The sequence below is a fragment of the Nicotiana sylvestris genome, chromosome 12 (assembly GCF_000393655.2).
Source record: "Nicotiana sylvestris chromosome 12, ASM39365v2, whole genome shotgun sequence".
In the NCBI taxonomy this organism is placed as follows: Eukaryota; Viridiplantae; Streptophyta; class Magnoliopsida; order Solanales; family Solanaceae; genus Nicotiana; species Nicotiana sylvestris.
In genome coordinates, this window is record NC_091068.1 from 67,089,586 (window position 1) to 67,161,674 (window position 72,089).

General features: G+C 39.3%; 3 protein-coding genes across 6 annotated transcripts; 2 read left to right on the top strand and 1 right to left on the bottom strand.

Moving 5' to 3' along the window:
• Positions 1-29,790: 29,790 nt before the first annotated feature.
• Positions 29,791-35,469, top strand: LOC104221641 (lipoxygenase 6, chloroplastic). 2 transcript variants are annotated; one of them, XM_009772722.2, is made up of 9 exons: positions 29,791-30,393; positions 31,505-31,782; positions 31,875-32,115; positions 32,201-32,527; positions 32,732-32,817; positions 32,902-33,009; positions 33,513-33,814; positions 34,074-34,340; positions 34,443-35,469. In XM_009772722.2, the coding sequence occupies exons 1-9, from the start codon at positions 30,021-30,023 to the stop codon at positions 35,200-35,202; spliced, it is 2,742 nt and encodes a 913-aa protein (XP_009771024.1). In that variant the 5' UTR covers positions 29,791-30,020; the 3' UTR covers positions 35,203-35,469. The 2 variants fall into 2 exon arrangements, with proteins under 2 accessions (XP_009771024.1, XP_009771025.1); XM_009772723.2 differs by having other exon boundaries at positions 31,878-32,115.
• Positions 35,470-46,962: 11,493 nt separating this feature from the next.
• Positions 46,963-48,108, top strand: LOC138883171 (uncharacterized). Its single transcript, XM_070163834.1, has 2 exons — positions 46,963-47,508; positions 47,617-48,108. Exons 1-2 carry the CDS (start codon positions 46,963-46,965, stop codon positions 48,106-48,108), a joined length of 1,038 nt encoding a protein of 345 aa, XP_070019935.1.
• A 15,218-nt stretch (positions 48,109-63,326) lies between these two features.
• LOC104221642 (cyclin-dependent kinase G-2) lies at positions 63,327-70,611 on the bottom strand. 3 transcript variants are annotated; one of them, XR_011404405.1, is made up of 9 exons: positions 68,484-70,609; positions 68,192-68,327; positions 68,000-68,088; positions 67,694-67,805; positions 67,500-67,606; positions 67,001-67,413; positions 66,796-66,875; positions 65,252-65,385; positions 63,327-64,319 (listed from the first exon to the last, which is right to left on the bottom strand). XR_011404405.1 is itself a non-coding variant. In XM_009772741.2 (6 exons), the coding sequence occupies exons 1-6, from the start codon at positions 70,181-70,183 to the stop codon at positions 67,314-67,316; spliced, it is 2,244 nt and encodes a 747-aa protein (XP_009771043.1). In that variant the 5' UTR covers positions 70,184-70,609; the 3' UTR covers positions 66,935-67,313. The 3 variants fall into 3 exon arrangements, 1 of the variants encoding a protein (XP_009771043.1); XR_011404406.1 differs by lacking the exons at positions 63,327-64,319; positions 65,252-65,385; positions 66,796-66,875 and adding an exon at positions 67,894-67,916 and having other exon boundaries at positions 66,935-67,413; positions 68,484-70,611; XM_009772741.2 differs by lacking the exons at positions 63,327-64,319; positions 65,252-65,385; positions 66,796-66,875 and having other exon boundaries at positions 66,935-67,413.
• Positions 70,612-72,089: the final 1,478 nt, after the last annotated feature.

Here is a 72,089-nt window from a genome sequence, read left to right on the forward strand (position 1 = left end):
CTAGGAATGGCACTGGCCTTTTGCTTCTTCGAGCACAAGTTTCATCCTTTTGTTCTGTCCGCTGGGGAACAACTTCCTTTATTAAAACTCGTTATGCTAGGGGTAAAACTGGTTCAAAGACCACTTCCCTTGAGACTGGTGTTATCTTTATTCTTCCCCAAATGGGTATCTGACTTTCAGAAAATTTTCTAAATGAAAGGAAAATTTTCTGCCCCAGTTTGATGATCTCCCTTGTGGCATGCCTTTCCGCCATCAATGCCATTTCCTTTTAAAATTCGACTGTGGTGGTTGGTTGTGATACTCCTACTGGGGATGGCTTTTCCCTTTCTCCTTCCTTGCTCTGCGTTCAAAAAAATCTTGTTGGGGATGATATTATTTGCTGGGGATGATCCTTTTCTGCTGGGGATGATCCTTTTCTGCTGGGGATATCCCTCTTCTTTTGTGGTATAGCTCGGAAACTGGCATTTCCCCGACTTTTAGTCTCATATGAAATTCTCAAATCATGCTCATTGCTCTCCTTGATTTGTCCATGGGCCTTGGCCTTGAGGTTTATAACCCTTGATTTCGGCGAGGATATCCCTCTTGACACTCGTCAATCCTTTTGTCAATTCCTTTTTGCTGGGGATATCTTTTTTGACACTGGCCTCGCGCTTGTTCCTTGCTGACTTAGACCATTTGGATGTTCTAATCAGATCTGGTCTTGCATAATTGGAAAGCTGATGGCAGATTTTGAAGTCATTTCTCACTTGTTCTGACCAAACAGACTCTACTGGGGAATTTTTCTATGAAAGGAGGAACCGAATAAAAGACAAAGGAAAAAAGATGACTCTTTAACAAGAGAAACTATAAATAAAAACCTATCAAACGCAGATACCGACTCTAATGGTCATGACATGCACATGTGGCCTATCCTCTGCCGTCAATCGTCTTTCAAGATCTTCATTTGGTGATTCCCCGTCTGATTCTCAATCTTATTCGACTTGTAGTGCCCGAAGGGTTTTCACTATCAAGCCTCTCTCATTTTGGTTTTTCTCTCAGCTTTCATCGTCTTATGGTGCCCGTGAAGATCTTTACCAATAAGACTCTCTCATTTGTATCACTTTCCAGCTGGGGATTTGGAGTGTTGCCGATATGACTCTCTCTGCTGGGGATTAGAGTCCTTTCTACTGTGGATCAGAGTGTTATGTTCACCGATAAGACTCTCATTTGTCTGACTTGGCATCTTTTGAAGACTGATCAGAAGGTTTTTCTTTGGATCGTAATGTGGGTTTTTGGATAGGCTAGAAATAAAAGGGTATTAAAGGCTCAAAAACAAATCAATTTGGGGTTCAAAATTACAACCTTCGGAACCATATTTGTTTACAACAAGCGCAACCCCTGCCCCAGTTTCTTGCTTGGGGATTTTTTTTAATTTTTTATTACACTATGATTGAGCCGTGAGGCGCCTACGTATCCTCTTTGAGGAATCAGGTCAAACGTAGTTCACAATTCCTCTGTTTTTTTCATTTACCTATTATTTTCTTTTCTTTTCTTTGTTTTTCTCATTTCTCCTTTCTCTTTTGTCGTTTTGTTGTTTTCTTTTCTTTCTTTTCTTTTCTTTTTCTTTTCTTTTTCTTTACCTTCCATGTTTGTGTTTTCTAGTCGTTGCTACTGGTTCCGAACGAGGGGTACGAAAGAAAAACAATAAGGCTCAAAAGGGTTAACGAAGGATAAAGTGTTTAGATAGCAAAATAAAATGCCTTCGTCATTCCAATCTTCAAAACATGTCAGGTGCAAACAACACAATTAAACAAAGATTTTTAGCCTCTTCTGATGGTGCTGGACTTGACAATTATATTCACACATTTGCTTTTCATTTGTCATATATAAAGCACCGTTGGGCAACACTCTCACTCTCGACCCTCATGTCAATTTGGTGAATCCTGCCTTTAATAGTTTTCTTTATGTTTTACTTGCCCCAGTTCCACATGACTCGAGCTCCGAATAATCTCAAACCGTCCTTATTTCTTTTAAATGTTCTGATCACCTCTCAATGGTTTTATGATTACCTTTTAAGATTAGGCCCAAACTGTGTGCGTCATGTCACTAGAATCGGCGCTGAACAAAATGATAAAAGAACTAAACAAAAAGATGATTGGAAATAATAAAAGACCGAATTTTGCATTAGACTAACGGTGAAATGGTTTGAATAACAAAACAAACAAAAACAAACCCGAATAAAATCCCAAAACAAACCTGGATAAAACTAAACAAACCGTTATGACAAAAATGGAAAGATAAGAAAGTTTGACACAAGACAATATCCGGATTACAACCCTAAGAATTATCCGGAAAACAGAAATGACAACAAAATAAGCCACCAAAAGCTTCTCTCTTTCTAACCAAGGAACAGAGCGTCCTCCCACTTTATCAAACCTGGCATCTTAGCCACTGAGTTTCGCATCAATATTGCCCAGACCATTACCAACTTCAATATCATCAACCTCAGTCAACAAGTTCCCAATAGGATTCGAGTGCTTCTGTCATCAGACCTCATCCCCACAAAGTGTGCATCATGATGTGCAGGTAAAGGATTCTGCGTGATATTCTGGGTGTCATTGTCTTGGATTACAATCAGGTTTTCCTAGATCTTGTGTTTCCAGCTTACCACAAACCAACCACCTTAACTTTCTTTGCGATTCAAAACAAAGCAGGTTATAATGGACTCAGTCGGTCCTCATTATTAACAACATCTTTTTCCCTTTTTCATTTTTCTTTTCTTTTTTTTCGATTTTTTTTCATTTTTTTTTATTTTTTTTTTTGTGGTCGAATCTTATGGAGATTGCCTACGTATCATGACCCCGCATGAATCAGACCTTGCGTAGTTCGGACCAAATGAAAGGTAACAACAATGAAACATTTCTTTTTTTTTGAATTATCAATTTTCATAATAAAACAAACTGGGTTTCAAAGGTTTAAAGATGACCTACAAACTCGAAAATCAAACAACCCACATATTCTAATCAAAAGATTTACAAACTCAAAAACAAACGGCCAGCTTCCTTTCTTCGTTTGACAAATGCAACCAAACGGTTATTTTTTGCAAGTGTGGCCCCTTCCAAATTCCACATGAAATTTGAGGCCGGGGAGGATTATTTTATGACACTTTACAAACTTGTCCGTTCTTTTACAAAAATAGCCTTTCGACAACTGAAAGATACTCTAAGGCTATTTCGGCAAGAACGGTTTAAGACACTGCCGAAGTTGGCTCGGCTTATTTTGACTAAAAATCCAAACAGTATTCACCTGGCCGCTGACTCTTTGTTTTTTTTTTTTAAATTAAAATAAAAGACCTGGTGTTGCAAACACAGCCTCTCAGCGTCTCGGGGACAAAGATTTTAAGGTTGCGTTAGCTAACCGGCCAAAATCCTAAAACATGACCCAAGGTGGCTGTTTATACAAAGTCAGCCTTCCGGCGTCCCTTTCGGGAACATTCGGCTATTTTTGACAAAAACAGTATCACCCGAATTATTTATAACTCTTTTTATTATTTTTCAAAATAGAAGACCCGATATTACACACACGGCCTTTCAACGCCTCGGGGACGTAAATGTTTAAGGCTGTGAGGGTCAATCGGTCAAAATCTAAAAATGACCCCAAAAGTGGTTGTTTATGCAAAGTCAGACTTCCGGCGTCCCTTTCGGGAACATTCGGCTATGTTTTGACAAAACAGCGTCAACCGACTTCTTTATGATGAAATTAAAATTTGACATATATATTTTTTTTGCTATTTTTTGCAAAAGTGGAGGTTGGACATCACCCGACTTATTTATGACAATTAAAATTTTGACATGTTTTTTATTTATTTATTTATTTGTTTGTTTTTGGCTATTTTAGCAAAAGGGAAGGTTGGACCCGATGAGGGTTGCCTACGTATCTCACATCCGGTGAGAATCAAACCCGCGTAGTTCAGGAATAAAACAAACTATATTTTTTTAATTTTTTTTAAAAACAAGACTTTTTTTCATTTTCATTTTTGGCATTTCATAACAAAAAAATTATTTTTTAAAAAAAACAAGACTTTTTCATATTCATTTTTCATGGCAAGACAAACTATTTTCCTTTTCTATTTTTTGAAAACAAGATAGAATAACGACTTTTTTTTTCTTTTCATTTTCAACAAACAATAAAATAAACTATTCCCAAACTAAAATAAAGACTCTTTTCTTTTCCTTTTTCTGCGAACAATTTCCAAAAATAAAAACTCTTTTTCTATTTTTCCTTTGCTTTTAGTAAAACAAACTATTAAAAATAAAATAATTTTTTTTTAAAATTTCGGCAGAGTTTCGACACTATTTGGACATTGTTATTTTTTTCAAAGCAGCAGATTAACCCTATACACTGCTATTTTTCTTTCTTTCTTTTTTTCTTCCAAATTTTCCCAATATTCAAAACCGGTCAGCATGCAAGTCCAAAGCAAATAAAATGCACAAGCAGTAGGTAGGATACATCAGGATGGTCTTTTCTGTTTCAGGTTGCTATTCCTAGACGGACCCAACCCATGTGTTGAGTCCCCTAAGTCAAAAATGCACATGATGCAGATAAGCGTTCCTACTAGGGATCCGACATGAAGTTGAGTTATTCTAGGTTCAGAACCTGGGTGTTTGTTCTAGACCTGGCTTACCCGAGCGGATAGCTCGAGCCGGGGGGGCAGCGTACCGGGGATACAGAAGCTCAACCCGGCTTTGCAACTTATCCGAACCTCGTTCCAAAAATGGGATTGACTCTAAACAGAAAAGAAGTCACACGAAGTGCACCCTTCTTCATGATTTAGAAGACTCAGAGAGGAGATGGGTTTCGGCACAGTTTATATACAGTTCACAAAATATCAAAGCGGTAAAAGCAGTTAGTTAGCACATTAAGCACAGATCATGTAACAAAATCAGATAAAACCAACTACAACAATTATTCCAAGCTCGAATTCTAAACCCTGAACAAAACGTTCTGGGTTACATCCCCAGCAGAGTCGCCAGAGCTGTCACATCTCCTTTTTCGCCCGCGCCGCCCGCGAAGGGGACGTGGAAGGGAGTTTTTTCCGATTAAAGGACAATCGAAACGGGATTTATTTATTTATTTCAGAGTCGCCACTTGGGAGATTTATGGTGTCTCAAGTCACCGATTGAATCCCGAATCGAGGAAAATATTCGACTTTCCAAATGAAGTCTGCGAACCAGAAATTCTAAGTAAGGAATTATGTTGACCCGAGGGAAGGTGTTAGGCACCCCCGAATCCCGTGGTTCTAGCACGATCGCTTAAACTGTTGTAATGGCTGATTTTAATACATATTATAATTTATGTGCTTTTATCAACTTTAAACCGCTTTTATTATTATTATTTTTAGAATTGCAATGTCGTGAAAATGCGTTTCGAACCACATTGCAATCAATGCACCCGTGGTTGTTGACACGTTTTGACTCCGTTGAGATTTGAATTTGGGTCGCATAAATGCGCACCCGAGTTTAGGGATGTAATATTATTAAAATCGTGTCTAAAGAGTCTAACGCTTTATTACTTTGGAGAAGGCCGTGAAATTTTCTAAACGGCTCATCCCGAAGTCTAAGTATTCAATTAAACATTTATCGAGGGCCCCGCAATTTGTGCATTTTATTGGGCGAGGCTCATCTCATTTATTTTAAAAGCATAATCCTAAAGTGCCTACATTTTTTCTATTAAATTTGTCTCGACAAAATGAAAGAGAAAAGGTCTTAATTTATTTACATGCTTACGAATTGTTATAGTTTCCGAATATGATTTGTAAAATCTAAAAATGATGCAAGCAGGGTAGTCCGTTGCCAATGCGGGCCCAGACCCAATGTGTATGGTACAAACTGGACCCGGGTCATCTCATTCACATGTTACTACCTAGTTACATTATACTAGGCATGCTCACAGTTTGTCAAATTAAAAAAAAACTTGGCAATCTAATTTTAATCCTAAACCATTTACATGCTAAAATTAACCAATAGTATTTAGCTAAACAATATTCTTACAAGTTCCGAAATGATCTATTCGTTTAATGAACTAACTGTTGAATGTTTAAGAATAGTCTAAATCAGCTAACACGCTTTTTGAGACATGATAATCATCCAACAATAACGAATTAACTAGACAGAGTTACTACACCATTTATTTATTTTAGGGCAATACATAGACAGTCGTCCGCTAAGCTACCGTCAGATGTTCCATTATATATATTAAACAGCTACAGGATTCTAATTAGAGTAAGCTAAATAATGTATATATACAAATAAACTTCAGAATATAATTAAGATAAATTCAAAACTTCAACTCTTCATTTCATATTCATGCTTCACATTTCAGTTTACATTAACCAGTGTGTCAGTTGTGTACCTGATATTGGAAGCAGAAGAAAAGGAAGATCAGCAGAAATGCAGTAGCATATAACAACAACAACACCCAGCAACCAGTAACAACCAGCAATGAGAAACCAGTGACAGATTTTAAAATCCAGATAAAAATCCAGAAACACCAACAACAATCAACGGACAGAAGCAAATGGAATCTTTTCAGATTTGAAAGACTAGTTAATGTTTAACCCTTAATTTCTTAATCTGTATATCAGAATATTTAGATTGTATATCAGGTGTATTCTTCTCTCTCTTTAAATTTCCAGAATGTTTTTATTTTATTTTTTGGAAGTCTTAATATTTTCGGAATTCCCTCTCTCTTCAATATCCAGCTCCTTCTCTTTTTTCTTTTTCTGTCCAAGTCCCCTCTATTTATTACTAACTTTCAGCATTTTAAAATTAAATCTCACTATCTTCCACCCATCCCCCTTTTAATCCCACTACCTAATGTTTTGTCCCCCACTACATTAAACAAACATATTATCCCCTCCATTATATCTTGTCCCCCATGATTACCTTAAACAATTGTATTATTCCCCCACTACATTATGTTTTGTCCCCCACCATGTACTATTTTAATATTATTTAAAAATTATTTAATCTTAATGGACAGAGCACTCAAAATAAATAATTATTCAGATTTTCAATTCCAAAAATACCCCTCCGATCCTATTGAAATTACCATTTTACCCCTGAAAATACTGCAATTTACCAATCTACCTCGTCAGCTATAACCAATTCACCTAATCAATTCTAACCAAAAATAGAAGCTATAACCAATTCCTAATCAAATTTTATGAACAAACTCAAATAATCAATTGATCTTCAAATTAAATCCAACAACATTACAACAAAGATGCATGATTCAAACTAAATCAAAAAATTAAAAACCAAAACATAAACTCACATTAAATCACTGGATTAAAACGAACTTCAAACAAAAAAAATGAGTGCGAATTAAATCTATATTAAACAACAAAGATGACGGATTCAAACGATTTAAATTAACACTCTTCTATATTAAAACTAAATCTTTTTAAATTAATAAAAACAAACTGAAGAAATAATTAATTGAACTCAACTTAAATCAAAAAACATTATAATTAAACTAACAATTTCTACCTAAAAATAAACAAGAAAAATGAAACAAACTGAAAAAAAATAAAAAAAACGACAAACACGAATTGGTTAAACCAACTAACCGGGTCGGAACGACGATGAACTCGAACGAAAACAAAACTCGAACCAAGACTGCCAACGACCTAACGGATCTTGAGTTCAACTACAACCCAACTTCTCTTTTAACCTTGACGAACTCAGAACGACAAACGATGACCTTGACGGATTGAACTTGAAGAACGATGAGACAGCAGCAGCGTTTGGACGCCCCACTGTGTGTGTGTATTAATGTTGTCGTTTATGGCTGGAGGTCGCAGACTAGGCAGTAGTCATGGACTGGCTTGGAGTTTGATAAAGAAAACGAAAACGAGGAAGCAGCAAGGGTGGATTGGGGCTCGACGCAGCAGCAATGGACTGGCTTGGGGTCGTTCATGGTGGTTTATGGAGTAGATGAAGCAGCAGCAGCTGCTACTGCTGAACATGGAGCTCGACGAGGCAGCTGGGAGGTGAAGCAAAAGCTCGTCGAGGCAGCTGGAAGTCGATTGGGCAGTGTCGACGATAGATGCTGGTGGTTCGATGTTCATGGAACGAGGAAGAAGATGATGGTGGTTTGGGCAGTGGTAAACGGAGGAGGAAGACGAAGGTTGTTCGTCGTTGCCATTTGAGCTTGGGACGAAGAAGATGAAGACGGGGCAGCCATGGGAGATGCTTCACGTCGTCCATGGCTGGAGCTCGTCGAAGCGGGGTTGTTGGTCGTTCATGTCTTCGACGACGAGGCGGGATTGTTGGTTGGGCGACGCTGGTAGGGTTCGTTACTGGAACGAGGAAGAAGAAGCAGCAAGGGTAGTCGATGTGGTCGTTCATGGTGGTTTGTTTGGAGTAGATGGTGGTGAGGCAGCCATGGGAGTTGGTTGGTTTTGAGAGAAGGAGAAGAAGAGGGGAGGGGCGGGTAGTTAGGTTTTATTTAGGTTAGGGTTTTCTAAAAATAAAAAATGAAAAAAAAATGGGAAGATAGGGGTGGGTCGTTGGGCTATGGGGCAGACCGGGTCGACCTGGTTTGAAATGGACCGGGTCGTAGGGGAAGGTTGGGTATTTTTGGGCCTGTGATTTAAAATTGAGGAAAAGGCTCAACCCGGTCTTCTTCTATATTTTTTTTCTTTTTATTCAATTTCCTAAATAATAAAGCTAAAATGCTAAGATTAAATTATAAAACCCAAAATTATCTGGAAATACTAATTAACTCTTAATAACAATTAACACACAATTAAATAGCGATTAACGATAAAATCACACAATTTGGACATTAAATGCTAAAAATGCAACGTACACTATTTTTATGATTTTTTCATTTTGTAAAACAAACTATATTAAATATCAAATGCAAATGCGACATATTTTTGTATTTTTTTTAATTTATCAAATAAACATGCGCAGACAAATGCAAACAATACAAGAAAAATAACACAAAACTCACAACAATTGCAAACAAACAAAAAATTGTTTTATTTTTTTTTTTTTTGGAATTTTTGGGAGTAATTCTCATATAGGGCAAAAATCACGTGTTTACACCATACACTGTCAAATTTTCCAAAACTTCAAATTTCCCATTTTTGTCAAATGACCTCAAAACGACCTACGGACCTCCGAATACACTTCCGGACGTGCTTCTAAGTCCAGAATCACCAAACAGAGCTATTCCCAAGCTCGAAATCCAAATGGATGTCTAGAATGTAAAAATTCACTTTAACCCAAACTTATGAACTTCACTCAAAATGCCAACTTTCACTAGTAGGTTCTGAAACTCTCCTGGGGCGTCCAAAACCTGATCCGAACATATGCCCAAGTCTGAAATCAACATACAAACCTATTGGAATCGTCAAATCCTAACTTCGAGGTCGTTTACTCAAAATGTTAACCTAAGTCAAACTTAGCCTTATTAGCCAACCTTAAGGAACCAAGTGTTCGGATTTCAAACCGAACCCTTCTAAATCCCGAAATAACCACCCATGTAAGTCATAAAATAGTAAAAGCATATACGGGAAGTTTATTTAGGGAAACGGGATTTTAGAAAGAAAAACAACTAGGCGAGTCGTTACAATCCTAAAGGGAACATGTTCCCTCTTATTATTGTAGTTGTTGTTGTTCCTGGTTAGCCGAATTTGCCAAAGACAAAATGGAAGCAATTTCCCCTATTTGAGCATTTCATTGAAAATCTGATGCTTCACCATGCCAAGAGTGTGCACCTAGTGGCTTTGACTAGTTACAAGGTTTGGATGTTAAGGTTGGATTGGCTCTATTCAGATAGCTTGGTCCAGCACTTCTTAGTATTGTCACATCTGATGAGGATATGTTCTATGGTTTCCTCCTCCTTATTACAGAAGAAGCACATGGGTTTAAGGTTTATCCCCTGGAATGAAGGTATTGAGTAGTAGGGAGCCTACCATGGGTTACTAACCATAGAAAGTATTTTATTATTGGTTAGCTTTTGGGCCCAATACCAATTGAAATCTTTCCAAGTATTGTTCTCCTAAAAATTGGTTCTTACTTCTTATTAAGACACAGGCAGACTTGGTTGAGAACAACTCATTTCCAGTTTGGTTCCAAACCATCATATCCAAATTTCCAAAGTTAGCATTTACAAAGGTAGAGTTAATGGTGGCTACTACACTATCAAGAAGGTTGAAAGAAATGTTACTAAGGTCCCAATGCCCCTCATAGTAGCATGAGGCCACATTAAAACTCTCATCTTCCCTATTCAGGGGGCACTGATGATAGTTCTAAGGGGATCCATGTTAGGGATCTATCTATCCCTATAAAGATTTATTTTATCCCCATTATGGACTACCCACCTAGTAGCCTTACAACAAACAGACCAACCATTCTTGATATTTTGCCAAGTTCTAGAGGCTATGTTCCTAGAACGATTCCTGCTAGTACAATATTTGTGGAATAGAATCCTTGTCCATAGGGCATTGGGATTGTTGAATATTCTCCAAGCTAGGCTTGTGTGGGTGGCACTATTTCCACTTTCAGTTGTATGCACTCCCAATTCCCCTTCCTCCCGAGGCTTGGTTACCATTTTCCACCTTAATAGGTGCATTTTCCTATTGGCTTCAGTGGTACCCCAAATGAAGTTTCTCTAAATCTTGTCAATTTGTTTACGCATCTGGGTTGGGAGTTTTATGTATTGTATAACGTGACTAGGAATGCATCCTAGAGAGGACTTAGCTAGAGTAGATCTCCCAGCTATATTCAGGAAGTGGGTTTTCCAGCCTGCCAGCTTAGTCTGCATACTATCATTGATGAATTGGTAGGTCTTTTATGAAAGATAGGAAAGCTCAGTACTTACCAAAGGAATGACTAGGTTTGATGCCAAGATCCTGGATAGCCTATCTATTTCCTCCTGTTGACAATTTGTGGAGAAGACAACATTAGACTTAAGGTTATTTACCCTCTGGCCAGACTTACAACTGAAATCATGGAAAGGGTCCATTATGTTGTTGCAGCTCCTAGTATTAGATCTTGCAAAGAGGGTGAGGTCATCAACAAAGAAAATATGGGAAATTTTGGGCCATGTTTGGCTAATTTTGATAGGAAACCAACTACCAATATGTATTTGTGTTTCAATGCTTCTGGAGAGTCTATCCATACATATGATGAAGATGTAGGGAGACATAGAGTTTCTTGTCTAATGCCCCTAGTAGGCTTAAAATACTTAGTCTTGCTCTCATTGACAAACACTGAGATGGAGCTAGAGGTAACACATGATAGAATCAGCTTGGTGATGTTGGCATGAAACCCAAAGGATAACAAAGTGTCTCTGATGAAAGACCATTCCAACCTATCAAAAGCCTTTTCCGGATCAATTTTTAGAATAATGTTGGCATTTCTACCTTTTATTTTCTTAAAATATCTAATGTACTCATGTACAATAATGGCATTATCACTGGCCTTCCTGTTAGACAAGAAGCTAGCTTGGCTAGGACCTATGATAAGAGGCAAAACAAGCTTAATTCTGTTAACATTGATTTTGATGTCAACTTGTACATTGTATTACAGAATCCTATAGGTCTGAAATTCTTGAGAAGTGTAGCATTTGCATATTTAGGGATCTGGCACCAATATGTTGTGTTTACAGAAGGGTTCATTTCTAGGGTGTGAAAAAACTGTTTACAAAAGCTAGTTAACTTACCCTCAAGGACATTCCAATACTTTTGGTAGAATATTGGGTGGAGGCTATCCCAAGAGTTTTGGTAGGCTTGAAAGAATAGAGAATTCTTTATTTCACTATTCCTCGGGGGTTTTAGTTTGCTCTGTTCCCTAGGTGAAAGGGTATGTGTAACATATAGAGTGGTTTCTCTACCAATGAGTGATGACTGATGTTCGGTGGTGAATAGAGATGAATAGAATTGATACATGGCATCTTCAATCCCCTTATGGTCATCTATCCATTCCCATTCCTCATCCTAAATGGCTAGAATCCTATCCCCATTCTCCTATTGAGGATAGATGTGTGTAAGGACTTAGTGTTAGCGTCCCCTTCTATTAGCTAGTTTATCTTAGATTTGGTCCTCTAGAATTCCTCTTCACTTCTTTGAATGGCTTAATATTCTTCTAGGACTTGGCTCTCTATTTGTTAACCAGCCCAGTTTGAACCCAACTCAGTAGGCCCACCTGAAACCAAATTAGTAGGCCCATCCGAGTTGTGTTGGGCTTGTGCTATTTGACCCGTTAGGGTTTTATCCCTGGCATCTCCTTCCCCAAAGTCCCCTAGGACGGCGAATTTACTGTCTCCGGTGATAACGGGTCGCTTCTCGTTCCACTGGAAAGTGATTCTATGTACTTTTCCTTTAGGGGTTGTGTTACCCTTGCCTTCCTCCTAGTCCGCCTTGGGAATTCTACTGTTATCCAGTCGTTACCCCCTTCCCTTTGCTTCTAGCATTGCCGTAAAGGTTTCCGACTTCTATGTTATTTCCAATGCTAGTTTAATCGAGCGTTTCTTGGTTGGATGCCCGATTCTCCTAAAACCCTTGCACATGATTCCTTCTCCTTCATACTCGATTTGTTGCCTGTGGTCGTTGATTACCACCGATGTCCTAAGTGGTATGGCAATGGGTACTTAGATGCAGATCCTTGCATATCTATCTCTGAGGATGGCAGAAGTGTAAGTATAGATCTTTAACAATTTCCCCACTTTTTCCCCACTCATTCTAGAATTTCTTTGTCTTAGAACTTGGTGGGTATGTAGTTAGGCAGCCGGATCCATATGGTGGTTACTTGAATTTTGGAGTTTGCCGAAATAAAATTTGGTACCCAGTTCCTTACTGAGAAGAAATGGCCATAACGAACCATGGGCCTCCGTGCAGAGTTGTTTCCATATTTGGTTCTTCGAGGAATTTCACTTTGAAGTAATCCCAGCGCAAGTCTATAATAGTTAAATGTTCGATGTGGCACCATAGCTGTTGTAGCTTGAGCTTGAGTATGTGGTGTGGGATTTTCTTCCCAAAAATCTTAATAATCACCGAGAACATCCAAGGGTGATAGATTCTCTTTTTTTTTGTCCTAGGGTTAGGAAGATTTCCTCAGTAGTGTCCTCTTGCAGTGGCATCTTCAAAGCTGCCTCTTCTTGGTAGTAATTTGGGTGGTAGACATTTGACTTTGTCAAATTATTGTCCGCTAGAATTTCTTTGAAGGAATTCTTCTTCGGAGTTGACTCAACTTCCATTGGTGATACCATAGGATCCCACGGGTCGGGTGGTTTTCGTAGTGTTGAGGGGAACTGGTCTTGTACAGGGGGTGGGAGTTGGGCCATGTTAACGGGAGGTGTAATAATTGAAGAGAGAAATCAGAGTTTATCTCTCTAAGAACTTTTTCCACAGTAAAACCTAATCTTAAACCTAAATACACAGCAGCTTTTGTTTTTTTCTCGAATAAATTTTTTACTAGTGATTAGAATTACAATCATATCCTTACGAAGGGTAAAAAAGGTGAGTGGCATTTCGATGGAAGCTTCGTATTTTTAATATACTATATATTTTGCCAAACACAAACTTATTTCTTACCAAAATACTTTTTTGAAAAGTACTTTTCAAAATAAGCTAATTTTAGAAGCACAATCAAACATGCTATAAAGCTTCTTAATCTTTCAAAAAACAAAGGGTTCCACTATGCTAAGGAAAAAAAATCACTTACAACCATAGTTTTATCTATGGCGAAATATATAGACAACTCCGTAAACTTGGCAACAAATTTCACCTAGATACTTAAAGTAAGACTTGTACTTACTAGATATTTATATCTCATTCAATATGTGTTTAGTAAGCACAATAAGCTGATATATAAACAAATATTTCTCACAACCCTGTTAGGCGCGTAGATAAGGGTGTTCATGATTCGGTTTGGGTCGATTTTTCTCTAAAAAAAAATCAAACTAATTAAGTTAGTTTTATAAATATTAGAAACAATCAAACAAATTAACTCAATTTTTTATAAGTTCGATTTATTTCGATTTTCATTGGTTTTTTGGTTATTTTGATTTTTGTTGGTTTTTTCTCTTAAATATGAGACATTTGCCGAGCTCATACTCTGCCAACTACATTCTATCACAACACTACCAAACCAATCCGTCTTTAAGAAATTTGTCATTTATTAAGATATAATATTTATATATAATTAAATTAAGTAGTGATGAGTAATTTAAGGACTCATTAACAATAAGTTACTTTTAACATGAAATAGATTCTTGGACTTAGCAAAATAAAACTATCGTCAAACTAGAATATAAAAGCAAATAACTTAATTATTATAATGGCAAAGAACTAGACTATCAAGAGTACAAACGATTAAATATCTACCATAAATTTTTAAAAATTTTATATGTGTGTAATAATAAAATTTTAAATAAGTATTTTTATAGTCGGTTTGGTTCGATGTTTCTCAATTGTTTTATGCTTAAAATCAAAAACAAATTAAATTTGGTTGATTTTTAAAATTCAAATAAAAACAACGAAAATATTATCGGTTTTCTGAATCGGTTTTATTCGATTTTCGGTTTGATTCAAATTTTGGTTTTTATGTCCAAAATCATATTTTTTTCATTTTTTATTTTCTGAAAGAATCACTTCTTTCCAACTGCATGATCTTTCCAATTACAAACAAAAGAAGAAAAAAACTTCTCACCACTACTATGGGCGGCCGACCACTATCAGTGGAGAACCACCATAACCAGCCTCTTTACTCATTCTTTTTTTCTGCTCATCCTTTGATTGCATTTTTAAGCCTCAATTTCTTTTTTGTTCTCCTTTTTATTATTATTTTTTTGGTTGGTGAGATCACTATTTGTGCGTGAGGTGTTAATTATTTTATTTATGAGCATTTTTTCTATCAACTGTGCAGCATCTTCTTCTTTTTCTTGTGTTTTTTACCAAATAAATAAATCCAGTAGCATTTTATAAATGATAGGTTAATAATTTAGCCCTTGCCTGGTTTGGTAAAACTATTACAGAGAAATGAGTGATGCTGATTTAGGGTGAAAATAAAAATGTGTTTACCTTAAAAATGGATAACAATTAAACTTATAATGTGGTTTTAAGGACAAGTGATTTTACCTAATACCAATTGATAAACGTAAAAATTAGCGGTAAAGATTAATAATGAGATAAAGAAAACCAGTCTTGAAACGTGATTCAGCCCTCGAGCTTAAGTGCCCTCGAACTGATCGGTGCCCAAAATAGTTAAGAAGCAAACTAATTGATGAACAAGAATAGAAGCTAGAAAGTATTGTATTGCGTTGATATGCATAAATATAAGATGCCTACAAAATGATCAAAACCCTCTTTATATAGTAGAGGAATCCTATCTATGGTACAATTCCAATTACGGAAGTAAATCCCATGATTAGCCTAAAAACTGCCTTTGATTTGATCTGTTCTAGGATTTCTGTCGTGATCTTCGACCGATCACGGATATCTCGCTTTTCTATTATCTCTCTTTGCTCGAAGTATGACATATTTAATCGCGATCATTGCTGGCCTCGATCTCGATAGGCACATCGACCCTCGAATTTGATACCTTGCCTTTGTGCTCCGGTCTGATCCACTACGAGGCTGGCCTTCGATACAATTCCCTGGCCTCGATCAGGTAAGCCCGTTTTTAACCGTATACAGATAGTCCCCTCGTTTTGTGGAGTGTAATGAGAAAAAACGAACTGAGCCTTCGATATCTCGACCTGTCATGATGTCATACTTGTGACGCAAGCGATGGAAGTAACTAAAACGTTCCGTCGGTTCATATAATGAGGCATTAAATGTCGGTTAGTTGTTGTCTACCATTATTGGTTCTGAACCGTCGTCTTCATCCTATAAATATGCTTTCCTTCTCTTTGCCCAAACTTTACTCTTGATCTCTATTCTAATCTTCAAAGCCTTTTACATATTTTAAGCTTTTTCGTTCAGCATAATCTCCAGGCTTCGTTATCAACCCTTTCCTCAAAACACCAAACCTTATCCTTTTCTTCTTTCTTTAAACTTACACAAAAATGGCGAAAACATCAAAAACTATTCCTCAAAAGGAAAAAGCCTCTTCATCGTGGTCGGCGGCAATAAAATGCTGGTGGAGCCGCGCCTTAAGGAGTGCATTCCCGAGAAGGGGTGCGTCCTCGATTCCGACTTTAAGTTCGAGAAGACTTCGTCGGTACCTGGTCAGTGCAAGCCTATATCGAGATATATATATGCTCGATAACCGAGAGTAACCTTGAGCAGGTAAAGAAAGACTACCATTGGGAAGATAAAGAGGTAGTGATTCCGGGCCTCGAAGAAGACATCGCTACCCATATGGAAAGGTTTCTAAGTGTTTACACTTACCCTTTCACCTTGGGCCCCGTCAATCCCGTCATTATCGACTTTGCCGCCAATATCAAATAAACCTCGGTCATATCCACTCTTCTTTTGCCGGATTGGCATTCTACTCCGATTCTTTGCGAACAAAGCCTGAAGGGGCGCCTTTCACCCTTGACCAGCTCATCTGGTTGTACAGCCCCCGTCTCTTTTGAGGCGGGTTAATAAAACTCCAACATTGGGCCACCAAGGTGTTGTTCTCGAGTATATATAAGGACAAGTATTGAGGGTGGATGGGAAGGTTCGTTCGAGTGAAGACTCCTGACCTATCCCGGCAAAGAAAATGCCATTTCCTTAGGAGTGGAACATGAACCGTAAGTACAATCCTATTTTCAGCTTCCATTTATTATTTTGTTTCCTTTGCTTTTTCTTATTGAGATTCCTTTCTATGATGTAGCGGTCTCTAGAATGCCCGGTGCAATTCCTGACCTTGAGAGCTGGGTTCGGAAACTATCTTTGACCTCTTTGTACCCTGAGCGCTCATGGCACGATTTGGCAAAGGGCCTATGGGAGGCCAAAAATCATGGTAAGCCATTTTTCACATACTTAACGATTCTTGCTAAAATGTTTCTTTTTATACTTGACTCCGTTTCATATAGGTCTTGGCAAAGACACTGTCATGAGGCCCCCATTTGGGGAGGAGGAGGTTTCACCCCCGGCCTCGAAGCCGGCGAAGGATAAGAAGAGAAAAAGGGTCTCGACCTCCGAGAATCCAAAACTCGAGAAGAGTAAGGCCCGTAAGTCAAAGAAAGACATCGCCGTCCTGCTTGTGGATGTAGTTCAGCCACTAAGAGACGAAGAATAGGAAAATGAAGATGCTGGTTTCAAGCTTATGGCCCGAATGAAGAAAAGCATCGAGGCCCCAAAGGCCACTGAACCGGTGAGGGTCGAAGAAATTCAGCCTCGAACCGAGGAAATCTCGGAAGGGGGTTTGAGAAAAGTCCCCGAGTCATTGGAGGCTGAAGACGCCTCTTGCCGAAATGAGCAATCGGTAGGTGTGCCTGAAGGGCTTGGCTCCAAGGCCCTTCAAAATGAAGAGAACGCCCCAAGTGACTAGCTTGGGAAAATAAAAATTGGAGATTCACTGATCCTTCCTACATTTTCTGAAGGGCAAATTCAGGAGGCCCAGGCCATGGGGACCCCCGATATGGAAAGAGCCCATGAAGGGGAGGATCTTTTCTATGGTTGCTTTACGAGAGTTGAAGATGCTACCGACCTGAGTGATGCATCGAGTCTCTTCGATGAGGCTCTACGACTTCTGAGCCGGGTAATCCTCATCTCCCTTTATCGATATTATGCTTGCATTTATTTCTTCTTGCCTAACTTCCTTTCTTCCTACATAGGCCTTGACACTTCATCCGGAAGCATTTTCTAAATCACGGGAATAACTGAGCCGATGCGAGGCCGATTTTCAAAGTCTCACAGAGGAGAGAAATGCCATCAAACTTCTTAGTGGGCAAAAAGAATAGGAGATCAAGGACCTCCGAGCTGAATTGACCACAGCTCATAAAGAGCAGACCGACCTGATTGAGCAGGTAATGAAAATTTTAGAAGCTCGATGTATCGATTTGGGAACGATGACTAATACTTCGATACTTTAGGACCAGTAAAAGTTCAAAAAGATCGAACAGCTCCATGAGGAGGCCAATATGATGAGGGCGGAGACTTTGGGGTGGAAACAAAACATGGACCGCCTTGCCTCGGAGAAAGATATTGCTCGAGCCCAACTATCATTTGTCGAACGTCAGCTCCAAAGCATGAAGAAGGAAAGCTTAGCCCGAGCCAAGAAAATTGAGGAGCTCAAGGCTCGGTTGTCCACTGAGCTTGCGAAGTCACATCTGAGGCAGAAAAAGTAAAGGCTAACGCGGAGGCGATCATGGCCATCTACCGAGCTGATGCTGAAGCTGCTCAATCTCGAGCAATGGAAGTTGCTGACATCGCTCAAACTCGATCATATTGGGTTGCTGATCATGCCAAGTACCAGTCTCGAAGAGAGACTCTCGAGGATATTCATGCACGTTGATTTAACCTTGCTGTCGAGATCAAGAACGTGAAAGAGCTCGAGGCCGAAGCCAAAGCGTTGCTTTCTTCCGACGATACCGGGAGCGTGAGTGGATCCGAAAGCGGAAGGGATTCTGATGGCAAAGGTGTAGCTCCTGAGGAAGATTAGTCACTTAGGATTTTTTCTTCTTGAATTTTTTGTGTAGGATCTTAATCGATCAATGTAAATATTTTCATATATAAAAGTTCTCTTTTCTCTTTGATTTGCATTTATTTCAATTTCCGCCTCGTACAAATTCTGTTTTGACCATGTTTCAAAAAAATTCATAAGTATGAGGCTTGGGCAATTTGATCAAAGTCGGACTAGTGTAGTCTTTATAATCGAGTGAGTATTTGCTCGAACTCGAAGTAGGATGACCCTTAGGTTTTAGTTGAGTGAGAATGATTTCTCGAACTCAAAAATAAAATGGCCTTTAGGCCCTTGAATTAGGCCGATATGGCCTCAAAAGAATGGCTCTTTCCCCTTTTTGGCTTAAAAAAGTTTAATTATATAAAAATTTATTATGCCTTAGAAAGCAATGAGGTTGTTTCGAGAGTTCAAACAATGTGGTGCCCTTTTAGGATTTTCAGGGGTTGATATTACTGAAACCCTTTGTAATTTTGCCGAGGGTAGCCTTTTTTAACCGGCTTTGTGAAGATATTAGAAGGCATGTTTTCATTACAGAATTCGAACGTCTCTAAACCGTGTTAGTTTGACCGTAGCCTTTAATTGGAGATTTGCCTCTTAGGTTCGCTTCTCAATTACATACCGAACTTGTTCGAACTGTCAGCCCCCGAGTGGGTGGTCGTGGCCTACCAAAACGAGGGTTGCCTTTTTAAGGTCTTATGATCTCGAGATTTTAGTAATTCGGTTACATCGATTTTTTGGACGGGAGGTAAGTTATTCGATCTTCAGTTGTGATCGGCCCTTAAGCTTGTTTCCATGACAGACCAAGATTAAGAAATTCTAAAGTAAAATTTTTTCTAAGGCACGAAATATTTAGCAAGGAAAAATACTTTTCTCAATAGATTATACATGCGTACATGTTTGTCTTTAGGGCTCGAGTAATCTACATGGGCACGATTCATTTGACCGTTTGGCCCTTATAAAGTTTTACCTATCGAGACTCTGTTGACACGAAGTACCTTCCTTGTAACAAAATTAACATCCGAGTGTGATGCCCCCAGTATTCGAGGTTGATTGTAAAGAATCCTGGGATAAAAACCGGTCTAAGGGAAAAAGAGTACAACGCGTGCTTTAAAACTTAAGGACACTATGTTGAAGAGTTCCTCGATGTCTTCGATCAAACACCTGCAATTGGTTAGTATAAAATAAAAATGAAAATGAAAAAGGTTGTACCTTAGCAGTAATATCATTTGAGGAGTGATACATTCCAATTGTTTGGTAGTTGCTCGTCGTTCATCAAGCCAAGTTTGTATGATCCCTTTCCGACGATTTTGAGGACCTGATATGGTCCCTCCCAATTCGGGCCAAGTATTCCTTCGTTTGGGTCTCGAGTATTGAGGGTGACCTTTCTCAAAACTAAGTCCCCAATTTTAAAGTGTCGAAGATTGGCTCTTCGATTTTAGTATCTTTCCATCCATTGTTTATGTGCGGCAATTCAAATATTGGCGGCTTTTCGCCTTTCATCTAGCAATTCGAGACTCGTATTCATAGCCTCGTGGTTTGACTCTTCCATTGTATATCGAAACCTAAAGCTAGGTTCCCCGACTTCGACCGTGATCAAAGCTTCGGCACCGTAGACTAAAAAGAATGGTGTTGGCTCCGTACTAGATTTCGACGTTGTTCGATACGCCCAAAGGACCTCGAGTAACACTTCTCTCCATTTTCCTTTGGCTTCGTTCAATCTTTACTTCAGATTTTGGATGATGGTCTTGTTTGTCGATTCGGCTTGTCCGTTTCCACTACGATAATACGGTGTTGATAGGATCCTCTTTATTTTGTGATCTTCAAAAAACTTCATCACTTTGTTACCGGCGAATTTCCTTCCATTGTCGTATACGATCTCGGCAGGCATTCCAAATCGGCATATGATGTGATCCCAGATGAAGTCTATAACTTCTTTTTCATTGACTTTCTCGAAGGCCCGTACTTCAACCCACTTAGAAAAATAGTCAGTCATAAATAAAATGAATTTAGCATTACCTGGGGCCAATGGTAGAGGTTGACGAAATCCATCCCCCATTTCATGAACGGCCATGGGGATAGGACTGAGAAATTGCTTCCCTGGCTGGTGGATCATCGGCGCATACCTTTGACATTTATCGCATTTTCAAATAAATTCTTTTGTGTTCTTTTCCATATCAGCCCAATAGTATCCTACTCTGATGACTTTGTGAACCAATGACTCGTCACCGGAATGGTTTTCGCAAGTGCCCTTGTGAATTTCTCGTAAGACGTATCGGTGCCTCATGGTCCCAAACATTTTGCTAACGGTCCATCCAATATTCTCCTATACAGTGTCCCATCCTCATGCAAAGTGAATCGTGCGGCCTTAGTGGGTAAAGTCCTTGATTATTTAGGATTCGATGGAAGCTTCCCGTTCTTTAGGTATTCGATGTACTTATTCCTCCAATCCCAAGTTAGACTTATGGAGTTTATCCCAGCGTGTCCTTCGATTACTGACCTTGAAAGTTGTACGACAATCCTTGAGCTGAGCTCATCATCTTCGATCGACGATCCCAAATTTGCAAGGGCATCAGCCTTGCTATTGTATTCTAGAGGTACATGATGTAGCGTCCATTCTTTAAATAGATGTAGAGACACTTGTAATTTGTCTAAGTAACTCTGCATCCGATCTTCTCGAACCTCAAAAGTTCTGTTGACTTGATTTACCACAAGTTGGGAGTCATACTTGGCCTTGATGACCTCCGCTCCCAAGCTCTTAGCTAGCTCGAGACCTGTAATCATGGCCTCATTGTTAGTCAATTTTGACGTTTTGATAGACTGTCTAATTGTTTTTCTTGTGGGTAGCTTCAAAATGATACCTAGCCCGAACCTCTTCGCGTTCGAAACACCATCTGTAAAGAGGGTCCACACCCCCGATGATGTACCTGATTTTAACATTAGTTCCTTTTCGACCTCGGGTATGAGGGTTGGGGTGAAGTCGGCCACAAATCCTGGCAAGATTTGAGACTTGATGGTCATTCGGGGTTGATACTCGATAGTGTACCCGCTAATCTCGATGACCCTTTTGGCCAATCGGCCCGAGAGTTCGGGCTTGTGCAAAACATTATGAAGAGGATAAGTGGTCACCACACAAATTGGATAGCACTAGAAATATGGTTTTAATTTCCTAAAGGCGCTTATTAGAGCAAGTGCTAATTTTCATAAGTGTTGGTACCGGGTCTCGGCTTCACCTAAAGTTCGACTAACATAGTAAACATGAAATTGCGCACCTTGCTCTTTTCGAACTAGGACACCACTTACCGCAACTTCCAAGACTACCAAATATAAGTAGAGTTGCTCGCCTGCTTTCGGAGTATGAAGAAAGGGTGGGCTCGAAAGATACCACTTTAACTCTTTCAATGCCTATTGGCATTCTGGGGTCCAAGCGAAATTGTTCTTCTTTTTGAGTAGTGAGAAGAACCTATGACTTCGATCTGAAGACCTAGAGATAAACCGGCCTAAGGCGACTATCCGCCCTGTTAATCTTTGTACTGCCTTAACGTTGTCCACGACTGTGATGTCTTCGATTGCCTTGATTTTATTGGGGTTGATCTCGATCTGTCGATATGACACCATAAAGCCGAGGAACTTGCCCAAACCGACCCCGAATGCACATTACTTAGGATTGAGCTTCATGTTGTATTTTCTTAATATGTTGAAAGTTTCCTGTAAATGTGTTAAATGGTCCTCTGCGCGTAGGGGCTTAACTAGCATATCATCAATATATAGCTCCATTGATTTACCTATTTGCTCTTCAAACATTCGATTCACTAGGCGTTGGTAAGTAGCACCAACACTTTTTAGCCCAAACGACATTACATTATAACAATAGGTGCCATACTTAGTAATGCATGAAGTCTTTTCCTGATCCTCCGGGTTCATTTGAATTTGATTGTACCCGGAGTAAGCGTCGAGAAAACTAAGGATCTCGTGGACGACCGTAGCATCGATCATGCGATTGATATTCGGCAGAGGGAAAAGAGTCTTTGGGACATGCTTTGTTTAAATCCTTATAATCTATGAACATTATAAGTTTGTTCCCCTTCTTAGGGACTACAACTACATTTGCTAACCATTCGGGATATTATACTTCCCGAATGGATGCTATTTTGAGAAGTTTGGTTACTCTTCCTTGATGAATGTATGTTTTACCTCGGACTAGGGCCTTCTCTTTTGTTTTATTGGTCTGAACTTCGGGTCCAGGCTAAATCGATGTGTTGTGATCTCCGATGGATTCCTGTCATATCTAGGCGGGACCAATAAAAACAATCCATGTTATTTAAAAGGAATTGAATGAGTTTTTTCCTGAACTCGGGAGTTAACCCCCTACCCAGGTATACCTTTCGATTGGGAAGATGCTCGATCAGTATGAGTTATTCCATCTCCTCGACCGTTGACTTTGTTGCATCAGAATCATCGGGGGTTATGAAGGTTCGAGGTATCATATAATCTTCATCCTTGAATATCTCCTACTCCTCCGATGGGGCCGAGGCCGGTGCCTGTGGTTTCTATTTGACTTTTTGTTTTCCCTTTGACTCTGATCCCTTTGTTGAAGAAAGCGTCGATACTGGTACTACTTTGTCTATTGCAAACATCTATTTGGCGGCAACTTGTTTGCCGTACACCATTTTGATTACTTCTGATGATGGGAATTTCAAGACTTGATGAAGCATTGAAGGTACTGCCCTCATATTATGAATTCAAGGTCTTCCGAGTAGCGCGTTATATCTCATGTCACCTTCGATCACATGGAACTTTGTTTCCTAGATAGTCCCGACCACGTTTAGTGGTAGAATAATTTCCCCTTTGGTGGTTTCACTTGCCATGTCGAAGCCGTTAAGTACCCATGTTGTGGGCACGATCTGATCTTGTAGGCCGAGTTCCTCTACGACCCTTGATCGAATAATATTTGCCGAGCTACGTGGATCAATCAACACACGTTTAACTTAAATTTTATTCATAAGGATAGATATTACCAGTGTGTCATTGTGAGGTTGTTCGATCCTTTCTGCATCCTCATCATTGAAAGACAAGGTTTCTTCTGGTAAGTAGTCCCGAGTATGTTTTTCCCTCGTGATTGTCACTTTGGTGTGTTTGAATACTGGTCCTTGAGGGATATCAACCCCACCAACGATCATATGAATTACGTGTTGTGGCTCTTCCTACTCGTTCTGCCTCTTTGAATCTCTGTTTTTGAAATAATTCTTGGCCCGATCACTTAGGAATTCTCAAAGGTGGCCCTCGTTGAATAGATGGGCTATCTCTTCTTTCAATTATCTACAGTCTCCGGTTCTATGACTATGGGTACCATGGTATTTGCACATTTAATTAGGGTTTCTTTAAGATGGATCGGTCTGTAAGCGTATGGGCCATCTAGTATCCTTAATCTGACCAATGGTTGATACAATACCTGATGCATCGAACTGAAGTTGTGTTCTGACAGTCAAAGTGCTTCTTTGGTCCCAGCATCCCTATCGAAACCACTTTTTTACATAAGCCCCCGGGAACTCTATCCCCGATCATTCCTTCTATCATTTCGTATAGGGTTGTGTCCAGGCCCGCTATTTCCCCGATCTTCATTGTATGGCTGGTATGTATCTCTATTTGATCGTGGTTCCCGATCGACGTCCCTTCTAACTTTGTCCACGGGCCTACGGGAAAAATTGAACCAATTGGAGTTCCTAGTTGATCATCTTCGACCCTAATCTTCGACTGATACCGATTGTGTACATTGGCGCAAGTGATAGATGGATATTTGATCAAATTTTGCCTCAACTATTGTAAGGATATGAAGCTCCGAACGTTGAGGCCTTGTGTAAAGGCTTAAACAGCCCAGTCGTCGGTGACTGGAGGCAAATCCATTCTCTCCGTTTGGAACAGAGATATGAATTCCCTGAGCATCTCGTTATCCTTCTGTCTTACTTTGAGAGGTCCGATTTCCTCGTTACAACTTTAATGGCTCCAGTATGGGCTTTTACAAAAGAATCTGCGAGCATAGCAAACGAATCAATAGAGTTGGGTGGTAAGTTATGATACCATATCATGGCACCCTAAGTTTCTCCAAATTTCTTCAATAGAATGGATTCAATCTCATAATCTTCTAAGTCATTCCCTTTTATTGCGCACGTGTAAGAAGTGACATGCTCATTAGGATCGGTGGTCCCATTGTATTTGGGGATCTCTAGCATACGGAGTTTCTTAGAAATGGGCTTTGGAGTCGCACTTGAAGGGAAGGCTTCTGCATGAACTTCTTTGAATCCAAGCCCTTTAGAATCAGGGGTGCCCCTGATATTTGGTCAACCCGTGAGTTGTACGTCTCTATCTTTTGTCATTGGCCTCAATTTTCTTTTCACCTGATTTGATCCTCTTCATGAGCTCTTTGAGCATCTTCATAATGGCGGGGTCATTCCCTGATTCATTGGTGTTTGATTTCTCCAGTATAGGTTCGAATATATGAACAACTTCTTGTGATGTTTCGAGCTCAACTCTACTTAGTGCTCGATTCTGATTTTGGATTTACGCTATTACAACTTGTTGAGTCTGCAACATTTTGAATATCATTTGAAGGCTAATTTTGTCTTCTCCACCACTCTGCGCATTCTGATCGGCTGCTCGGGCATCTCTGTGGACATTATTTCTAGGGTCGACGCCCAGATTTTCATTTAGGGCGATATGCGAACTGACATCGACATGATCTGCGATCGATACTCCCTCGTGGCTAGCTTGAGGCACTTCGATCCCTGGGGTGGCTACATTATCATTTTCTCCATAGAAACCAAGGCTGTCATCGGTGTGAGTGGGTACTGCTTGTGAGTTAGACATATTGATCCTGAAATCAAAAACACTTATAAGAACAAGCGTAAAGTAGTGTGTGTTATGGGAATTAGTACCAGACAATCACTATTATCCTTAACCCCACGGTGGGCGCCAAACTGTTTACCTTAAAAATTGAATAACAATTAAACTTATAATGTGGTTTTAAGGACACGTAATTTTACCTAATACAAATTGATAAACGTAAAGATTACGGTAAATATTAACAATGAGATAAAGCAAACCAGTCTTGAAATGTGATTCAGCTCTCGAGCTTAAGTGCCCTCAAACTGATCGGTGCCCAAAATAGTTAAGAAGCAAATTGACTGATGAACAAGAATATAAGCTAGAAAGTATTGTATTGCTTTGATATGCGTCAATGTAAGATGCCTACAAAATGATCAAAACCCTCTTTATATAGTAGAGAAATCCTATCTATGCTACAATTCCAATTACGGAAGTAATTCTCATGATTAGCCTAAACAACCGCCCTTGATTTGATCTGTTCCGGGATTTTCGCTGAGATCTTTGACCGGTCACGGATATCTCACTTTCCCGTTATCACTCTTTGCTCGAAGTATGCCATATTTAATCTCGATCGTTGCTGGCGTCGATCTCGATAGGTGTCTTGACCCTCGAATTCGATACTTTGTCTTTTTATTCCGGTCTGATCCACTACAAGGCTGGCTTTCGATGTAATTCCCTAGCCTCGATTGGGTAGGTCCGGTTTTAGCTGTCAAAACTCCACTGTCCATTTTCCTCTTTCGCGAATGCAAGCTCCTTCTCGCGAAAGCTTCAGCTACTAGAGCCTTCGCGAACGTGACTCATCGCCTTATAGTGCTCTTTGCTAGTTTTCACTAACAAGACTCTCTCACTTTCCATTTCTCTGTTTACCATCGCCTTATGGTGCCCGTGCCTGTGTCTATAATTTCGGACGGAGGTACGCAGTTTACCTCCCGTTTCTGGAGAGCAGTTCAGCGAGAGTTGCGCACACGGGTTGAGTTGAGCACAGTATTTCATCCTCAGACGAACGGACAGTCCGAGCGGACTATTTAGATTTTGGAGGATATGCTCCGGGTTATAAGCAAAGGAAATCCACTTTGGTGCTTTTCCAACAATGATCTCACTCAATATAATGGGAATCACCTGCAAGATTAAAACTTATTTAAGTGTTTCATGCAATATGTAGCACAAAAGATTTAAAACTATATATTCGGATATTTCCTATTTCACAACATTGCAAATGATAATAATGGTTAGTTGGATAATACTAACCTTGAACACTCATATTTCCAGCAACTAATTTGGCACAAGCCAAAGTAGAAAAGATTAAACCTACATTAACTCATCCTCCACGATCAAGTTATGGCTATATTTAAAGTAAATAAGTCTTATTACGAATATTATAATAAGAGAATTTATGTGTATACCAAAGAGATAGCAGCTACTTCTCAGGCCGGGGGAGGCAATCAAACTCTCGTCGCTTGCACACCTAAGTAGGTCGTGCAGGGACTTCAGATGCCGGGGGCACATCCAGCCCAGCCGGTTGCAGCTGCTCAGGACTATGTAGTCTCTGCCATGCCAGAGGATGAGCAGCGTAGGTTGGAGAGGTTTGGTAGACTTCAGCCTCCGACCTTCAGTGGTGCAGAGGGCGAGGATGCCCAGAGTTTCTTGGATAAGTGTTAGAGGATGCTTCGTACAGCGGGTATTCTGGAGACCAGCAGGGTCGCTTTCACTACTTATCAGTTTATTATATCCTATCTGTGAAATTTGGTAAAAAAAATAACTGATTTGACATGATTCGGATGTTTGGTTGTGAAAATAGGAATTTCAAAGTGTACTTGAGAATTTCATGTAATTTGGTGCTAAATTCGTAGTTCTAGGCGTTATTTTGGCGATTTGATCGCACGATCAAGTTCATATGATGTTTTAAGACTTCTGTGCATGTTTGGTTTGGAGCTTTTGTGTTTGTAGGTCTGAGCGGGCTATTGAGGCGGAAACTTCGGCGCTCAGGGAGGCAAGGTTTGAGGAGTGGATTAGGGGTTTGGAAGCAGAGTTATCGGAGCTGAATGAGTAGGTTGTCGCTCTAAGAGCTGAGAAGGAGCAATAGCAGGCCTAGCCATCTACATCCCGGGGTCGATTTTTGGGATTTTGGGAAGAATGCTTGGAAAGCTATAATTAGGCATTGGGTTCGCATTGTTTAGCATTTATTGATGTATTGAAGTCATTATTGTATAGGCTTCACATTTGCGAAGCGAGTCTCGCAAATGCGAAAATTATCTGGGCAAGGGAAGTTCGCAATTGCGAACATTTGGGCCGCTTTTGCGAAGGCCCCTTCTTCGCATTAGCGAAGTATTTTATCGCAATTGCGATATAGACAGAGCAACTCAGGCTTCGCATTTGTGAATGTCATCACTGTCGCAAAGAAGGTGGTGCGAGTCATATCCTCACACGCTTGGCATTTCACAATAATGTAGTCGGCGATGGTTCTGATCCTCTCTCGGATTCTACCCTTTTCCTGAAGCAAACGCCCAACCTGTTGATTCCGAGCTTCCAACACCTGGGTGTCAAAGTGAGGTTAGTGTGGGTGAAGAAAATGATGGGGAGAAGACGGGGATTTCTGGAATTCTTTAATGGAAGAGAGGTTTTATAAAAAAGTTGTTTTATCACGTGTTGCATTCTCATTCGTTAGTTTGCTAGGTCAAGGAGTTTGAGAATCACGCACCTAAATTATTAGCTAGGTATCTAATAGAAACTATTTGGTTGAGTTCAGGTATTCAATAGAAAACCTTAATTTAGGTATTTACATGAAATTTGTTGCATTAAGTACATGATATATGTAATTTACGACTTTCTATCACTTATAATATTTTAATATATATGAGTTGTGTAAAGTATTTCTATCCCTAAAATACAGTTAACGTAATAAAAGAGCTTACCTAATATTTTGGGAATATAATTTAAACTTTTTGAGCATAAGAAAATCACTAAGTGAAACCCTTTGGGTTGCCCAGTCAGTTTGGAGGGCGGTCATTCAAATTGATTTCCCCCTCAATGCCTTCTGGATTGATCCTGTCGTACAGGGTTTGTCTACTGCGGTTTACATCATCTATGTGGTTTGCAGACTATTACATAAGGAGTTTATCCAGTGCGCAAAAAATGTTCACCCGAAAGACAGAAACTGTAGCGACTGCGAGTTTCTCCTCCTACCGAAAAAATAAAAAATCACTAAGTGTGTTGCTCGAGGAAAGTGATCCTTTGTTGTATTCTGGACTAATTAGTAAATTATACATGTGAATATCATGTATGATATAATATTCATAATTGTGTTCGGGAGTTGGGTGGAGGTTGAAAAGTAGGCTGGTTTAAATTTAAAAGACTAGAAGTATCTGTAATTAAAATGATAACCAAAAATCTAAGCAGGTCCACCACATGCATTTTCCACTTCAGTCTTCACATGCCCCAATAGGCTTGCCACAGTATTAATGGAAATAATTGCCACATTGAAAGAAATTTGACTTAAATGACATTCAGTTGCACAATGCTTCATTATTGTATTTGGATCTATAACCACAGTTTTTAACAGGATGTAAAAAAATAAAAATAAAAATAAAATCTATAGCTAGTGACATGGTCCATTCAAATTGATATGATGTCTCCACCTACCTGTGCTCCTGCATTTTATCAAATACCTTAATTTTAAATTTGGTTTGCGTGGAATATATAAAATTAACACAAGTCTTGTATATTTGAATTTGAAGCCGGTTATGCTGACTTTAACCTACTTGATTAAGATTAGAAGTTATATTATTTACTTTTTGCTTAATGAGGTAACATCTGAGAATTCATATAACCAATTTTAACTTGCTTAGAAGCCAAGTGTTGTTTGTAGGTCTTTACAAATTAGCTTTTTGTTTTATAATTCTATCTCTTTTTTTTATATATGAGAGATTTAGTTTTGCGCAAAAATAAAAATTAAAAAGAACATTTTCTTAATTTCAACATTGTAAAAACCATGGAGACTTGTTTCCAGTGGCGGAGCCACATAGAACAGCTTGACACCCCTTTGCTGGAAAATTATACTATATTGCTAGATAATTTTTTTATTTTATGTATATCTATTATACGTTGACTCCCTATCTAATTATTTATATTTTGACACTTCTTGATGAAAATTCTGGCTCCGCCGTTGCTCCCCTCCTTTGCATGCAGGTGTTAGTAATCGTTGTTGTAACAGTAATGTTGTAAATAAAATTTTAAGAAGTTGAAGGTTCAAAGTTATTTGTAAGCACTAAAGGGCAAGAAAAAAGGACTTAAAAATAGTTGATGATGATCCAGTTGAGTCATTGAATATTTAAAAATATTTCTTATGACACATCGCATACGACTGTTACTTAAATGACTCAATAAAAACTGTATGCAGTACTAACAAGTTTGTTGGAAAAATATATCTCAAATTTGTCACACCCTCCATACATAGTATCTAGAGAATGATAATTCCTTTGATCAACTTGTAGTCTTGAATTTTTAACATAGGTGGGGGTGCCAATAATTCCAATGATGCTTACAGCTCAACCAAGATCCACTGCACTCAGCTCAGAAATCCAACATGTCCTTACCGTCCGGGCACCGGAGATCATCACCGGCGGCCGGAGGAAATTCATGTCAAAAAGAAGTATATTACAAGTTAAAGCTGTGATCCAAAGTGGGAATAACAAAAAGACTGCAAATACTGTGGAGAAATCTGCTGAGGAGAGTAAAATGGTTTCTTCTGGCAAAAGTGGGAATCTTGATGTGAGAGCAGTGATTACTTTGAGGAAGAAAATGAAGGAGAAAATCACAGACAAGATTGAAGATCAGTGGGAGTCTTTAATGAATGGGATTGGAAGGGGAATCTTGATTCAGCTCATTAGTGAAGACATTGATCCTGGTTTGTAATTTTTCTTGGATATACAAATCTCTGTGCATAAAATTTACTTGTTGCGTTTGGTAGTGTCTATGATTTCTGATTCTTTGACTTTATTATTGTATGAGTTGAGTTCTATAGTTTCTGTTTTTCTTTTGATCTAACTTCTCAACTTTATTTCCAACTGTCTAGATTGCTGGTTATAGGTTTGGTTTGGTTCATTGACTAAAGCAAGGGTATAGCAACTCCCCTCCTCCCCCTCCCCCCACCCCCCAAAAAAAAAAAAAAAAACTATGAACTAAGAGAAAACCTTCAATCTTCTCAAAATATTATTTTTGCTTCTTTGTTGGAGCAACATGAAGGAAAAACAATTACCCGCACTTACATGTTTGCACAGGACTAATAGCCCGTTTGGCCGAGCTCGAAAAATAAGCATATTTTGAGAATTGTTTTTTTCAAAAGTACTTTTGGTGACAATAATTTGGGTTTGGCTAATAATTTAAAAAGTACTTCTATGCAGCAATTAGTGTTTGGCCAAGCTTTTAAAAAGTGTTTCTAAGTGTATTTTTCTCAAAAGTGCTACTCAAAAAAGTGCTTCCGGGAAGAAGTTACTTTTTTCTGGTTCTCCAAAACCGCTTCTGCTTCTCCTCGAAAACACTTTTTTTCTCCTAAAAGTTTGGCCAAACACTTCAAATTTGGGAAAAAACACTTTTTTGAAGGAAAAAAAAAAAGTGCTTTGAACTTGGAGAAGCTTGGCCAAAAAGTCTATAATAGATGCTTAAGATTTGTTTGCGCATAAACTTATATTAGCTAGCCATGTTTAATTAATATACACTCTGACCTGTTCAATCACTTAACCATGATAAGTTAATATGGTTTGGTGTAAACACCTGGTGCATTAGATGGAATATATTGTGGTTCATTCTTTTGTGCCTTTCTTATTTAGCTTTTCTGGGTGCCTTTTAGTTCATTTGTCTTGTTTCCTGTAGTGAAAACTGTAATTGGCAACACAGCACTTAGTGCATAATGGATCCATTTATTGTGACTATAGGGCATCAATTCCATTCCACATGACATTTTTACATGAGTAGTATTCTAAGGTTAATGGAGTACTAACACTATTTTCTGCTCACAGTTACCAAGTCGGGAAAGATTGCGGAGTCTTATGTGCGAGGTTGGTTGTCCAAGCCTTCTGACCATCCATATATAGTTGAATATGCCGCCGATTTCAGAGTACCACGCGATTTTGGACGTCCTGGAGCTATCATTATTACCAATTTCCTTGACAAAGAGATACACTTGGTGCAGATTGTTGTTCATAACTTTAATGAAGGCCCTATATTCTTTAGTGCTAATACATGGATTCACTCTCGAAAAGATAATCCAGAGAGTAGAATTATCTTCCAAAATCAGGTAAGCGACATACTTTTAAATGATTTCACTTTTCATTTTCATTAGTAAAGCAGATAATGGTGCTTGATCAAGGATGCTCCTGCATGTTATAGCAGGCATATCTACCATCTGAAACACCACCTGGCATCAAGGATCTTCGACGTGAAGACTTGTTGATCATTCGTGGAACTGGGAAAGGCGAGAGGAAGCTACATGAACGAATCTATGATTATGATGTTTATAATGAGTTAGGCAATCCCGACAAAAGTGAGGATCTTGCTAGGCCACTGATAGGTGGCAAAGAGAGACCTTATCCTAGGCGTTGTCGGACTGGTAGAAGTCCAACTAAAACAGGTACTGAAAAATCTGTTGAGGAGTAAAATTTTCGTGCCTCAATTCTGTGACATACCTTTTTTTCTTGATCTTTGGATGCTGACAGATCCACTAGCAGAGAGTCGAATAGAGAAACCTCATCCAGTTTATGTCCCTAGAGATGAAACTTTTGAAGAAATTAAGCAAAATACTTTTTCTGCTGGAAGGTTGAAAGCTCTGTTACATAACCTGGTACCCCTAATTGCTGCTACACTGTCAAGCTCAGACATTCCCTTCACAAACTTCTCCGACATAGATAAACTCTATAACGATGGGTTTGAATTGAACGATGATGAACATTCACAGAAGAATAAATTTCTTTCTGATACTTTGGATAAAGTATTTTCTGTCAGCAAAAGGTTGCTCAAGTATGAGATTCCTGCTATAATCAAACGTAAGCACACATATTAAATTACTTTTTCATCAGTATATGTTTTTAGCTGTATCATTTAGCACTATTGAGACTGAGGAATCCTGTTTTATTCACAAGATTGACGATATATGCCATCAGAAACCTGCTCTCTCTAATTTCTTTCCGACTGTAGTTTCTGGAGTGATATTTCATAAACTCTGCATCTTTCTGATTTTTGTTACGCAGGGGATAGATTTGCTTGGTTGCGAGATAATGAGTTTGCGCGACAAGCTTTAGCAGGGGTTAACCCTGTGAATATTGAACTTTTGAGGGTAATTTTTGTTATTTTTTTTGTACTAAATAAATTATAAGCTTTCTTTATACATTCAGTAAGTAAGCTTGCGGGTATTCAACAGGAATTTCCAATTGTTAGCAAACTAGATCCAGCTGTTTATGGCCCCCCTGATTCAGCTATTACCAGGGATCTTATAGAACAAGAGCTTAATGGACTGACTGTTGAAGAGGTAATAATTTTCCAGTGTACTTTGTTGCTGCTTTGCTCTAACCAGGAAACTGAATTCACCATACTGGATATGCACCTGGTAGTAGTTTCTCAAACACAGTGATCAGTGTTTCCGTGTAGGATATGATAAGTGACAGATAGATTTCTCTCGTGTTGGTTCTTTGTTGATTTATAATCATCAGTGGTCTATATATTTAAAGAGTTCAGTGAGTTTAGGAATTCGGTAGACAGAAGTATCTGATTCTTCTTTAGAGGATTTTTTTCATTTGAATGATAAGCTCATTAACATACCAAGTTTCCACTGGAGAAAAGTTGCTACAAAAAGTGTTCATAGAAATAGAAATTTTTCTTGCTTAAATTTGTGGCATGCATGCACTTTCTTGGCATCGTCGCCTTTTTGTCCCAATTATTTGCAAATCTTGATCCATTTCCAAAGTGTTATTTGAGAAATCTATTTTGTGGTGGCTCTTTTCATGTTTAAACCAGCTCTAATTTTCTGCTCAGGCAATTGAAGACAAGAGATTGTTTATACTTGATTATCATGACATGCTTTTGCCATTTATCGGGAAGATGAACTCCTTGCCAGGGAGGAAAGCTTATGCATCAAGAACACTTCTCTTCCACACATCCAGAGGTATTCTAAAGCCGATTATCGTTGAACTTTCACTGCCTCCAACACCTTCTTCACCTAGGAACAAGCGTATATTCACCCATGGGCATGATTCTACCAGTCACTGGATCTGGAATCTAGCCAAAGCACATGTTTGTTCAAATGATGCTGGCATTCATCAGTTGGTGAACCACTGGTAAGCTTAGAGCCCTTCTCTTTTTTCTTTTTTTATCTTTTTTTGTAAACATATTTACGTAGCTTTCTTCCAATCTTAGTTCTCATTGTGCTTTCATAATGTCTAATAATCTTCTCCTTTGGGCACTTTGGCATTGACCATGTGTTGAATTAGATTTGAAACTGAAACTGGACGATTGCAAAGACATAGCAGAAATTTTTCTCTAGCTTTGACCCTTTCAGTCGGGGATCTCACTGTGCGTGTAAAACTGAATTCTCAGGCTAAGGACTCATGCTTGTATGGAACCGTATATCATTGCAACCCATAGGCATCTTAGCTCTATGCACCCAATTTACAAGCTACTTCACCCACACATGCGCTACACACTGGAAATCAATGCGCTTGCGAGGCAGAGTTTGATAAACGGGGGTGGAGTTATTGAAGCATGTTTTAGCCCCGGAAGATATTCAATGGAAATAAGCTCCGCAGCTTACAAGAGCATGTGGCGGTTTGATATGGAAGCTCTGCCTTCAGATTTAATAAGAAGGTAAATTTCCTAAAGCAAGACATCTCTTAAAACCTTGAACTACTGTTTCATCTGATAATTGCAACTTCTCAACTAATAAACACAACGTTGATTGCTTTTAAGGGGAATGGCCGTGGAGGATCCATCAATGCCTTTGGAGGTGAAACTTGTGATTGAAGACTACCCTTATGCAGCAGACGGCCTTCTTATATGGTCTGCCATAAAAGAATATGTGGAGTCGTATGTTGAGCACTACTATTCCGAGCCTAATTCTGTCACTTCCGATGTTGAGCTCCAAGGGTGGTGGAATGAGATCAAGAACAAGGGACACCCTGACAAGAAAGATGAGCCTTGGTGGCCAAAGCTTGTTACTAAAGAAGACTTGTCTGGCATACTCACCATAATGATTTGGATTGCCTCAGGCCAACATGCAGCAATAAACTTTGGGCAGTACCCTTTTGGAGGTTATGTACCTAACCGTCCTACCCTTATGCGAAAGCTCATCCCACGTGAAGATGATCCCAGCTATGAGAACTTTATTCTTCACCCTGAGTTCACTTTTCTGGCATCTTTGCCTACTCAACTCCAAGCTACTAAAGTGATGGCTGTTCAAGATACCTTGTCGACTCATTCAGCAGATGAGGAATACTTGCATCAGGTGCACGAACTTCAAAGATTCTCCTTAAATGATCATGAAGTTTTGAAGATTTCTGAAAGATTCTGTGCCAAATTAGAGGAGATAGAACATACCATCAACCAAAGAAACAAGGATAATCGTCTTAAAAACCGAAGTGGTGCTGGCATTCCTCCATATGAACTGCTCCTACCTACTTCTGGTCCGGGCGTTACCTGTCGCGGTATTCCCAACAGCATCTCTATCTGACAGGTTCATGATCTCACAGTCACAGCTCACTCAATATATTATTCATATCTTCTATGGTTATGACTTGCTAGGGATCATCTGGAACTTGGTTGCATGCAGTTTGTAGTTAGTATTCATTCTTTTAACACTTGTAGAAATATTTTGCAGGTCGTGGATACTAATAAATTGAGGGCATTAAACTCTTGAGAAGCACCATGTAATTAGAAAATAATACTTATTGAGTTTTGTCTTTCCAAGAAGATATATGTGGCTAATTTTCTTATTTAACATTTTGCTGTTTGTGTCTTCACAATTCGGATGGAGAAAAGATCGTGTGGGTAAAAATAAAACACTTATCTGGTAGTGCCTATGCATGTAGAATCCCAAACCTCAAGGGGTAAAATATCTTAAAAAGTTTTGGGAGGTTATGCTCATTAGACAAATTGTTGTAAGTGAATTTTCAACTAATTTCACTAACAACTAACTAATCTTGATTTCTTAAGTACTATTTCTCTTGTACATGACAGTTTAGAGCAAGCAAAAAGTCTTGTGTCAATTTCTTTATGTTATTTTAGCTTGTAGCTAGACATAGGGGGAGAGTGAATTATGTCTTGTTCAAATTTTTGCATTTTAAAGAACTTAATTCTTTAACCTAAGTATTTCAGACAAAATCTCCTTACTTGGGAGTGAAAACTATGACCTAACCTCGTCGGATTTACCTTAAAATTTCACTAACTTTAAAAGGCAATTTTAGTGACAAATTAATAACTAAAGGGACTAACTCTAATACCTTAACCTCTACAAGTAACCCAATTGTAGCTATCCCTCTCCAGACTATAAACTCTAGCCTAGAAGGCTAAATAAACTCTTCAGAATTGTTCAGCTATGATTACACTTCTCAATAAGCAAAACAGGCTACAATTAAAGAACAATGACTGTCACGGCCTCAATATCCCTCCGTAGGATGTCGTGGTGACACCTAGTCTCTACGACTAGGTAAGCCTAACATTCAATAATAGCTTGACAGAAATAATTAACAGAAATACTAAAACAAGTCTAATAAACTCATAAAATCTACCGAAGATCAACAAATACTTTCCCAAAATTAGTGGAACTGAGTCATAAGCTCTACAGAGTAAGCTAAAAATATCTACTACATCACTGTCTAAATGCAAAATACAACAGTAGTAAAAGTAAAGGAAGGTGACTCCGAGGCCTGCGGACACCAAGCAGGCATACCTTGAAGTCTCCGTAAGCAGCTAACAGTCGATCACAAACGTCCGCTATGAGCAGACGTACCTGGATCTGCACAAAAAAGATATGCAAAGGCGTAGTATGAGTACACTACAATGGTACCCAGTAAGTATCAATCCTAAGCTCAGTAGAGTAGTGACGAGACCAGGTCAAGATACCTACTACGATATAATAAGCGGAAAGAAAATGTAATATCAAGAAATAACAGAAAGCGGAGCAATGAGTAATATGAAACAAGTTTATAACAGAGACTAATGAAAGGAGTGTAAGCATAGAGATAACATAAGGAAAGCAATTGAAAAGAACCACAATGTTCATATACGAACAATAACTGATAGAACAACGAAGAAGAAAACAACAAGAAGTGTTCCCACGAAATAACACTTTACAACACGAGATAAACAACAAGAATCACAACGAGGTATTGCCTCGTGTACAAAAGAATCACAACTGAGGTACCGCCTCGTGTATATATAAAAGTCACAACTGAGGTACCGCCTCGTATTCACAATTCACAATCTTCAATCACAGTCTTTCCTTATACTGCCGTGTGAGCCTTACATTTAAATAGTTCTGAAAATATTTTTACCCGAAATAGCTACACATACTTTAGCCCACCTTATCACGTCATGTGGCTTCACGTAGTTCCCCTACAAGCAACACACACATAAGTCCTACCTTATGCCACCGCGTGCACATTAACCCCCAGTTTTATACCGTCGCATGTGCGTCAATATCACATCACAATAACAACTCGTACCACAAGTGTCCATATATCACAATTTGCCAACAATCAACAATATTACGGTTTCCACAACAATAACCCATGGCTCCACCACAACGTTTACAAGAATATCAACAATAGCAATGAATATAAAATTCTCAACAAGAAAGATATCTCAACAATTGAAAACTTCGCCTTAAAGTGATATGTCTTTCACAACTTCAACACATATAACTCAACAATGAGAAAAATAATGTATAACCACGAACTAAATACAAATAACTAACAATGGAAGAGATAACATAACTTCAAATAAGAATGATAGCAATGAAAGAGATAACTTGCAACATTGACATCAAATAATGATAATCAACAATGAAAGGGATCACATGTAACAATAAAAGAGGAAACAAGTTCGACTAAAGCATGAGAACAATTTATCAAGTAGAATGTAGAACAAGTATTAAATGATTCATATAAGGCTTGTAAAGATAGACTAACACAAGTAAGAATAGATTGACCATGAGAATTTAGAACATGATATAACGTTTCAATTAAAGCATGGATATAGTCTAAGTAGCCTAAACCGGTCAAATACCACGTACAACCTGTATACCCACTCGTCACCTTGCGTACATGACTTTTACATAGCACAAAAGACACAAGTAAGAATAGATTGCGTACATGACAGAGTTGGGAACTCCTCGCAAATGCGAAGATGGGTTTGCAATTGTGAACCTTGTTTCCCTCGCGAAAGTGACAAAGATCATCGCAAATGCAAACTTATCCCAGCCCAAGACTTCTTCGCAAATGCGACCTAGGCATCACAATTGTGATACCTGTTGTTTCCCTCCTAAGGTCGCAAATGCAACCCTGGTGTTCGCAATTGCGACACTAGAGGCACCAGACACCAGATTCTGCATTTTCCAGTTCAAAACTTTCCAAAACATGTCTGAAACTCATCCGAGCCCTCGGGGCTCCAAAACAAACATCCACACAAGTCTAAAAATATCATATGAAGTCGCTCACGTGATCAAAACACAAAAATAACATTTAAAAACTACGAATCGAATACTAAAACGCATGAATTTCAAAGTAAAGTTCAAGAATCTATAGAATAACAACAAGACGTCTGAATCCTATCAATTCAACCCAAATAATACCAAATTTTGTAGACAAGTTCTAAATAGCGTAACAGACCTATTCCAAGCCCCAAAATCAAATTTCAAGTTCAAAACTAAAAGGTCAACCTATGGTCAAACTTTTCAACTCAAATTGCCAAATTTTGGTAAAACAACACAAGTCAACCTACGAACTTCCGAAATCCATTTCGGGTATAGGCTCTAGTATGAAATCACGATACGAAGCTATCGGAGCCATAAAAACACCATTCTAGGATTGTTTTTCAGAAAAGTTAAAGTTTGGTCAATATTTCTAATTTAAGCTTCTAAGTCAAGGCTCAAAGGGTCTGAATCAGCCCGAAAGATTTTCGAACTGAAACTAACCAACCCCGCAAGTCATAAAATCATAAACACACATGTGTGAAGCATAAAAGGAAAAATGGGGCACAATTATACAAAACAACCAGTCGGGTCGTTACATTCTCCCCCTCTTAAAACAAACCTTCGTCCTCGAATGTGCAGAAGGATATACCTGAAGTGGTGAATAGATGAGGATAATGACTTCACATGTCGTGATCGGTCTCCCAGGTCTCCTCCTCGACCGGATGACCCCTCTATTGAACTTTCACTAACGCAATGTTCTTTGATCTCAATTTTGTATACGGCCAAAATCGGGGAGTTCGACTTTGGGGCTACTGTGGCACTCCACGCCCCACCTCGAGAAGCTCGAAACAGAATGTGAAGTGTGACCCTGAGGTGCGTCCCTCGAGGGAGCACATCGAAGGCTCACTGTTGTCAATCTCGGAACGATCCAAATCGATGATCATCATGGAAAGGCGGGAAAGCTCCCAAGTACACGTGGATAGAGCTGACCAAGTCTGCAAAAATAGTACAAATCCGTACTAAGCCATTATACAACTGTACCAATAGCATTTCCTCATTATCATTAGACATGTACTATGTTGGGATTTCACCCTCCTATATAAAGGGGACCCTTGTCATTTTGTAAGAGAGATGACTATTCAATACAATAGAACATTCTCTGCATTTCTTGCCTAAGCGTGCTCAACAATTACTCTACAAACTTATTACTTGTCCATTTATTGCTCCTCATTTATTGTGTTCATTCATTGTTCTTCATTTATTGCTCATTATTATCCTTTAAAGGTCGCCCTCGAGGTCCTATATTGCTGAGCTCAAGGCCCTCAATCTTGTGACCACGCTGGTTTGCTTATCATTTCTTGCTTATCTACACTTAGCATTATTCACATAACAACTAGTATTAAGATAAATCACGTATTTTTAGAACCAAAAATCAAATATAATTGTTAATACCATTTTCAAGGTAAATAGTTTGGCGCCCACCGTGGGGCTAAAAATAATAGCGATTGTTTTGGTGCTAGTTTTCTGATAACACATATTATTCTTCATACTTTTTCTTGTCAAAGATTCTTTGATTTCAAGCTTAATCATGTCTAGTACACAGAATGCACCTGCTCATGATAGTGAAGGACTTGGAGAAAACAGCGACATAGGGATTGGTGTACCACCTGTAAACCCTGAAGGAGTGCCAAACGTGGAGCCAGTTGATATAAACTCCCACAACGCTCTAAACACGGAAGCAGGCGCAGACCCCATAAGGAATGGACGCAGGGAAGCCTAGGCTGGAGGCCAAGAAGCACGAGGAATGGAAGAAGGAGGAGTTAGCCTCCAAGTGATATTCGAGATGTTGCTAGCTCGGTAATTCGCCATCGCTCTACTTCAAAGTCATAACAGAACCCCTAACACTGCCGAACTAGTAAACATGCAGCACGAACTAGTGCTGGAGAGACCCGATGAAAGCGGCTTGGGGACTGACCCTACAATCATAAAGATGCTCAAGGAATTTACTAATAGAATCGAGTCAGGAGAAAAGAAGATAGAGGCTAACGATATAAAGGTGGAGACTTATAATTCGAGGGTCGATCAGATCCCGGGCGCACCCCCGATTCTGAAGGGTGTAGATTCAAAGAAGTTCGTGCAGAAACCATTCCCATCAAGTGCGGCTCCGAAGCCCATCCCGAAGAAATTTAGAATGCCTGATGTCCTGAAGTATAATAGGACCGCGGGCCACAACAAGCATATTACTGCTTATAGTTATGCTGTAAAAGGGAATGACTTAAAGGATGACGAGATTGAATCCGTCTTGCTGAAGAAATTTTGAGAAACGCTATCGAAGGGGACATGATGTGGTATCATAACCTACCCCTGAACTCGATGGATTCATTTGGCAGATTCTTTTGTGAAGGCACATGCTAGTGCCATCAAGGTTGCTACAAGGAAGTCTGACGTCTTCAAGATCAAAAAAGAGAGAACGAGATGCTGAGGAAATTTGTATCTTGCTTCCAGATGGAGCGAATGGAATTACCACTGGTCTCCAATGACTGGGCAGTGCAGGCCTTCACTCGGGGATTGAACGAGCAAAGCTCGATAGCTTCGAAGAAGCTAAAGCAGAACTTGGTTGAGTATCCCACCATGACTTTGGCAGATGTACACAACAGATATCAATCGAAGATCAGGGTCGAGGATGACCAATTAGGAGCCCACTCTGGCTCAGTATATCCAAGCAGGATAACAAAGGTACAAAGGTTTACAGAGAGGGAGTCGATACCAAACAAGGAAAGATACCAGCCGTATGTGGAAGATCGAAGAAATGCCCCGAGGCGCAATATACCTCGAGGCAATCAAAGGATAGATCGAGGTCAAAGTTCCCGGGGACTCATGAGTAAAGTTGGGTTTGATAGGCACACTGAGATGGTAGAGGCACCCCGGTTATCTAAATACAACTTCAACGTTGATGTCTCGGACATCGTATCGGCCATATGTAAAATCAAAGATACCAGGTGGCCAAAACCCATACTGTTAGATCTTTCACAGAGGAACCCTAACTTGATATTCAAATATCATGGCACTCACGGTCATAGGACTGAGGATTGCAGACAGCTTCGAGAAGAAGTAGCCCGACTGATCAGCGAAGGGCACCTTCGAGAGTTCCTCAGCGACCGAGCTAAAAACCAATTTCAGGAAGAAAGGCGAATAGGAAGAATGAACCGGAAGAACCAAAAATAATAGAGTACAGTATATCACTTACGCTTGAAATTCCATTTCTCGAGAAACGGCAAGAACTCCGCAGTAATAATGTCAACAGTCCTCACTCGAACAAACCGACTCATCCACCCTCGTTCTATATCCTCGTCATCACTAGCAATAAAGGGCTTGGTAGATCGGCATCATAGTGTAATTAGACCTCGATGATGCAAAGGCCAATACAATCTGATGAGATGGCTAAAAGTGAACTCGAGCTCAGCCTTTTCAGCAAAAAATCTCATCATCAACACAATCCGCCAGAAAGACGAATGGATCTGAGCCAAAGTAACTCGATATCTTCAATAGAATTCGAGCACGAGTCGGTCGAGAGGACCCAACATAAAAGTGTATGTATACACGTTTAGAAACCCCTCTACGTGGCCCATAATATCCTCTTCCCGAGAGGGTACCCGCAGCCTCACCTTTTCTTCCCATTTGCAGTCTCTCCTCATAGTCTCGAGGTGTCTCTCCTATATTGAACGAATGAACCTCAATGCATGTTCTCGATGGCCCAGAACATCGTGGGGTTTCTCTATCGTAAAATCTCTCATCAAGACGAAACAGTTTGAAGTTAGCTCACCAAACATCGGCGGTGTACCACCGGCCAGGCGGAAAGCAGAGGTGGGACTTCCCTCTTCCTGGTGAGCAAATTTGGGCATGGTAGCCATAGCTCCTTCAAAACAAGAAAGGGAAGATGAAAACTCAAGCGAAAGATTTGATCTGGTGCGGCACTTGAACTAGCGCAAAAAGGGAACTCTATAGAGAAAGATAGTTGCACAAAGCGGCAAAGCCCCCAATGAAAGGAAAGCAAGTATATATAAGAAGAGCGGCGACTATTCATTAACTTTGATAGCCAATCAGCTCTCACAATGCAATTATGACTTTTTGGGAAATGTACCGATGGGCTATTTTAGTCACTTCATGGTCATTTAACAAGAATGATGTCACCATACCGTGCTCGAGGCATCGAGGAGTCAAATCGATTCCTTACCAACCCGACCTAGGGAAGGTATGTGATTGAAACCAGAACAACCCGATTTCAAGAGTCTTTGTTACTCCAAGACCGAGCTCGAAAAAGTTGAATTCAAGTTCGAAGCTTGACTTTGCCATGAACACTAAAAGGCAAAACTTTGAAGACATTAAAAATCCTTTGCATTCCAAAAATATATTTACAAAGGTGTATTTACAAAACTCCCACGCGGAGTCCACATACAAAAGAAGAAGAAGTAAAAAGAGCAAAAGTGGCCTAATCTTCATCCTCGCTAATCCCCGAGCCGCTCGTAGAGCCCTCATCCGAAGTAGTCGGAGTTGTTGACTTCTCTTCCAAGGCCTTTGCTTCTTCGATATCGGTAGAGAGATCGAAACCCTTGGCATGCACTTCCTCAAAGGCCTGCCTCCGAGCTTCTAATCGGGCACGTGCAAGGCGCGAGATAGTTTGAGCTTGGCCTCTTTAGATATATCCCTGGCTCGAGTATTCACTACAGCAGCATCATACCGATACGAGGATAAGAGTGCATCAGCCTCAGACTTGGTCGCGGATAATGCAGCAGCCAACTCAGCATGAAGCGCCTTGAATTTAATAGCCTCCTCTTTAGCGCCTTGAAGAAGACTCTAAGTCGAGGCCAGCGCCTCTCGGAGAGTATCCCTTTCCGAGGCCATGCTATCTTTGTACCGCTTCAGCTTGAGGATCTCACCATCTTTGGCCATAATATCTTCCCGAAGCTGCCCTACTAGGACATCCTTTCGCTCAATCTGCAAATTACGATTCAAGGTAATAAACACCAAGTCATGGAAACAAAAGGCAAGCTCATGAGTACCGAATTACCTGCTCGATGAAGTTGGCCCACTCTTGGAACACTTTCTCCGAGCTTGCTCGAAGGCTGTTCAGTTCCTCCTCCCTTCGGGCATAAAGAGCTTTTAGCTCTCTCGACTCTGAAGCAAGTTTCTTGAACTCCTCCTCGCAATGAGTCAATTTAGCTCTTAACTTGGAGAAGGCCTTGTCGTACATCATCTTGACCTATAGCATGAAGGAAAGAAGTTAGAAAAATAAGGATCAAAACTCAAGCCGCAAAGGTTATGTCAAAAATCACCTATTTTTGGAGTTTCGCAGCCTCCTCGAGGACGACTGGGCATCGACATCAGCATCTTGTTCAACACCGGCAAAAAAATCTTCAAATGTATCATCCTCTCCCTGGGATGCCCCTACATCGGGAGTCTCCTTGTTCTGGGCATCCCGTATTTGCCCTAGGGAAAATGACGGGCCTGGTTGAAGATCGCCTAAGACATCGACCTCTATCGGGGCTTCCTCTTGCCCTCGAGGGGCCTCAAAGCTGGATCCTCTGAATGCACCAACAAAATGTTCATCGGCACAAGTTGCATCCTGTTCAATGGTCGGCTCGGGGAGCGCATCCAAACCCTCCTCTAGGGTCTCCTCAATACGAGGTGGGACCTCATCGGCCACCTCTAACTCGGTAGTCTTCTGCCTGGCAACCTTCGAAGCATCAGCATTTTGTCTTGCTCTATGTACCAATGGGAGACCGTCATCGTCCTCGTTTTCAGAACGAAGAATCTTAGAAGCTGCCGGAGTTAGGACCGTTACATCGGCCCTAGGATTTCTAGCCTTATCTCTCTTTGGTTTCGGGGACTCCGTCAGCGTCTCCTTCTTTCTCTTTCTATCTTTGGCAGATTTTTGGGTCTCCTCTTCGCCAAAAGGAGGCGGTCTCATTGAAACAACTTCCCCGAGGCTTGCATAGGAGTAAAATGTCAAACATACCGCCAAGAAATCTATTCATAAGGGATTTAGAAGTGATAATGGTGAGGGCGTACCATGATTTTTGGCCTCCTATCGAGTTTTGGTCAAATCATGCCAAACGCGCTTGTCGTATGAGGAGGTGGAGTCTAAGAGTTCAACCCAGCCTAGGAGATCCTTGACCGCACTGGGGAACCACATGGTGGCTAAGCAACCGGAGGAGAATCAATTCAAAAAAGAAAGGAATTAGCTCAAAAGAGGAAAAGAGGACATCCAGGTGATAAAACACGCTCGGTGTAATGACACTTACGTCTCATATTCCATTCCTCGGGGAATGGTATCTTCTCGGCAGGGATGAGGTCCTAAGTCCTGACTCGAACAAAGCGGCTCATCCACCCTCAATCCTTATCTTCGTCGATGCTGGCAAAAATCACTCTGGTCGATCGAGGCTGCAGTTTGACTAGGCCCCCTCGATAGAGACGAGGGCTATACAACCTAATCAGATGATCGAGGGTGAAATTTATCCCCTTGACCATGTTCGAGAAATATCTAGTCTAATAGATGATTCTCCAAAAATAGGGATAAATTTGACAAAGCGTCACTCGATATTGTTGACAAAAATCGAGGATCGTTGGGTCTATCAGTGGAGAAAAAGAATCTACAAGATCTAAGGTAAAGGGGTACGTATATACAGTGAGGAATCCAGCTCTTTATGTAGTTATATCCTCTTCCGATGAAGGGATCTCCACTTGTACCGTCGCTCCCCAACGACAATCTATTTTCACTTTCTTTATGTCGGTTATTAGACTAATATACCGACACATGGGCTCGCATCGTCCCGGTACCGAAGAAGGTTTTTCAATTTTGAAATCGGAGGATGTCTCGAAGGTCCCAGGAATACACTCCTCAATACGAGGAGGCTTTATCTTTTTGCCCTTAGTCGAGCGTGATGAAAAAGGGGCTTCCTCTTTTTGCGGTACTGTCTTAGAAGTTTTGGCCATGGTTATAACAAAGTTTCAAGGTAAGCTAAGGAAGAAGTGATGGGTTTTCAATGTCTTTGCCTTATGCTTCTTATGTTTTGATGATCTAGCAAACTTATTGTGAAGATCCACATAGAGAACCTGACACACATGGTATACATTTCAAATGAACAATGTCCAGTCTGATCTCAACAAATGAATGAACAACCATAGGGAGGAACACAATAGGGACTTGATGACCTGGTCCTTTAGGGTTATCCAACAGAAGTACAAGTCAGTGACTGTCCGCAACTATTACAAAGAGGAGCACAACAGGGGCCTGGTCCCTTAGGCCCCTCTGACAGAAGTACAAGTCAATTGTACAGATGGAACGTAACAGCAGAAAGTGACTATCTCGCAACTGTTACAAAAGAGGAACATAACTGGGACCTGGTCTCTTAGTGTTCTCTGATAGAAGTACAAGTCAACTATACAGCTGCAACGCAACTGCACAAAAGTGACTGTGCAGCAGACTATGCAGCAGTCACTTCTCATTGGGAAGAAGCGTGTACCAAGAATTGAAATCACCATCCATTGTGATGTCTTTTGCGGTATAACAACCTGGTGCAAGGCACATGAAATTCACTTGTGCATTCAGTGATATTCTCTCAAGTATAACAGTGTTCATCCGGCATTGAAGTCACTGGTGTGTCAAGAACAAAAAGACAACTCCACTAAGGATCAGCTTCATAATGAGTTTATGTATATTCGTAGTTGAGTTGTAATCTTGTTATTTGTTCTTCATTGTATCTCCTATTTTGCTTTCTTAGAAGCTTTGTCTTAGGAAAACCAAAATACGTAAACTTTCGAGTTTATGTTATGACTAGGATTAGTCATAAGTTTAAAGTCTTTGTAACTAGAAAAGTCACAAAGTGGCTTGTGGTGAGAGCATCACAAGTTAGTTGAAGTCTTTGTAATAGGGTTATTACAAAGTGGCTTGTAATAGTGAGATTGCAAGTTAGTGAAGTTAAAAGCCTACAAGTGTAGGTCATGGTTTTTTGATCCCCTTGTATGGGATTTTTCCACGTAAAAATCCCGTGTCTTCTTTACTTAAATTTTATTGGCATTCTCAGCTTAACCTCATAGAGGGCCAGGTACTCTACTATTTGGTGGACTCATAAAAACTAACAATTGGTATCAGAGCGGGTTCTTTCTAAAAGGCTAATACTTAGAAAGGATCTCAATGGTTGCTCAACCCAACTTTGAGGAAGGACAATCAACCTACAGACCTCCTAGATTCAATGGTCAATACTACGGTTGGTGGAAGACTCGCATACATGATTTTATAATGGCCGAAGACTCAGAATCGTGGGACATCATCTGTGATGGTCCACATGTTCGTATGAAGAAACTTGAAGAAACTGGACCAATGGTGCCGAAAGACAGAAAAGAGTACAGCGACATTGATAGAAAAGTCGTAGAAAAGAACTATCGTGCCAAGAAAATCTTGGTATGTGGCATAGGACACGATGAGTACAACGGAGTCTCAACTTGTGATACTTCCAAAGAAATATGGGAAGCGTTGCAAACCGCATACGAAGGAACTACTCAGGTTAAACAGTCCAAGATTGACATGCTCACCACAGAGTATGAGCTCTTTAGGATGAAGGATGATGAGTCTATACAAGATATGCACACCAAATTTACCTCCATCATAAATGAGCTTCATTCACTTGGAGATGTTATTCCCAGAAACAAGCTTGTAAGGAAAATCCTCAGTGTTCTACCTGGTTCTTGGGAAAGTAAGGTAAATGCCATATTGAAGCTAAAGATCTACAAACTCTAACCATGGATGAGTTGATTGGTAATTTGAAGACATACGAGATGAAAAGAAAGAAAGACAGTGAAAAGAGAGAGTCGAAGAAGGAAAAGACCCTAGTACTCAAAGCTGAAAGCAGTGACTCAAGTGATGAAGATAGTGACATGGCCTATCTTACTAAAAGATTTCAAAAGATGGTTCGAAGAAATGGTGGTATACCAAAGAGGGGAAGTTCAAGTAAAGCAAGGAATAATGATCTCTATCACAGGTACGGAAAGCCAGGGCATTTCATCAAAGACTGCCCACTCGCAAAACAGGAGCAATACAAACAAAACCCTGACAAAGCAGTAAAAAGGAACTTGGTTCCAGACAAACGATTCAATCAAAAAATTGCAGCTGACAATATTGTGAAGCAGGCTCTTGATGCTTGGGGAGACTCCTCCAATGAATTAGAAAGGGAACCAGATGCAGAAAACAGTTCCATGATGGCAGTGGAAACTAAAGCAACGAAGTATGACTCACTGTTCGCGCTGATGGCTCAGTCTGACGAGGATGAAGAAGATGAAGATGATGAGGTAAATTTCAGGGTTGTTCAGAGAAATCTAAAATCCTACTCTTCTAAGAAATAAAGGTCATTAGCCAATGTTTTAATTGATGCTTATTATAGCCTTGATAATGATAAGGAAATCTTGACCTTAGAACTAGGAGAAGTTGAACAATCCAGAGATGATCTAGTTGTTTGTGTAGTGGACCTAAATGAGACCATAGCTAATCTTGAAAAAGAAAAAGAAGCTTTAAATGAAAAGATAACTAGTGTAGAAAATAAAAGATATGGCTTGATGGTAGTGGTGGTTGACTTGAAGGAAACAGTAGAAAGTCTCAGCAATGAGAAACACACTCTAGAAGGAAAAAATTCAGCTACTGAGCAAGAGAGGGATGATTTTTTAGTGATAATCATTGACCTAGAGGAAACCATTGAGGGACTAAATACAGAACATAGGAGTATGAGTCTTGGGAAAGGGAAGGACGTAGCTAGTGAGACACACGTCAAGCTTGAACATGAATTAAACGATGTGAAAACCAGTCTATGTGGTGAACTTGAGAAAAATCGGCAACTTCAAGCTGAATTGGAGAAAGTCAAAATTGATCTTGAGAAATCTCTGAAGTGGACCTAGTCCTCAGATGTTGTGACTGCCATGTACTTGAATAACAGTGGAAATAGGCAGGGAATCGAGTTCCAAAGGGAGAAAACTCCTTACAACCCACACAGCAAGTACGTCACTATTCCTGATAACTGGTTGTGTACCCACTGTGGGAACAATAGGCACTTCAAAGAAAATTGCCAGGCCAGGGTTCAATCTTTTCAGAAAAATAAAGTGTTTACTGACAAAATGACTACTAACAAGGGACCAGGTACTGGTCGCAAGAAACGAATACTGCCTGCAAGGACTAGAAAAGTCCTTATCCATCCCTTTTATCATAACAAGGGACCCAAACTAGTTTGGGTTCCTAAATCTAACCCATAATTTGCATGTGCAGAGAACAGTGAGAGGAAGCGGACTGCAATTAACCAAGGACAGTGGATGCTCAAAGCACGTGACTGGAAGCACCATAGACTTCTTCTCACTGAAAACCCTGCAGTAAAGGAATGTATCCATTGGGAAAAAAGGAAAGGGTACATTCTGAGTGTTAGAAAAGTTGGAAAATCTCTCTGTCACTCAATTGAGAACGTGTACTATGTGGATGGCCTTAAGTACAATCTCCTGAGTGTGTCTCAAATCTGCATTAAAGGGAACAAAGTAGAGTTCTTGTCAAAAGAGTGCACAGTTACCAATCTGGTGACTGGCAAAGTGGTCTTAGGGGCCAAAAGAAACAAGAACATCTATGTTGCTGACTTTGAATCTTTACAAGCTGGTGATATGAGATGCTTGAGACCTGGTTCGTGGTCTGTCAAATACAAGATTCACCTGGACATTGGTTCCTAGAACAAAGGATGAGACTTTTGAAACGTTTAGGGCCTTTGTCAAGAAGATCCAAGTGAAGATAAAATAAAAGGTAGTATGTATCAGATCTGACCACGGGACAGAATGTCATAATGCCAAATTGGATGAGCTTGTAACAAAAATGGAATCACACACAACTTCTCAACACCAAGGACTCCATAGCAAAATGGTATTGCTGAAAGAAAGAACAGAACTGGAAGACATGGCATGGATAATGCTCATAGACAATGGAATCGCCAAGAGTTTCTGGGCAAAAGCAGTAAATATTGCTTTCTACTTGGTGAACAGGTGTATGATCAGTTACCTCCTAAATCAAAACCCACTATGAGCTACCAAATGGAAGAAAACCAAAGACAACTCATCTGAGAACCTTCGTGACTGAAAATGCCATGTTGTCGACAACAGGAAGGACCAGCTTGGGAAGTTTAATTCAAAGGCAATGAAGGAATCCTTCTGGGATACTCTCCACAAAGCAAAGTCCACAAAGTCTACAACAAAGGGCACACTAAGTGGAAGGAAGTGCTCATGGGGTATTCAACAAGACACATTCCTCTAATTAAGGAAGAAACAATGATGATCAATATAATGAACCATCTCTAGTCCTTGGGAAATATCTGAGGTTTCAAATAGGGAGGCTGATCTGATGAGTAAGATGAAGTAGACAGGACAATGCAACATCATCTTCCACTTCTCACAAGGATCCTGGTACTTCACTTACTACCACTGAAGCTAAAGAAAGAGTGGAGATACAGTTCATGGCGCTACACAAGTAACAGAACAAAGAGTGTAGGGAAATCAAATTAACCTCCCAAGTTCCCCTACCAATCAAGCCTTAGTCCCAAACTGGAAACACAAAAGCTCCCATCTATTTGATAACCTAATCACTCCCTTCTTCTAGAGTTAGATAATTATTAAAAATTCAAAACAAAAAAATTGGTCCCTTTTGTATCTATGCTCTAGAATAGAATCTAAAGTCAAGTCCTTAGGAATCCTACTTGAGGGCCGCCAAAAGAAGTTTAAGATACCTTAAAAGAACTCAGGACCTGGTCCTGTATTACCTCTCATGTGACAGTTTTAATTTTGTTGGATATGATAATGTTAACTGTGCAGGTCTTTTTGTGATAGGAAAAGCACTTCTGAAACGGTTCACTTGCATGTTCATGTCTCATCCCTTGGGGGACAAGGAAGCAAAACTCAATGGCCTCGTCAACAACTGAAGAAGACTGTATAGCGGGAGCACCCTGCTATGCTCAAACCCTATGAACTGAGCAACAACTATAAGACCTTGGAGTCTCTTCTGATGGTATATCTTCTCTGTGCAGTTCAAAACAAGAGGACCAAGCACATTGAGGGGTGACATTATCTTCTGAGGGTCAATATGGAGAAAGGGTTGATCTGTGGAAAGTCTTGCAGAATAGAAGACAAAATTCCAGATATCTTTACCAAAGTCTTGAGTAGAGAATATTCTGGAAGAAACAATGTGAAGATGGGGTCATGATAGTCTAATGGAGAACCTGATTCTCCATCAGTTGGCTATGCAAGACACCTTCAGGTAAAATTAGCTAAAGTATTTTCTGATCAAGCCTAACTCACATCGATACCGTTGCAGGTAAACACGCATGATGATCATAGAATCTAAAGGTATAGTTATGAACTACGAATGAAGAACTACTAAAACCTTTTTAAAACATGTTCGGGCATCAGGTTCCTGTACCACAGGTTAGTAGTAATGTATTTTTCTCTACATGTCGTCTCAAAATGGTAACATAATTAACTCAACTGCCACATCATCCAACTTTTCAAAGTCTGCATGACAAGTCTTGTCTTTCAAATCCCTTCATCCCCTCTGCACGATAACATTTTCCCACAAACATACCCGCCGTTTTCAAAATTATTCTGAACCCATTTCTCTCTCTTCTCATTATTAGTCCTTTTTCAAATAAAACTTTCTTTCTCCCTCACAGCAAGTCATGAACCTTCATCTCTTCTGTATAGTTGTGATCCTCTCTTCATCTCTCTCTCTCTCACTTTACTTGTCTTCCAAATACTCTTATAATGGATATCGAATGATTATGATCAGTATCTGAACTCCTCCATTTTGAACTTAGTGACTCTCATAGAGTCACCAGAAAAGGAAGCAGCGCATAACATCATGGCTATCATTGCTGAGAGTCTGATAAATGAAGGAGCATATCTCTCGTCTAATTATCAGGGGGAAGACACTCCATTCCTAAGTGATGTAAGAACCATAGTACTCCTCGAGTCTTTGTCTCATGAGACATTCCCAAAAAAACCTACTGAATAACCTGATTCTTTTCCAGGCAAACCCACTTCTGCACCTCCTGATCATCCTAAGCTCTTCGAATCCTTCTCCAAGTTACCCATTATCAGGTCACAGCAGAAAGAGAGTTTTGAGTCTACATTGCAGAAAAGTATGAGAAGTGTCAAGCGAACGAAAAAGAGGTTGATGAATCAAGGGGAATTTGTTACTGACAAGAGTGTTCCAGTAAGTGGGATTAACAAAAATGCTCCAAAGGAACCTGGTTCCTTAGTGCAACAATCTATGAAAGCTCAAAAGCCTGTGGATAAAGCTTCCGATGAAACTATTGAGAAATAAAATAGTGCATCCGTGAAGGAAGCAACAAGTCTAAAAAGAGTCAAGTTGAGCAAGCCATGATTGAAGATGATATTGTGGAGTTAGTAAGCTGGAAAGGAAAGTTTGTTGAAGGATCTAGCAAATGAAAATGGAAAATTGTTAGAGAACCTGGTGCTCTGAGGACCATGCCCAGTGATAGTGGTCTTTGGCACAGAAAGTCTTGTGGGGTCGTACATTTGACCCAGCAATTTCAAAGATGGCCGATATGAGACAAATTCTAGAGATAGTGGAATTTCAACAATGGGAGCACTTGTTTGAAGGGAGCATGCCTCTGGTGTACGAAGATGCGGTACAAACTTGCTACGCATCTCTCTTCACTGTTGAGGGGGATTACATTTGTGCACTAGTAAATGGAGTAGATATTGTACTCTATGCTTTAGCATTGGGAAAGGTTCTCAGAATTTCATGTGAATGGATGTCCTCAGTCAAGGGTGTCTGTGGTGTCAACTTTAGGAGAGCTATCATGAAAGAGCAAGCTATTCAGTAGGGGGAACAGGTGCATAAGAAGGTATTACTTCCTGAATATCAACTTCTTTTTGAACTGGTCAATAAGGTGCTCTTACCTCATTCTGAGAGGCGGTCTATTGCTACAAAATCGGATATGGTCTTAATGGAAGCGCTTGATGAGTTTGTCCTAATCAATCTGCCAGTAATCATGATAGATCATATACAAAAGGTGGCAAACATTAAAGGTGGAAATAATGGGCTACCATATGGCTTTATCCTCACTTAGGTGTTCGGATTCTACAAGGTCCCCTTGGGGAATCCCAGAGTGGGCACACACTAGCAAGCCTTCTCTAAAACCACTTTAAAAGAATGTGAATGTGTAGAAAGAGTTGGTGGAAGCATCTCGACCATTTCTCAGCTGATCAACGCTCAAAATGTAGCTTCTGAAGAGATTAGAAGGTTGAGGACTCAAAATGCCATACTGGAAACTCAGCTCAGTCAAGCAGTTAACGGACCTGATTCTGTTAATGAAGAAGTTGCCCGACTGATAAAGGAAAATGATAAACTTCGTGCACAATTGCTTGAAGAACAACTGTCTGCAAATGCTCGACTGGACCTGGTTCTCAAAACCATTGTTGTCTATTCGTCCAAGCCTCCTTCTTCTAGTGTCCCCTAGAATCCTCTCAGTGTCCAGCTATTTTTGCTCTAATATTTTGTGGCTGCTATTTTATTTTTGTTTGCTTTTTCTTTTGTGATGGCATGTTGGAATTCATCATTACTGCTCCTGTCTTGCTCAGTCCATTGTTAATATTAATGAAATAGCTTTTCTTTTTGCTTGTACAATGTCGTGTTCCTCTGGCTTCTCTTTTCTGTCATGTTGTGTGTACGTATGTGGCATGAGTTAGCTGTATTAGACTTCTTTATGCTAATTATCTGCTTGTGTTCTTTTTAATGATGCCAAAAGGGGGAAAAAGAGATCTGAGATTAAGGGGGAATAGATTTAAGGAGAGATCTTAGATTAAGGGGGAATCAAAAGGAAAAAGAGAATAAGGGGAAATCAAAAGCAAACGGTCAGGGGGAACTTGTGTAGTTTCTGGTATCTTATCTGGTTATTTCTGCTCTAAACAAATGCTATTAATGCCTAAGCTTGTCATCATCAAAAAGGGGGAAATTGATGGGTTTTCAATGTCTTTGCCTTATACTTCTTATGTTTTGATGATCTAACAAACTTATTGTGAAGATCCAGATAGAGAACCTGACCCACATGGTATACATTTCAAATGAATAATGTCCAGTCTGATCTTATCAAATGAATGAACAACTATAGGGAGGAACACAATACGGACATGATGACCTGGTCCCTTAGGGTTCTCCAATAGAAGTACAAGTTAGTGACTGTCCGCAACTATTACAAAGAGGAACACAACAGGGGCCTGGTCCCTTAGGCCCCTTTGACAGAAGTACAAGTCAACTGTACAGCTGGAACATAACAGCAGAAAGTGACTATCTCGCAACTGTTACAAAAGAGGAACACAACTGGGACCTGGTCCCTTAGTGTTCTTTGACAAGTACAAGTCAACTATACAGCTGCAATGCAACTGCACAAAAGTGACTATGCAGCAGACAGTGTAACAGTCACTTCTCATTGGGAAGAAGCGTGTACCAAGAATTGGCATCACCATCCATTGTGATGTCTTTTGCGGTATAACAACTTGGTTAGGCATATGAAATTCACTTGTGCATTCAATGATATTCTCTCAAGCATAACAGTGTTCATCCGGCATTGAAGTCACTAGTGTGTCAAGAACAAAAAGACAACTCCACTAAGGATCAGCTTCATAATGAGTTTATGTATATCCGTAGTTGAGTTGTAATCTTGTTATTTGTTCTTCATTGTATCTCCTATTTTGCTTTCTTAGAAGCTTTGTTCTTAAGAAAACCAAAATCCATAAACTTTCGAGTTTATGTTGTGACTAGGATTAGTCATAAGTTTAAAGTTTTTGTTACTAGAAGAGTCACAAAGTGGCTTGTGGTGAGAGCATCACAAGTTAGTTGAAGTTTTTGTAATAGGGTTATTACAAAGTGGCTTGTAATAGTGAGATTGCAAATTAGTGAAGTTAAAAGCCTACAAATGTAGGTCGTGGTTTTTTGATCCCCTTGTATGGGATTTTTCCACGTAAAAATCCATTGTCTTATTTACTTCAGTTTTATTAGCATTCTCAGCTTAACCTCATAAAGGAACAGGTACTCTACTATTTGGTGGACTCATACAAACTAACAAGAAGTGAACACAAAAGAAGGGTGAAGACAGGAAACTGTTAACAAAGATTTGAAGATTTGAAGATGATGTAAAAGTTTTAAAAATAGGGAATTGGAGTATTTATAAGAGTCATATAAGTTCATTGGAGGAGTTGAAAGGACGACTAATAGTGATTCGTGGGCTTTTCGGGAACCGTGTTTCACAAGACCTCTGTGCAATTTTTCTGTCGCATCATTTAATGATCTCACGTGGCTGACGTCGTAACGGGGGTATCGAAGAGGCAAGAACTCAAGATCGTTTCTTATCATTTCATTCTAATAAACGCGGGGACTATCTCTATACGACCAAAATCGGGGAGTTCGACTTTGGGGCTACTTTGGCACTCCACGCCCAACCTCGAGAAGCTCGAAGCAGAATGTGAAGTGTGACCTCGAGGTACGTCCCTCAAGGGAGCACATCAAAGGCTCATTGTGGTCAATCTCGGAACGGTCCAAATCGATGATCATCATGGAAAGGCAGGAAAGATCCCAAGTACACGTGGATAGAGCTGACCAAGTCTACAAGAATAGTACAAATCCGTACTAAGCCATTATACAGCTGTACCAATAGCATATCCTTATTATCATTAGACATGTACTATGTTGGGATTCTCCCCTCCTATATAAAGGGGACCCTTTTCATTTGTAAGAGAGATGAATATTCAATACAATAGAATATTCTCTGCTTTTCTTGCCTAAGTGTGCTCAACAATTACTCTACAAATTTATTATTTGTTCATTTATTGCTCCTCATTTATTGTGTTCATTCATTGTTCTTCATTTATTGCTCATTATTATCCTTTAAAGGCCGCCCTCGAGGTCCTATATCGCTGAGCTAAAGGCCCTCAATCTTGTGACCATACTGGTTTGCTTATTATTTCTTGCTTATTTACACTTAGCATTATTCACATAACAATTTGTATTAAGATAAATCACGTATTTTTAGAACCACAAATCAAATATAGTTGTTAATACCAATTTCAAGGTAAACAAACTTCTAGACCTGTCTGTCCACGATAGCTACCGGTTCCTCAATATAAGTCAAACCCTAATCCAACTGGACTGTGCTGAAGTCTAAAACATAAGACGGATCACTATAATACTTCCAAAGCATAGAAACATGGAACACCGGATGAACCGCACACAAACAAGGTGGCAATGCAAGCTTGTAGGCCACCTCATCAATCCTCTCAAGGATCTCAAAAGGTCCGATATATCTAGGGCTCAACTTTTCCTTCTTCCCGAACGTCATTACACCCTTCATGGGTGAAACCCGGAGCAAGATTTGCTCTCTAACCATGAATGCAACATCGTGAACCTTCTGATATGCATAACTCTTCTGTCTAGATTGGGTTGTACAAAGCCAATCTTAGATCAACTTGACCTTCTCCAAGGCATCTCGAACCAAATCTGTGCTTAATAACTTAGCCTTTCCCGGCTCAAACCAACCAATTGGAGAACGACATTGTCTCCCATATATGGCCTCACAAGGAGCCATCTGAATACTCGATTGGTAGTTGTTGTTGTCAACAAACTTTGCAAGCGGGAAGAACTGATCCCAAGAACCTCCGAAATCCATAACATTGGCATGAAGCATATCCTCTAATATCTGAATGGTGCGCTCGGACTGTCCGTCCGTCTGGGGTGAAATGTTGTACTCAACTCAACCTGTGTGCCTAGATCACGTTGTACAGCTCTACAGAAATGCGATGTGAACTACGTACCCCGGTCAGAGATGATGGATACCATCACGTCATGAAGTCGAACAATCTCGCGGATATAGATTTGAGCCAACTGCTCTATAGAATAGGCAGTCACTACCGGAATAAAATGAGTCGACTTGGTCAACCTGACCACAATCACCGATACCGTGTCAAATTTCTTCTGAATCTGTGGGAGCCCAACAACGAAGTCCATGGTGACACGCTCTCTCCACCAATAGTGTTGCCTCAAATCATGATACATCTTATAGGCACCCGAATGAATGGAGTACCGCGAACTATGGGCCTCCTCAAGAATCAAGTCACGTAACCGATCCACATTGGGCACACATAATCGGTCCTGCATTCGCAAAACATCATCATCTACAATAGAAACCTTCGAGGCATCACCGTGCTGAACTATATCCTTGAGGATAAGCAAATGGGGGTCATCATATTGACGCTCTCTGATACGATCATATAGAGAAGACTGAGAAACCACGCAAGCAAGAACTCGACTGGGCTTTGAAACGTCCAATCTAACAATCTGAATATATATATATATATTCAATGATAATGGCCTCTTCGTTGCTGGTAGATATGCTAAACTGTCCAAACTCTTCGCCTTTCGGCTCAAGGCATCGGCCACCACATTGGCTTTTTTGGGATGATATAGAATGGTAATATCATATTCCTTAATCAACTCTAACCACCTCTGCTGCTGCAAGTTAAGATCTTTAAGACTTGAACAGATATTGTAGACTCTGGTGGTCGGTAAAGACCTCACGAAGGACACCGTACAGATAGTGCCACCAAACCTTTAAGGCATAAACAATAGCTACCAATTCCAAGTCGTGGACCGGATAATTCTTCTCTTGGGTATTCAACTGCCGAGATGTGTAGGAAATCACCCTACCATCTTGCATCAATATCGCACCAAGGCCAACACGTGAGGCATATCATAATACATAGTATAAGACCTCTATGGTAGAAAGAAAGCCTATACCCAATGGTAGAAAAGAAATCCTCCACACAATATCATAAGGATCACACATCCGTAGATTACCACGCATGTGATAACCCACCTGCTTAAACTGACATCTCTCTATACCCTTTCACAATCACAACTATTACACAATCACTTAATCTTCCACAGTCTGAACTCATCAACAAGAAATGAAAATCTACTTCATTCTACAAATGAAATAACACGAAAGAATCTCTCAAAAACCTTCATAACTCAATACTTTATGACACATCCATGGAAATTGAGCATCCAATAGTCCTTTTCACATCTCAAGCAAACTCTTCCCGTCACGTTCAAATCGTCTGAACACATCCCACAGTCACATCCCACTCATCATATAGCCATCCAACCACTCACCGAGACACCAGTTCCACTCATACGGACTAGAAGTCCAAAAGCACATGCTTACACAACTAAAACCACCGAGCCTAAGTTGTGGTCCAAACCGGGCCTCAAGTCCTCCAGACTGTCCCATCACCAAAACACAGAAAACACATCTCACTCCTCATCCATGGAATCTACAAGTCGTCGATGTACAGCTGATACCGAGCACTCACATGTGCATACGAGTGACTGGAAGGAATTTAAAGAGATACAATTCAAGCTGAATTAATGTTGCACGATAAGGAAAGAAAGATGGGAAGTTTATCCTAAATTCCACGTAGCCTCTCGAAGATAGGTATGGACGTCATCATACTGATCCGCAAGACTCTACTAGACACTCGTTCATGACTCGTAGAACCTATGAACCTAAGGCTCTGATACCAACTTGTCACGATCCAAATTTTAACCCATCGTAATTGCACCTGACCTAACCCACTAGGTACTCCAAATAATAATAAAACATAATATAGTGATAATGATAAGAGTCAAAAATAAAATAGCTGAATTTTTATACTTCCCAAGGACTGGTAGTAAAAGTCATGAGTCACTAAGACTTAGATTTAAAAAATTGAAATGAAATAAATACAACATATTTTTGAAATGTATATGAACAGAATTCAAATATAAAGCTACCAAGGACAAGTGATAGCCATAACTGGAATGCAGATACATCTTCAATGCAAGCCCTCGCCAAATACAACAGCATCAATAGAAGGATCTACACGAAAGGTGCAAAAGTGTAGTATGAGTACAACCGACCGCTTGTACTCAATAAGTATCCTAACTAACCTCACGAGGTACAAGAAGCAAGAACTATCAATGATACTCACCAACGCCTGTACAGTTTAAAATTTCAACAAGTATAGAATAGATATATGATCAATCAGGAAAATATCAGGTAAAACTACTTTGAGGCTTGAAATTCTTTGTTTAAGATATTTTGCTCAGTTAATAATCTAGCATATAAGGAAGTTATGAAAGTAAATTGGGTAAATAGTCAAGGAAATTGCAAGTAAAGATGAAATGCAACAACCAAATATCAGTACATTGCGGCACGCAACCGATCCAAATATAGTAACCAGCTCTCCTAGAGCTCACATCAACCAGAAACCCATCGGTTTCTCACAATCCGTGTGTACACCATCAAGAGAGAAACATGAGAGAGTGACCCCAGGGGGATGGGTCCATATCCACATGCAAGCACGGCCAATTCAACGTGCTACCAGACTGGCGTAGTCACAGGCTCAATATCAACTGCACAGACAACTCACGTGCTACACGAAAAACGCACGTGCCATAATATTAGTATATAGATCCGGACGGACAACTCACGTGTCGATATTCATAACCGCCCTATGTGGTCACAGGCATAAAATACAATTCGCCCGGCGTGGTCACAAGCATAAAAAAGTACAATTCGACCAGCGTGGTCATAAGCATAACAACACAATCCGCCCGGCGTGATCACAAACATAACAACACAATCCGCCCGACATGATCACAGGCATAATATACAAGAACACATGTATATGATGAAAATTATCATATTTCATACTTCTGGGCTATTATAATAACATGCTAAAGTGTAGGTATGTGCAAAGTGTGCTATCATAGCTCAAATCAGCAATTTTACCACAGAATAGCACTTATCAAGTTCATTCAGGGATTAAACCTCTATGTAGCTTCAAACATGGCTCAAATAGTTCACAACAATGTTACAAATATGAGAAACATTATAGCTTAAAGCTTAACAGTCAATTCTAGACTTATCATAGCCTAAACACAACCCGAGCATGGATAAATACCCCCCAGTGTCAGCTGTCAGCACATGGGTTTAAACCCCACACATGCGCGCACCCATTGTACATAGCTATCACAATAATTCAGGCAACTAGTGCCACCAAGTTTAAATAAGATACTTACATCAAACAAGCTAAAAGCAATACCGAGCAAGCCAAACAATACTCTAAAAATATCATCTCGCATGTACCGACCTCCGAACGACTTGAAACTAGTCAAAAGCAACTCAAGAAGATCAAATAATGCCAAAAGAAATAAACTCAGTCGATAAAGGTCGAATCTTTAATCAAAAGTCCAAAGTCAACCAAAAAGTCAACAAAAGTCAATGTCGGGCCCGCCTTGGATTCCGAATCAAAGCTTAACCGAGCAAAGTCCGAACCAATACAAGCTCACATGAACAAAAATCAACTCAATCGGAATCCGATAGCTCAACCAATTCGCCAAATCTCGCTCTTGGGTGTTCATAACCCAAGAGTCCAACCCACACTAGTTGGTTCCCATATCTCCCGAAATACTCCTCCAATACTCGCTAGATTCGAGTATGTTGTTCTCCTAATATAGAAGAACAAAACCCAAAAGGAATCTAGAAATAAACGCCTCTAACTCATTTTCAATTTTTAAAATTTAGGACATAACCCTAGGTCTTGATTTAAAGAATTAAATGGGTTTTAAATTAATACTATGGATTAAAGCTTAAACCAAGGGAATGAATCAAAGGGAAATACTTAGGTTATGGTTTAGACCTTACCCCATGGAATAAACTTTAAGAATACCCTTGAATCTCCCAATCCCAAACTTTCAAGATGAGAAAAACTCCAACAACATTAATAGCCAAAAGTGCCCAATGGATTCCTCGTAAAATTCTAATCAAGTTGGGCTTTTGAATCACTCCATTTGAGTTTATAACGAAGGAGATATGTTGGTTTCAATATTTGAAAATAGTGCAAATCTTTAAATACTAATTCAGTAGCAATTTCGTAATTAATCTGAAAAATCTGGCAATTCAATTCTTAGTAAAATAATCATAAAATTTCTCATACGATGTCGAAACTTGATGATTTCAGTTGCTATAGTTTCAAAATTACGATACTGATATAATGGTTTAGTCGTCGTTTACTCAATATGGTAACCTTTATGCTCAAATCAACGTCGAAACCGAAAACAATCACCATGCAACCTAAACTTATCCAAAACTCATCGGAATTTAATCAAACCTGTGGACATGTCTAAAATCATCATAAAAATATTATTGGAATAATTAAAACCCGATTCCGGGTCCGTTTACCCAAAATTCAAACCTTGGTCAACTCTTCCAACTTAAAGCTTCTAAAATAAGAATCATTCTTCCAAATCTATCCTGAACGCTCGAAAACCGAAATCAACCATGCACGCAAGTCATAATACATAATATGAAACTGCTCAAAGTCTCAAACCACTGAATTAAATGATAAAGCTCGAAACGATCGGACGTTAAAATTGCTATTCTTTCTTTCCTCATGAGCAAGAAGCTCACCAGCAACATGACGTGTTACTTTGTATTGTGTTTGGACCTTTAAATTATTCTTATAATTGTTAGGTCTTTGTCTTGTTGTTTTACTATATTTGATTTTTCAATCTCTTGAAGGAAGGATAATATATTTATCATAATTAATTTTACTGTTTATGAAAAAAATAGAATTCATCCATATTTGGCTAGTCGTTTTTCATGGAGGAAAAGATTTTGTACTTTTATAAATTTAGGATCCTTCCTTCTCATTTTGTAACATCCATAATGTAGTCATAAGGGGTTTGACAATCTTGTTTAGAGGGAAAAATTTTAGACAAGTATTATCCTGTCACTTGTGTGCACCTCTTTGTGAGGTTGTTCTCTCAATATCTTGTACTGTCTTTTATATAGTGGATTGATCATCCCTATTTGTGGATGTAGGTCAATTAACTGAACCACATTAAATAATTGTATCTCTTTCTATATGTTTCTATTTTGTTGTCTTATTTATCGTCGTTGAAAGTATGCGTTATTAGTTTTCACATGACACCTGATTATCTCGACATACCAGTGGTATCAGAGTGAGGTTTAAGACAGCTTCATCAAGGCGGGTTTAGTTTTAGCCACTACAGTTTTTACAGTAATCATGATTTGTTTGAGAAATTTGACCGAAGTGCTACTCACGTTGAAACAAATTTTGTAGTAGAGACTTGGAGAGACGACATGTTGAATGCTATATGAAAAAGGTAGATCAAGTTTATTTTGTCGAAAAATACAGACCAAGGGGGAGAATTGTTAGGTATTTGTCCTAATTTTTTTACTATATTTGATTTTCCTATCTCTTGAAGGAATGGCAACATATTTACCATAAACTAGTTTTATCTTTTACGAAAAGAAAAATATAACTCTTCATTATTTGGCTAGTCCTTTTTCATGGAGGAAAAAGTTTTTGACTTCTATAAATTGAGGATCCTTCCTTCTCATTTAGTAGCATCCATAATGTAGCCATAAGGGGTTTGAGAGTCATGTTTAGAGGAAAAATGTTGAGACAAGTATTATCCTGCGACTTGTGTGTATCTCTTTATGAGGTTGCTCTCTCAATATTTGTACCTTTTATATAGTGAATTGCTCGTCTCCGCCTGTGGATGTAGGTCAATTGACTGAACCACGTTAAATATTTATGTTTCTTTTGGTATATTTTTCTTTTGTTGTCTGATTTATTGTTGTTGGAAGTATGCATTATTAGCTTCCGTATGACACATGTATCTTGCGACATCATGGTGCTTGCGACCATCTTATTTTTCTTGAGTTATATAGTGTCTTACTTCGAGTATAAAAAGACATCCTAGAACATTCGAATCGCTTAATTCATACCTTGAGGTTTTTGAGTTGGATGCTTAAATTCCTGAGGCGGAAAAGGTGTATTTGCTCTCTGCCAGAAGTGTGGCTCGCTCGCCTCATTATGGTTAATTTCAACTTCGTAGCGTTTCTACGTTACATGTATAGTAATCTAAGTATCTTCATCTCAGATATAAGTCAATATATTACTAGTCTTGGGATTCATAAGATACATGAAATATCGTCAGTTCGTCACCACATCTAAAATAACTAATATGTCATCCCGTTCTCATGTAATTTTAGAAGAAACGATTGTGGTCACTCTAATTGGATCCATTTAATATTATCAGCCGTTCGGGTTACACTTCAAGCATTGTGATACTACGTTAAGTCACATTATTGATAAAAGTACAAATAAACGGATCTTCCATAATATTACTTAAAAAGAAAGGTAGGTGTCCGTGCTTTCTACTAGGGAATAGATTAACTAACAACACTATTTGCCGTTTGATTTTGGGATTTCTGTATAAAATATGAATAGAGAGGGATGTATTTTCCGTAATAGCTATGCCTGGCAATTTCACTTCTGGTTAACAACAAAAGAAAAAAGAAACGCATACTATAAAGTAATTATTCCAATTGACTTCATTTAATGAACCAATTTGGTACAATAATGATTCTTCACCTTGTTATAACTCCTCGATACAAAGCATTTTTTTTTCCAAATATCACTTTTAACCCGCGCCAGAAACTAATCGCCAAAAAAATATATAAATTTGTTAAACTTTTTTTATATAACATACAGAATGTATAAATATATAATTTTTTGGCTATTATTCTAAGAGCAACTATACAATATCATTTTCCCCTTCTATTTTTAATTAATGTGAATTTTAACTTGTGTAACTCTTCCTAGCAAAGCGCTGTTTATTTGTCAACATTTACCCAACTTTAACATTGCTTATGCCAAATTGACCTACTTAACCTCTTCTTTCACCTTTTTACAGGAATGAGAAAGATTGAATGCCTTCCTTCCTCTTGTCTGTCCTAGATAAAAATGATCAGATAAGATTTCAAACATTTGAGAAATTACATCGTTGTAACATTGGAACATATTTGAGTTAGTTCTCAATGTTCACATCACCTCCTGTCCTGGTAAGAATATAATGATAACAGAAAAGTAACATAATAACTAAAGAATTAAAGGAATAGTGTGATAAGAAGGGTCACCATGTAGGAGAGCCAGAGGCATGATTCTGCAAAACGAACCATCTTGTTACCATCAAAAGTACATCAAAATTTTCTTTTAACCTTATTTACCCGGCTGTACAGTATCAGCATGTTAAAGCATAAGGATTTCAAACAGAACTCTCACCAATTGTCTTTATTATTAAAAGGATTGTCGGTATATTTCTCACCAATCCCAAGTGATTAACCAAACACCTTTTTAAGAAGAGAGAGCAACAGCAACAAGAACACTTCTTTGCAAACTAGCAAACGCTGCTTTAGTTAGGCTCAGACACAACAGTGCCAAATAGCATCCAGGGCCTAAAAGAGTCTTGACGCACATCAATGCAAACGCGTTCTGCACAGGGCAACATAATGTTACTTGGAATGACATTTATGACGGACACCAAATCCACCCTATGTTTCTTCAGAAGACTGCATGACATTTATTACGTGAGGAAAATCAGCAGAAGTTTTAGTTACACGAATTCAACAAAGAGGATCTATTTATAACAGAAGACAGACGACTTCTCTTCAAGAGTTTGTGTGCTCAGCCATATTCATTTTGCCGAAGACCAGTTTCTACTGCTTTTCCTTCTCCATTTCTGATCGGCGAAATTCTGCACAGTAGGACCAAACGGTGGACACCCATGCGCTGCCCAAAACACACAAATACCTCCACCAATCAAGTAAAGAAAACTATCAGAAACCACAAGGGTAAAATCCTACCCAGTAAAAGATCTTAGTGCCATTTGACAAACAAGAAATTTTGCCTTCTGCAGCATTTACAGTCTTTCCACCACAGCAGTGTGATTTCTCGTACATCCACTCTCCATTTCCTAGCCTTGGCATTCTACCTGAAAATGGACCACCACCAACTTCAAGGAGCTGTACAACTTATATTTAGTCTTTTCCTAGTCTGGAGTGGGAAATATACACAGATCTATTTCCTTGAAACATGTTCTTCCACCCCCTTCCCTACCAATACGATGAGCTTCTGGACTTGCAATTCAAATCTACCTGCCCAGAAACCCACAAGAAAATTCTTAAACAAAGTTACATGCCTTTGCATTTCTATTTCAGCCCTCTGGCGGGAATTGTAGCCAGGCTCACATGTTCTTTCTCGTCAGCAACAAATCAGGGGGGCAGGGGGTAAAAAAATAAAAGATTGTGAATAAGCTTAGAAACTCAACCAAGGTCCTTAACCATTACAAACCCTTCTCCATCCAAAATAAATATCCTTACAATGTGGAAGAGTCGACAAAGCAAAATTTCAAAGCCAACACGACTATTAACTTTGAACAAAAGAAATATGGAGGTCAAGACTTCTACCAGTTACAAGGATTCAAAGGCCAAAAGCGTTTCCCACATGACTTTTACAAATTAACAGTTTAATGAATGGCAGTTGTGCAGTTTCGATTGCAAACTAGAATTACAGTTATAGTCCCTGCTGATATCTGTTTCAATGAAGCTACATAAACACAAAATAAAACTAATCAACACGGCAGAGATGTAAGACAAATCTAACACTAGTTCTTTCTTTCATTGATCAACAACAACAACAAACACAGTGAAATCCCTCTAGGGAAGGGAAAGCGTACGCAGATCTTACCCCTATCTTGGGGAGGTAGAGAGGTTGTTTCCAAAAGACCCTCGGCTCAAGAACAGTGAAAATGAAGCAATAAACAGACAACCTTCTATCATTGATCAACTTCCAAAAATAACACTAGCAACAAACGAAAGATATTCCCGGTTTTGCCTCTAAAAGTACCAAGGGATGATAACAACAAAACCATTATCATCTTTCCACAAGACAAGAAAATTGAAAGAACAGAAAATCAATACAGCCTGAAACACATAGGCTCAAATTAAAAGCCCCCATCTAGAAAAGAATGCACAAGATATCATATAGAACATTTGTACATCTCTAGCAGATGAGGGCAGCAAAGTACCTTACTGGCTTGGGCAGACAGTACGAGTATCTGAAGTACGGAAAATAAATTTGAAATTCTATGTATGCCAGGTTGTAGATAAGCTCCTCAACCTGCTTTCCTTGATACTGCAGTGACATTTGCAGAATTCAATTCTACAATAAAAATTGGAAAATTCACTAATATAAATACGAAAAGAAACCAAAAAAATGTAGATTTGATTGTTTGGCAAGCAAGCCAAACGGGTTATGGGTATAAATGTTCCCAGAAGTGAGAACGGATTATACCATAATACAAAGTCAAAAAACAAAAATGAAACCAACCACCAACACACTCCTACATAGGTAATCAGTCTCAAGGAGAAACCAATGCATCGAGGAACAAGCTAACTTACAATTTAGATAGTGTCAGCAAAAATAAAAAATCAACAGTTTCTCTTCGGGGAAGAAAATTAACGTTTCTTTTTGTACGTTAACTAATCAATAGTACTTAGCAAGATAGAGATCTTAGTTTATCTTGTTTGGCACAACTTATTACATAGGAACAGGATAATACTTGCAGCCAGAGCAGAGTGAACTTTGCCTCTGCGATACGACCTAAAGCCAACATAACTTTGGAATAAACTTCAAAAGACATAACTTAATCCAAAATCTTAAGATAACAATGTCATCCACGAGAGGTGATAGTTAACATCATGTGGGTGAAACTTCACGTCCATGAGCAAATAAACACAATACTTAACAAATCTTATATATTTGGTAATAAAGCTCACTCAGAGATGTTTCGGATGCACCTTAGCCTTACTTTTCACTGGCATTCAGTCATCTCTACATATAATTAGTAACTTTTATTATCACTATTAATTTGGCAGTCAATAAATTCAGAGAGACAACCTTAGTCAGTCCCTAAAACATGAAATGAGAATCATTCCTACAGAAGTAAACAATCACGCTGAGTGTTCATATTATTATCACCATAAAAGCTGGAAATTGAACTTCCAAAGTTAGATCTCTTAAACAATTTCGAAAACTTCATCATGACCATCATCACATTTGAAACTGGACATCACGGCACAGAATCCTATAATCATTCAGTACTAAGGTTTATCATTTAAAAAAACAAAAATCAGCCATGAGAGATATATTACTCCATCCGTCCCAATTTATGTGGCGGTGTTTGACTCCGCACAGAATTTTAACAAGACCTAAAACTTGTGGTGTAAAACAAACCATAGACATTTTTGTGGCTGTAAATCAATTCATTAAAGGCAAAGGAGGAATTCCAAAGGTAAATTGCTTCTAAATAGGGAAAGGTGACATTCTTTTTAGGACTGACATGAAGAGTGCCACATAATTGGGACGGAGGGAGCATGCGTCATAATAATTTGTGGTCCAGCATTGATGTACTCGACCATGTAGAAGGAGAGTGCCAGAAGAAAGCATGTGAAGTAAACAATAGCGAAGAGTCAAGTTGCTAGCATGGGGAAAAGTGAAGCGTTTAATACTGATGGGAAAGCAGATATGTCATCCTTGATTACTATCCATGTATCTAGATACAATCATTACCTTCAAATGTGCAATAGTTTCAGTGAATTCTTCGTCAATGAAAAAGCTAAGAATTCCCCATCTGCTTTACACCATCTCCTCTTGCAAACAGAATATGAAGATTAAAATCGACATACTATAAGTACGAAACAGATCCATATGTTTTGAGTAACAAAATCAATTTCAAGAAACTGTTTACACTGCCAATAGGAAATATGTTACATACACGAGTTTCAATTGAAACTGTTCCTTAATAGGTAAGCTCACTATGCCACCCCTGCCATGCGTGCAGTCTCAAAGAGTTTGATAAGGCACCAGCACCCAGTAAGTCAACCTGCAACAGATCTGATAATGCACAGCCAAAAGAATTGTTTCTCGATCTAAATGTCAGATAAGCCTGCTAAAAACAGCTGAACTGATCGTCTTGCAAACAATTTTAGCAACTTCCTTTCAATCATAGCTCTCACCTCAACCACATCAACCCCATGAGTATTAGAGAAAGCAAAACTCAAACAGTTACTGAGCACTATTCACTTATCTTAGCCAAACAATCCACCAGTTCCTAACACCCCTTGCTTCAGCTCCTTTCTTCGCTGCTCCTCAAGAGGATCTGGACTCTTCATTACTCTTCGCACACGCCTACAAACAAAACATAGAAAATCAAATAACTGTCCAAGGAGCTAAACAAACTCCCATCTAATAATTAGCATTGACAGAAGTTTTACCTATCTTGTGCATGCTGTGCAGGGAAAGTAGGCATGAATTCTTTAGACTTGGGGAGCGGAACTTCACGAAACCACTCATGGTTTAAAGCAGCATCGGCAGTTATTCTCTGCAATATGTCAGACAAACAATAATCAAAAAGGATAAAGACAATGAAGTACAAAATTTTGAAGTTCCCAAATGTAATGGCCATCACCTTCTCAGGATCATAAGTTAGAAGCTTATTCAACAGGTCAAAGCCAGCATCAGATAGGACTGGTAGCCCAGTGAAGGATGTAGCGGGAAATTTTTTTCTTAACGAATTAAACCTGACACAAACAAATCAAATGGTTAGTAGACACATGAAAATATTTTTCCAGCAATAGATTGTCATCAAAGGAGGCCAGAAAGCCAAACCAGAATCACCCAAAGCTGGAAGCCTGGGAAAACAGTGGCAAAAATAAAAACATGAATCTCCAGCCAACAAGAACAGGGATATAATATACAAGAAGATAATACTTACTGGTACTTTACAAAGTTGACCTTCACCCCAGGAAGTTTAGAAAACCCTGGCCATATTGTCTCATTTGGGGTTCCGAGAATTTTGAAAATCTGGTAAGAACATTCCAAGAAATGCATTAAGCTGACTTGAAATCTCATGGTAAATGATATCCACTATCATGTAAAATTCTCCATAAGCTGCTAGAAAAGATACCTTGTCAATTTGATCAACTTCTGTTTTTCCATTGAAAAGCGCTTCTTTGGATAGCATTTCAGCCATGATACAACCCAGTGACCACATGTCAATTGCAGTAGAATATTGTTTGGCTCCCAAGAGAAGTTCTGGCGCCCTGTATGCATAAAAACTATTCAATCACTGGCTGAGAAAAGCCAGATGGGCGAGAACTCAATAGAAACCTTCATCTACATACAGACACACATCGACAGAAACATGAGTATCTACTTAAATATTTTCAAATTAATGAAGAACAGAAAATGAAGCTCACCTGTACCATAAAGTAACCACCAAATGAGTGTATGGTTTCAGGGGGCTCCCATATTGACGAGCTAAACCAAAGTCACAAATCTTCAACTCACCTCGGTTGTTTAGAAGCAAATTTGAAGTCTTCAGATCTCGGTGAAGGACCCAATTATCATGAAGATACTTGATACCCTGCAAAAGCTGGAGCATAAGACATTTGACTTCACTTTGGCTAAACGGTTGTTTCATTGTCTCCATTAATGCCTTCAGATCATGTTCCATGTACTCCATCACCATAAAAATGCTGTCAAGACTGCTTCCTACAACTACTTCTTTAACATCTACAATTGAGGGGTGATGAATAGAAAGAAGAATGTTTATCTCCCTTAGAGATGTCAAGGGAAATCCTTCTCGTTCCTTCTCCATCTTAACCTTCTTTAGTGCAACAATTTCTCCTGTCTTCTTATCTCTAGCTCTGTAAACAACACCATAGGTACCTTCATCTATCCTGTTAAGCCGCTCGAATTCATCGACACTTCTACACCCCTGCAGCATGTTTACGCTCCTTTGTGGAGGAAGTGCAGGCTCTGGTATACCACGAGAATCGTGTTCATCTTCAGATTCTGTATCTGACTGGCTAACACTAGTACCATCATAATTACGGTCCTTATCCACATCCATTGAGTCATTCTTATCTAAATCATTGTCCTGGTAACTATCTCTGCTGGAAGACCTAATATGTTCATCTGAATCTGAGGACCTTGCTCTATTTCCTCCAGAGTTGTCTCTCTTGAGCTCCCCAAATTCTGGAGTTACTGATTTCCTGTGTCCACCCATGTCAGCTGACTGTGAAACTGCTCGTTGCTTCTTCAATCGAGGCATATCATCATCTGAAATCAAACCTTCATCAGCTGGAGAGTCAGCGTCAGTTGCCCATCGAGAAGCTCTTATAGTCGGCACATATTCATCTTCTTCTACTATCCTGGCATCCTGCTGCTCGGGCAATCGCTCTTCGTCAGGAGGTGGTGAACCTACGTCAACTGGGGATTCAGATGCATCAACATGTGAACCAATTGCTGTATTTGGATTATGTTGGGACGGCCCCGTGCTCTGAATAATATCATTATTATTATTCAATGGCGAGACCTGCTCAACCCTTTCTAAGGGAAGGTTAGGCGACTGGACAGATGACTTCGGCAATGGAGGCGGAGGAGGTAGCTTAGCAGCTGCTGGTGAGTTTCTACTCTTCGACATTCTATTAGCTTCCTTTTCATCCCTATCCCAGATAATTGGAGAGAATTTTCGTTTCTTGCTCTGTACAGGTGACTGGTTCCCATTGGCCGCATTCTTGGTCTTCCAGTCCGAATCAATAGCCCCATCAGACCCACTCTCACTAGACAGTTCCCCGGGCTCTCGGTCAACAGCCCTGACACTAAACCCACTTCTCCCCGCTCCACCATCACTACTACCAGAATCACTCCTGCTTGACGTGAACCTATAACTGCCATTTATGACCTCCCTTTCTTTTACATCCTTCTGTCTCAACCTACCCCTATCTCGACTACTCCTGTCGTGAACTCGATCCCTATCAAAATCCCGATCAACGTTCCTAATTCGATCATAATCCCCCTTAGGACAACCAAGCTCCCTCCTTGAAACCTCGAACTCAGCCTCACGGCCCCTAAATTCATTATCCCTGTAGCCACCATGTCTTCCAGCAGCCATAAGAACGTCTATATATCAAAGAAAACCCTAATCCACCTATAAACCCTAACCCTAATTTCACAAACAAAGTCAACAAATCCTAGCTCGAAAAAAACGACTTAATTGAAAAAACAATAACAGATTACAGATCTGGTAAAAACTAATCAAATATCTAAAAATCAAATTGAAATATTTTCCTTTTTTCCTAATTTATTTTCTAAAAAAAACTCTGTAGAAACGACAGATAGAGACGGCGAAAAACCAGAAACCCTAGAAATTGACGACTAGAGTGTAAATTTACGGTCTTCTCCGGTATGTTATTGCTGAGATCGGAAAACTTACCGGTGAATCGAAGCAACCAGAGGCGGCGGCGACGAAGCTCTTACAGAGAGAAAAAGAGAGAATATGTGAGTTGTATTGCAAATTCGGAATATGAAAGCGAAGGGAAAGTCCCCAGACCTCGTAAAGAGGAGTTTTAGATTAGATTCGAGTATGTTAATTGCAATTAGACCCCCTATGTTTATCAAATTGTTCATTTTTTACCAATACATTATCTTGCATGTCTCTTCAGCTCCCGGAAGTCGTTCTCACGAGTTTAAATTTCATTGGGTAAAAGTAAATTACGAGGCTAATAGATTTTATGTTTTACCAAATATAAGTGGATCAGACAAAAAGGGAAACTTTCCCTGGATTTGTATTTATAGAAAAGAAAGGTACTGTTTTGAATAGTTCATTTATTTATTTAAAAGAAGAGCCTCATCAACATTGTCTTGAAAGAATTCTATTACGAATAGATAAGTAAAATTCTTCCTCGAAAGAGACATTCCGATAACTGGAATAGAAAACTATTCATATTGGAATGGAATAATTTATTCCTAAGGGATCATTGGTAGGGTGTATAAGAATAGTATTGAATATGATGTATTAGTAATGTTGGGATTAGTTATGTGATGTATTTAAAATAACATTCATTGCATAATTCTTTTTTAAAAAAATATTGGTTTACAGACATACCCTTCACATTCTTTAGTTTTGTATACTTTCTTTGCAAAGCTTTGGTTATTAATTCTTAAAAACGAAAAATTAAAAATTAAAAATATTATTACGAGAAAGTACACCTTGTGTGTATTTATGTTAGATTTTAACCCATTTTACTTTCTTACCCGAAATAGTCATTATCGTATATAATATGCAAAATTTCTTCACCAATCAGACTAAAATAAAATACACATCTTTGATCTTACTGACATTTCTCAACTCTCAACATGCCCAATTATCTTCCCTTCTCTAACGCCTCTCTTTTCCCTATCTCTAACCCACCCAGATTTAGATCTTAAAAAATCCATAAATCTAATTAAATTTTTCTTTACTTTTTTAACAAGCAACCATAGTAGCTTCATTTATCTAAGGTCCATCCAAACAATAGAGATCCACATTTAGATGATACAAATAAAAATATTCATATCCTTTTCACAAACCAAGAAAAGAATAAATAAGTATAGAAGTTCAAAAACCCTACATATTCTGGAATAAGGTCCTCAGGAGCCCATCAAAAGTGGAAAAAAGGGACACAATATATAAGAAGAAGAAAAAAAATCATAGTTGCACTCACAAATACTGTCCAAGATGGTTGATTACCCTCTTACTTAAAGGTCTCAGCATTATGTGAGCGGGGTTGACTAGTAGTAGAAACAAACTCAACTTTATGCTATTGTTTGTGGTTAGTGTGAGGTGAAGACGAGTGTTATAAGTGACGTGTGCAATGATAAGGTAAACTTTCAGATCTGAGATCTAAGTTGGAAAGCACTTGTGGATTTTTGGCATTTTTTCATCTTTTTTTTAATGTAGTAATTTTGGTGTTAAAATAGAGGTGTAGTGGTAGACATAAGGTATATTCTAATCTACATAAAAAGTAACTGGTATTTAT

Bases quoted from the DNA above. Each gene is read 5' to 3' on its own strand.
- LOC138883171 (XM_070163834.1), top strand. From the start codon at position 46,963: ATGGATGAGTTGATTGGTAATTTGAAGACATACGAGATGAAAAGAAAG. The intron at 47,509-47,616 runs GTAAATTTCAGG...GATAATGATAAG, and splicing joins AAGAAGATGAAGATGATGAG to GAAATCTTGACCTTAGAACT.
- LOC104221641 (XM_009772722.2), top strand. From the start codon at position 30,021: ATGATGCTTACAGCTCAACCAAGATCCACTGCACTCAGCTCAGAAATC. The intron at 32,116-32,200 runs GTACTGAAAAAT...GGATGCTGACAG, and splicing joins TAGAAGTCCAACTAAAACAG to ATCCACTAGCAGAGAGTCGA. The intron at 33,815-34,073 runs GTAAGCTTAGAG...CTGAATTCTCAG, and splicing joins CATCAGTTGGTGAACCACTG to GCTAAGGACTCATGCTTGTA.
- LOC104221642 (XM_009772741.2), bottom strand. From the start codon at position 70,183: ATGGCTGCTGGAAGACATGGTGGCTACAGGGATAATGAATTTAGGGGC. The intron at 68,328-68,483 runs GTGAGCTTCATT...TTATGCATACAG, and splicing joins GTGGTTACTTTATGGTACAG to GGCGCCAGAACTTCTCTTGG. The intron at 67,806-67,999 runs GTAAGTATTATC...TGTTTGTGTCAG, and splicing joins GTCAACTTTGTAAAGTACCA to GTTTAATTCGTTAAGAAAAA.